Consider the following 72089-nt stretch of genomic DNA (forward strand, 5'->3'; position numbering starts at 1 on the left):
CTCAAGCCTTGGTATAGATCAACTATGTTCCTTTTGAAAAAAAATCACAAATAAGTAGGTTTGTTTACAAAACATTTCTCCTCACATACCCTACCCTTCCCCCATACTTATCATGTTCTAATAATTATTATTAATGAGACTTATCAGTTAACACCATTATTACCCATCTATTTTCAATTGCATTTTTTTTTTTTCAACTATAATGGACTGAAAGGAAACTGAAATAGAGTGATTTTAATTTTCAAGGTATTAGGCAAAAAAATCTGGTATTGTGGAAGCTGTGCCAAATCCCTCACTTTGTGTGACTTATGCACAACTTAAGTGTAAAAATGTACAGGCTTTGAAAACTGTGAACAGCAGACTCTGTGGGTAGCCACAGAAGTCAGAGCAAGTCAGAAATTAAAAAACAAAAACAAAAACAAAAAAACCCCAACCCAACCCAAACCAACCAAAAAAAAAAAAATCCAAAACCTCTAACTGACAAGCTTGTATTAATCATCCTCATTTATGACACCCAAAAAGACTTACCACTTAAAAGACAGCAAGTGGGACAAATAAATTATTTACCTAGAAGAAGATTCCTGCCTTTGTGGAAGTGGATGGCAATTCATTATTTCTTTGGGGACCTACTGATCTTTTTGCTTTAGGACAATCTCCAGAGATTTCTCTTCAGTCCCTCCCTAAAGAAACAAATGAGAAAAATTCCTTCTCCAAATGCTAGTGTGATTTCTATAAGGATTTCTCTGCTTTCAGGAAATTTGCAGCCTTTCCTTTTTCCAGCTTTTGTCTCCAAAAGAATACCTGAGAAAAGATAGAAAAGCACAAGCAGATGATGCAGTCAGAAAGCAATCTTTAAAAAAACAGAAGAGGCTGAACATTTCTCATGGATGACTGGACATTTTTGGCAGTTGTATGTGCCCCTTTCACCCTTATTTAGATCTAGTCCTACCTTACTACTGAAAGCTTCAGAAAGGAAGTAAAATGTATTTGCCAAAAGCATACAATGAGCTAGACAATAACAACCCGCTTGATGGGCACTGTGGTTTTATTTTCAAGAACTCGGAAGAAAGGAAATAAATTCACTAGGAGGGTCTGTCACATGTTACCAAAATCTTTCCTGTGCTCTGGATATTGCCAGAGAACTGAGTATTGCATTCACAAATGAAACACGACAGAATCTTGTTTTGCATGGGCTTGCTTTCTGTAATGAAAGTTTTACACATCTTGGGTTCATGAAGTAAAATGTTGATTGAAAATATCTGTGACAGTTGTGGGCAGTTAACAAAGCTGCTATTACAGTACTTCAATAAAATGTTGCTACTTTAAATCCTAGATACTAAATTGGTTGGAGTATACAACAGCATTTGCTGACAGTATAGTGTCTATGTGTGAGCTCACATTCCAATAAATGAATCACTTCTCCGGACTGATACCACATGTACTCAGTGGAAAGAGTGAACTGAGTTACTGGATGAAAAAATAAAGCCAAAAGTGTACTTATATTCCCATATGCCATCATGGCCAGAAATCTGTTTTACCTGTCAGAATTTGCAGAGTACAAAAAAGCCATTCAGAATCTCTTAACCCTTGTGAAAATTAGTAATTAATAAGAGAAAGTACCTTCTGTGTGAAGAAAAATATTGTTACAATATTTTTGTGCAGTTTATAGGTGTGTCAATGAGTGTTAAAACTGTAGAGTATGAGAGACACTAGACCTTACACCACAGCCATGTGAGGTGGGTTTTTTTGTTTTATTTGTTAGTTTATTGCTTTCTCACAGTATTTGAGACTGTGCTTACAATGGGGCAAGTCAAATAAAAATAAGAAATGGCTATTTCAATACTATAAATTCACATATAAAAAACTATTTTCACAGGCTTTACTATAGATTTCTCCTGCATTAAATAAACATCTTTGCAGATTTTCTTGTCTTTAGACATAACAGAGCTTTCATCTCCTCAAGCTAAACATACTTTTATTGAATTACTGTTGTATATCTCCTAAGCTCTTCTACACTAAGTATGCATTAAGAAAGTATCACACACATTGTGTAGGAGCAACAAAGTTAAATAAGAGAGTTTGATCTTTTACACAAACACTGCATCTCCTACCAGAATTCTATAGGAAAGAAAACTTGTTTCCATCACTCTGTCTTCCTCCATTTCCTTTTCTCCTTTTAGGCTGAAAGAACTACGGAAGTTTTTAAAGGAAATTAAAGAATAAAGAATACAGCTATGTACTGGACAAGGTTAAAAATCTGCCTGGGGTGCAGTTTAAAGCGGTTAAATATCGTTGTAGGTTTAATGTGCGTAACCAATCTCACAGTGTTACAGACTGTGCCATAAAGTATGTATACTAGATCTAGACTGGGACATAATGGTTTTGAATCTGTGCCTACCTGTCATGGAGCATATAGACATTCTAGGAAAGTGCTCATAAGACACATACACAAAAAAAATTATAAAGTATGCTGGCTACAAAGTTTGAATCAAAAAACTGGGAGCCAAAGAAGACTTTTTTCTTTTTCCTTCCCACTAACCAAGCTTCACTGAAATAAATAAATAGATAAATAAATAGAAAGGCAAAGGCAATTAAAGCCACTTAATCTGAAATCAGGAGGTATTTTATATTTCATAACACTGTAAAATGAAAATTAAAGTTTTGATTCATAGTCATTTTACAGATCTGGTAACTCAAAATGAAGATTCAGAGAAACTTCAACTCTGAATTATGGAGTTAGTGTCATACCAAAGCTCCCTTCCAAGTTAATGGAAGACATTTCCAGCTAGTGATTCATTCAGTTTTAAAGCAGATAAATGATGTGAATTGTCTTCTAGATATACCTATACTGATTATAGACTATTACTAGAAGGTGAACTTCGCTACATACTGAAGTTAGATGGCGTGAATCCCACTTGTAGTCTTTTCACTCCCACATTCTGCTGTAAAATACGTGGATTTGTAAAGACAATTTGTGATTAAGATTATTTTTGTTTTGACAAACGTAAGATTTAATTTTTCATCTTTTAATAGCAAACAGCATGACTTTTAAAGTCTAGCACTGGAAACACCCAAATAATTCTATACTACTAAGTGTCCTTTTGCAAGACATTGCATTTATTTTTTTATAGTATTTGTTTCTGGCTGATTTGCAGCAAAGAAAATATAAACTGGAAGTTCCCCATAAAAAGCATAGTAGCTGAAAAATAAAACAATTAAAAAAAAAACAAACAACCAAAAAAACCCCTCAAAAACAAAAACCCAACCCTCATTGAAAAAGAATATGAATACAATATTTTAATATTGAAAAAAAATATTCAGGTGACAAGTCATAAACGCACAACATATATCATGTCTATATTACATTAAATAACTTTTATCTGCCATATCCATAATTTTAGTAAAGCTAATTTTACAAGCTTGACAATAAAAATCTTTCAGCTGTCTATGAAAGGCAACTGGAGTTCAAAGCACATTATGTATACCAATTGTCTGAAATAAACAAAATTTCATGAAATCAGTGTTCCATAAGAAAAAAAAAAGAGCATAACAGACTAAGTATTGTCATTGTAAGAGTGGGCTACAGGGTTATGATGACTAGAGCATATGTGTAAAAGCATCCGGTTGTAAAACTGAATGTTTTGTTGTACTTCATTTCAGCATAAAATAACCCTTTGCAGTGGCTGCCCAAGTCAAGCAGAATAAAATTTGTGACATCTTACAAAAAGATGAAATTCTGAGAAGAAGACACTGAACAATACTGTGACTGGCATGTATAAAACTATGTTTCTACAGTGGACAGTCTGTTTCCAGCTTCTTCATTATTTCTACTAGAGCTATGAATTAAAAGTAATGTATGAATTAACATCCTCCAAAGCACTGCTTTATTTGTTCAGAATCTACTGACATCACCGTGTTTTTATGTGAACTTTTGGTTCACTAAAAAGACCACAATATTAACAGAGTATGTTGATGAGTCATACTGGCAGTTAACCCTGTGGATTAACTTTGATAGGCTCTCTTTATGCATCTTATAATCAAGGAGTTTCACTTGTCTTTCCATGCTTTTCTCACTTTGTGACTTAATTACTGTAGTATCCCATATTAAACTTTTTCTTTTGATCAGCAATACTTTGTGTTTTGCTATTTAGTTTTCAACTTCTTACACATAAGTAGCTATGTGTTCATTAGTTCTACTTTTCATTTTTTATAAAACAGATTCCATTAATTGTTAGATGGTTGGATGGAGCTAGTCCATCTCATTTTGATGCCTAATTTAGGAAGGCAGGTTCTGACTCTCTGACATCTTCAGAACAACCTGCACACTCTCCATTGCTTACACTAAGAATTTAGGTACCCTCTGTGCAAATGCTGCTTCAGCTAGCTATATTTATGCCAGCAAATTGGACACTGCCTGCAAATCTTCTTGTGCACTGGATCTCACTTCTTTGTAAAATTAAGCAGTAAAATGATTCAGAGGCACACCTTGGGACCATGCCAACCACTATTTACCCAAGCATTTCCTGGATATGATTTGGAGCTGGGACAGGTCAGGTACTATTTCCAATGTACCATTTGCAAGCTGTACTTTGTTTTGGAGAATAATGGTGCTTAATAGTATGGACAGTTTTGTTGTGCCAGACACCTAACAGTCCCAGGCATATGTATTTTACAACTATACATGTCAATTTATGTACCTAATTAGTTACATAAACACATTAGTGTATACATTCATATGTTAGTGCCTGGAGTCTAGATCTCTTCTCACAGTTCAAGTTCTTTTGAGAGAATGGTATGCTAACATTTACATTTACACATATTCCATACCTTGCAGAGACCATTAAAAAATATCAACAACATCATCGAGGCATCAGGTCTACTAAATCTGCAGAGAATAAAAATCTACAGAAGTAAATGGGTAAGAGTGATTATAATTGTTACTATTTTATTACATAGAAGTGTTTCACAAATTTAGGTGCAGTAAAGTGATGTGTCGAAGAATTTTCCTTTCACTGTATTTCCTTAAGCATGGAAGTCCAATTTTTCAGACCAAGCTGATAGTCTAAACGTGTATCAGTACACACTAGCAGACTGGTAGTCTTTACTGTCATCTCAGGGCTCACACATATTTGACAGTTAAATACCCATATATGTCAACTTGAATTTTCTCTCACATCTCTGGATTTAAAAATGATTCAAATTAAGTTCTATTTTATTAAACAGTTAATAATTACATAAAAGCATAATTAGAGAAAATTGTATTGATAGGTTTATAGCTAAACAGTGGCTTCTAGAATCATAGAATTATTTAGGTTGAAAAAGACCTTTGAGATCATCAAGTCCAACTGTTAATCCAGAACTGACAAGTCCATCATTAAACCATGTCCCTAAGCAACACATCTACATGTCTTCTACCTCCCTGGGCAGCCTGTTCCAATGCTTGATCACCCTTTCTGTGAAGAAATTTTTCCTAATATCCAATCTAAACCTCCCCTGGTGGAACTTGAGGCCATTTCCTCTTGTCTTGTTGCTTGTTTTCTGGGGGCAGAGACCTACCCCCACCTGCCTACAAATTCCTTTCACATAGCTGCAGAGAGTGATAAGGGCTCCCCTGAGCCTCCTTTTCTCCAGGCTAAACAACCTCAATTCCCTCAGCTGCTCCTCAGAAGACTTGTGCTCCAGACCCTTCATCAGGTTGGTTACCTTTCTCTGGACACACTGCAGCAACTCTGCATCCCTCCTGAAGTAAGGGGACCAAAACTGAACACAATATTTGAGGTGCGGCCTCACCAATGCCAAACATACAGGGACAATCAGTTCCCTTGACCTGCTGGCCACACTGTTTCAGATATAGGCCAGGATACTGTTGGCCTTCTTGGCCACCTGGGCACACTGCTGGCTCACATTCAGCTGGCTGTCAACCAGCACTCCCAGGTCCTTTTCTGCCAGGCAGCTTTCCAGCCACCCTTCCCCAAGCCTGTAGCATTGTATGAGGTTGTTGTGACCCAAGTATAGGAACTGGCACTTAGTCTTGTTGAACATCACACAGTTGGCCTCAGCCCATTGGTCCAGCCTGGTCAGATCCCTCTGCAGAGCCTTCCTGCCCTCAAGCAGATCAAGACTACCCATGTTACTTGGTGTCATCTGCAAACTTGCTGAGGGTGTACTCGATCCCCTCTACCAGATGGTCAATAAAATTATTAAACAGGACTGGCCCCAATACCAAGCCCTGGGGAACACCACTTGTGATCAGTCACCACCTGGATGTAACTCCATTTACTACCACTTTTGGGGCTCATCTGTCCAGCCAGCTTTTTACCGAATGTAAAGCATGCTCATCCAAGCCATGAGCAGCCGGTTTCTCCAGGGCAATGCCATGGGAGACAGTGTCAAAAGCATTACTATGGTCCAGGTAGACAACATCCACAGCCTTCTGTCACCCACTAGGTGGGTCATCTTGTAGAAGATCAGGTTAGCCAAGCAGGACCTGCCTTTCATAAACCCATGCTGGCTGGGCCTCCATCTACATGATCGAGACATCTATAACCATAGATTATGAGCCAAAATTAAAAAGCAGGTTACACTACTGTAAGCACACCTGTATGACAAAATCCTTCTGCAAAACTTAAAAATATTTCTCTGAATTAGAAAATAAATCTTTCACATAATGTTTATTTTAAATAGTTATAATGACTTTACTATAATTCTATAAAAAATGGAAAATTTTATATTTTTATATTGCTGTAAAAGTTACTAATACATATTTTATTAGTATTACTATTCAGATTATCACCTCAGATATCAGTATAAAATATTTAGATGTTTGATGGGTAAGTGTACTGGATATATAGAGAAAGTATTTTCGGCAGTTCTACAGGAAGCAAATGAACAGCAAATGCAAAGGAAATTAATGTTGGGAAGAATAAAAGTATTCTATGAAATAGACACACAGAGAAAGACTATTTACTCTGACATTTAGGTAGGTGTATCACAAATGCTAGACATTCCTTTCAGAAGGGGCAAGAGAGAGCATTACAATTCTTTCTAGAAGCTAGTTTATATGGATAATTTCACATGGGGCAGAACACATTTAGCTAAAAAGGACTGAGTATTATTGACTGACTACTAAGATCTGGCACAGTATACACGTTGTAAATCAAGTTTCCACTGTACCTTTGAAGTAAATTCTTAAAATATGCTTTACTTCTCCCTCTTCTACTAAAACATGTCTTGACTAATCAGGTTGCTTTCTGCCACATTTTTTCCTATATTTGAAAATGCAAGACTTCTATCTTAGAACTTAAGAAAAACAACAAAAAAGAGGAATTCTGGGTCTGCAGTAACCTAAATACTGCAAAACTTCTAGATGTACTAGGTTGAATGTACTGGTGAGCTGAAGAAAGACATTCCAGATCTTGCACAATTTTTGCATGCGTTTATATCACAAAATAAGAATACTGATGACAGGTGCAGACCCTTGGAAATGAGTCTCATTCTAAACCTTGGGAAATTAAACTGAGTTAAAATTAATATAGGAATGGTTTAAAAGTAAGGTTTGTAGCATTATGCTAATGCCTTATAATACTTTTCTGGTTTATTGATCCTGCAAAATTAGGAAAAGTATTTCTCTTTTTTCTTGTGTTCTTTGTATATCACAATATTATGATGCTTTTATTGCACTGACAAATACAGTAGAAAGCAATTAAGATAAGAACATTTTATAGCTGGTGATTGAATGTATTGCTTGTGAAAATGTGATAACTCTATGAAGAAGAAATATTTGAAAGTCTTTAAAATGCCTGGTACTACTGGAAAACAAAATTGGCAATTTATGTATATATATTTGGTAAGCAATATACTATGAATAGTTTTCTAGTCAAGAGCTTGAATTTGAACAAAAGTGACGGTCTTTAACTGAATGGATGCCAGAGATCTAAAAAAGTAAAATATCTGTGATTCCATTTCACTGGCGCTATTGCTGCTGTGTAGGGTGGGAGTCCAGAGGCACACCTGGCACATTGGCCTGCCTCTAAGTCTTGTTCCAATGCTGATATCTACAGTAGGATCCAGTGCCCAAGTTATTTAAAGTTGTTTGAATGTCTTTTCTCTGTGTTTGATGAAATCTTCCTACCTTTGTGCTTTTGAGAGCTACTACAGAAAATCATGTGTACTGCAGGCAGTATGAAAAAGCTCCTGCTGCCTTTTCACAGTTTAACAAATACAGTACTTATGAAATGCTGAAATGAAATCAACATATCATCAAGACATGCTTGCAATAGCTGAAGAAACCTTCAGGGAATGTTACTGGGTATAGCACCTTTAAAATGGCAACTTCTAAATTAAACTTTAGCTACAGGAGATAACTTCAACACAGTATTCTGGAATTCTCACTTTGTTTCTTGTCTGCATGGTCACTGACATTCTAGTTTTTTGAGGGATCATTGTGTTATTTATTTTAAACTGGGCATACAACTATGCTGTTAAAAAATTTATCCAAATAGGTCACAAAAACATGTATGGAGAATTAATATCTTACCAGAACTAACGACTTCAAGAAGAAAGAAAGAAAAAAAAAAAACCAAAAAAAAAAAAACCTGTAATAAAATTTAACATTCATACGTCATTATCTCTAAATACCACTCCAAAGAAAAAATAGCACATTTAATAAGCAAAATACTATATTAACCTAGCCACAGTAACAGTTCAAGAGACACAAGGTTCTATACATGCATCTACATTCACCGGTCTTGAAAAATGCTGATCTGTTGTATCAAGCAGGAAAAGCATAGAGCACCAAGTCATAGGATCTAAAATCAATAACAAAGAAAATCATTCCCGGCTCATTTTAGTAGGAAAGTGATTTGCACCAGAATCTGTTAAAGTCAGAAGTGTGCTGATGCAAACAATTTTCCTGTTTCTATTTTAGTTCAGAGAAACTAGGACTCATAGAAATTGTTCATGTACAATTTTTTTCTGAATAATTACATAACTTCTATTGGTCAGCATAGTTAGAACAATAAAAAAGAAAACTTATAGGGCTCACCCTGGCTCTGACTTAAAATTATAGGGCTTTGTTGCCCAGCTTGTTGTTTTATGATTTATTTTTTTTCCTCTGTGGTGATGAACAACTAGAACTGGCAGCACTCTCTGTCACCTGCTTGGAATTTGCTGTCTCTAGAAGAAACATCTTTTAATAACGTAGCTCGTATGTTTGAGGATGCATCCCTCTGTGTATGTTGCATAAAAAATCAGAAATTCTTCCAATTAATTCCTTTTATTCCCATGGAAGAATAATTAACTGCTTTATAGTAATGCAAAATGGCTTAATATAGTACTAAGAAGTATCCTGCAATGAGTGAATTCTTTCAGTATACTGACCTTGTATGAACCTGTCACTTGGATCCAGGGAAGCAGTAACTTTTACTCACAGTGAAATAATACCTTGCTCTTGGTGCTTTTCAAGTCAAGTTTAAGATACTTCTGAAACTGGGATAAGAGGGCCTTTTGCTTTGGGATTCTCTTATAAAAATACATTAGTTCTCTGAGTGTTGAACATTTCAAAATGGGTTTTAAAAAAATACTTTGTCTCTATCCTGAAAGAAAGAAGCTTTGTTTCTCATTAAAATCTGTGCCTCTTCTCAGAACATTCCTCTTCCTTCCTGCAATCAAAACCTTATTACAATTTGGATCTTGTTACGCGTTAGGGAACAGTCCCTCCATCTTATTATAAAAAACATTTCAAATGCTACTGTTTCACACAGTTGACAACATTAAGATTTCATTTCTCCATAAGGCATACAGGCAGATTTGGGCTAAGTAATGAAAGACAAATATAGCATCTTACTAAGATAAAACTGTAGTTGATTGAGAAGCGTAGTATTTGCTATATAACACAGCAACTGTGTGTTAGAGATGTTTTGTTAACAGGCATTTTGACAAATCCCTTGTAAGGTTAATTTGTTACAATAATAGATAAGTGATGATATATTCTTAATATAAAGATAAAGGAGTTCCTTGAAGAATCTCTGAGAATTCAATTCAAATGTTTTAACTAAGTGTAGACTTGGAAAATGTGTGTGTGAAATTATATGGTAAGGTATGATAGGCTAACAAGCATGCTCAGTTGATCTTTTCTGGGACAGAATTAGTATACTTTGTTATCCCTTTCTACCGTATGGTGACACAAGTCACAGTTGATCTTCCCTGTTTTATCTTGAATCTATACAGAAATACATTGCATTGATTTTGGCAGTACAGGAGCATTAACTTAATCTCGGCTTGGATTTTTCCTCACTAGAAATACAGAGTCTTATGACAATTTTATGGGCTCTTTTTGGTGAGCTGAACTTAATTAAATACCATGCATTTACCTGAATTTATCTAAACTAATTTTAAACTGTAATTCAAAAAGTACTATGATACATTAGCAAAAATAGCAGTTGACTTCATTAGATTTTCAATCTGAACACAACTCTAGCTTGGCCTGTCAGAAAGTCAGTCTTTGCTGTTTGATGGGTGATGGTAAAAACTTACTTTCATATATTCCAGTTGATTTAATGCTTCTTTCAATATTCTTCTACCCAAATATCACTAAGTACCATCACCATCAGAACTAGAGTAGTAAAATCCTTAGGCCCAGAGCTACACACACAAATGTGAGAACTCAACTATTGAAAACAGTCGCTTGTTAACGAAAAGGTTCAAGTGCTGTGGGGGAACAGATCTCCTTTTTATTGATTTTAACTTCTGTTAATTAAAAACATTCTCACTCTTAAAGAAATAAAAAAAAAAATATTTGTACCAATTGCTGCTGTTGTTATGAAACACCCCCAATAAACTGACAGGGAGAAGATCTGTCCAACATGAAGAAGCATTCCACAAGTTTCACCATATAATTTTTTTCTTCAAGATTACAAGTAGTGTTACACAGGGCTTTTTACTTCAGAACCTGTCAGAATAAATATAACCTGTTGAGTACTTCTGTATATGAGTACTGCCTCCTGAGATTTTTTTCATTAGTGAAGGAAACCGCAGAGCAATGATGCAAAAATTTATATGAAAGAAAATAAGCATACCAAAATCCATAGACTGAGAGCAAATACAAAATGTTTCATTAAGCTTGGAAACAACACAATCCTTTTGCACTGTGTCTGTACACTAGCATATCTGAGAATCCAGGCATCCTCAGGAAAGACTGAATCTAATGCTGACCTAATCTGATATTTTACACCTTTTGGAGCAGGTTAACACAATTTTAAAAGATCGCTTACAGCACCAGTATTAGGAAGAAGAAATAGTAGAGAATTAATAATGAAATTAACTAATATATAATAATCATAGAATCAAACAATTGTATATTCATACAACAGTTTGGGTTGGAAAGCACATTAAAGATGATCTAGTTCCAACTTCGCTGCCATGGGCATGGACACCTTCCTCTAGACCAGGTTGCTCAAAGCATCATCCAACTTGGCCTTGAACACTTCCATGGACGGGATGCCCACAACTTCTTTGGGCAACCTGTTCCACTGTCTCACTACCCTCATAGAGATTATATCTATTTAGATTATATCTAATCTAAATCTAACCATTTATTATACAAATAATAAGCAAATAGTAACTACATTTCATAATTTATCTCTCTAGGTATGTAGTTCTAACCATAACTTGCCTTAAAACTTGTTTTATGTCTTGAAGCTAAATTGAAAACAGTACTGAATATAAAATCTCATGTTTACTGTTTGTTTGTTTGTTTTCTCTGGGGGTTTTGTTGTTGTTGTTGTTGTGGGGTTTTTTTAATACTGAGAAGGAATTAGTCTTAACAGAAAAATATTAATGCATAGAAACAGCTGGCAACAAGCTCCTATACAGGTACCGTTTACAATTCAATGGTTTGACTTTGTATTACATTTAATCTGATCTTCTCTATTGAATGTCCCTATCTTGTAATTGATTCAAGACTGTCCAGAAAGACAGTCATTGGTTCATGCTCTTACATCTCTGTTAAGGACATTTAAAATGCAACTGGAGTGGTATTTGTGATTCCATTTGCTTCCAAAAGACTAGCAATGGAATAGCTGTGCACAGTGAACCAAAGGGCATTCACTCACTGGCAGTAAACAGGGTATTAACCTGAAATCCATGCTAACACTCTGAAACAAAATATTGGTTAAAATTAAGCTTTAGAGACCATATAAAAATTATCATTGAAGTTGAGTAAGTCTTTCACCTATGTCTCATAGCAATTTACAAAGTATTTGATTTTTTTGAAAGGCACTACTTGTAACTTGTTTTTAATTTGCTGTTGATTCTGTGAATCAAGACTGTGAAAAGGCACAGTCCAAATAGAAAATTATATTAACTCTAATAAAAGTAGGTTAATATATTTCTTACATATCCTAATCTATTTCCATGGAAAATATGTTAGCAGTTCTAGTATTTCCTTCAAAACACAATATTTTGCAGTAATATTTCCTTCACCTTTTGAACTTTTTCAATGTGTCTAGAACTGATCCATTTAAAAACCTTTTTGATGGAGATTTTCTTCCTTCACTGTTAATTTCATTTCTACATCACTAATGAAAGCATGTAACTTCATGAAAATAGTAAATAACCTCAAAATACCTTATTATTAATCTTTTGTTATACTGAAAATTGATAATCTATACTTACTTTTGTTTTGGGTATTCCATATAATTTTTGACATGAGAACATTTTGTAACCTTCATCTATGGTTATTAATTTTTTGTAATAGTTTCTTGTTGGGCATCTTATCAAAAGCTGTTTGGAAGTCTACGTAAATTATGTCGCCTGTTTTGCCTTTATGCAGTATTTTGTTGACAGGTTGTAGGAATTCTAACAGTCCAGTAATAAACAGTTCCCCTTTGTAGGAAGTATAGTGATTAGTTCCCTTTGAAAGCTCAAATATTCTGAAGAGTAATTAAAAAAGAACAGAAAGCTGACAAAGGATCTTTTTAATGAGACAAAAAGAACTTTACATTTTTCATTAATAGACTACTTAGAGGCAATTAAGCAACTGCCACCTATAAACCGAACACTCCCAAACTAGTTTAGCATATTAAAAAAAAATATGCTACACAAAAGTCAAAGTGTAGTATCAGGATTTTCCCAGTTTCTTATAAAATGTCCTATTTTGTCACAGGTAGGCTTTTTTCCCCCCCTTAATAACGATCTTTGAATCTTTTAATTTTTAAAGGCTATAGTAGTATGGATGTATAAGTGTGTTAGCAAACATCTTTCTAGGAAATACCAAAATGAAAAACAAGGCATACCCTATTGCTCATCATAAAGAAAACAAAACAAAACACAACGTTTATGGCATTTTCACTTGGATTTCATAGAGAAACATAAAAAAACTGCAAACATGTTATTACTTTCCATCTAGGATTGCACAGATTTATTTATTTTTATTTTTTTTTAATATTGATAGATTTGTCCTGATATTCCACAGTGACAATCTGAATCTTAATACCTTTTTCAACCCACCTCAGCCACAGACTGGTCCAAAATGTTATCTTGAAATAGGAAAGAGAGAACACCTTATGAAGTTACTAGAGATAAATGAAGCATGAAGAATGCATGTGAAAAAAAAACCAAAACAAATAATAATTAACACTCAAAATTGTTAGAAAGACAAAAAATCCTACACTTTCATAGAATATCACAACAATTCATTTGATTCATCAAATCAAGTCAGAATTAATTTGTTTAGCCTCACCTAGATAAATCTATTCACTTTAATTGATCTAGTACTACTCTTGTAGTTTAGCTAGTGAATTCATCCAACCTAAGGTCAAAGAATTAACGATGCTTGAGTGAGAAGTCCATCCTATGAAAGACAACAGAGACTTGTATACCCTGGGTGATAATTTCTTCCAGTCACAGTATCAACCCAGAGAAATTCATATTAATATTTAGTTAATAGAAAACAAAATGTTTTCATCAGCTTAACTATCAAAAATATTTTGGTTCAGATAATACAATCTAAAACATAATAATTATGTTTCCCATTATGAAAATTCTTAAGCAAAGCAGCAAAAGACTAAATTGAAAATTCCTTAGTATTCTAGAGGACAAATGCTCATGAGAAAACCATCCTTTTGTGTTAAAAAGCTGGTTGTTTTTCTTTAATTATTTGATCAATTCAGGTATGTGCCATCTATCTTCTTTAAGGCATCACTTACTTGTTGCCCAACATCTTTCTTCCTTTGGTTATAATTATTTCCTGGTATGTTAAGTTCATCTTCTAACACTAGAGATGTACAGATAGATGGAACATACACTTATCCTCTCCAGTGATTCCATCAAAGACTAATGACATTTTGTATGTAACAAACAAAAACTAATTTGGAAATATTTAAAACTGAATTTTAGATAAGAGTATGAAAATGATACAATCTTTGAAGGTATTGTTGGTAGAACTATAACAAAATGCTATGATCAGTATTCCTAAAAAATAAAATAAAATTTAAAGTTGGGAAGAAATCAAAGAGCAGAAGAAATTAATTTTAGAGCTTAAAAACTATCTGGGAAAGATATGTTGCCTTTGTGGTAAACTTCACAGGCCTTTGAAATCTAATTTAAAAGACGAAAAGGTGTACGTTCAGTTTAAGAGACAAATGAAAAAGAAGATACAGTGGCCCAGAACTGAAATGTGAAAATAAATAACCAAAAGAAAGTATTTTACTAGTGAAAGTAATTAATCATAAGAAAAATGGAAGGAGGACATTGATCTTTTTTTATGGTAGCTTTCCATTTAAAATAAAATAGCATTAAGAATGTACAGACTTTCAGTACGAATGTGTTTGTCTTCAGAATGTTAGTTAATTAATAATAAAAACTTCCCTCCCCCCTTCTAAGAGAGATGGCTTAAAGTTTTGTGTTTTGCATTATCTTAGGAAAAAAAGATGAGGTCAAAGATTTCCCAAACCTAAAATCTCAATCTATTTTTCCCTTTCTACACTCTTATTTTGGGAAAATCATCTGTTGATATGTGATCACAGAGTAGAAAACCATTGTATGAATGCAAAAATAAAAATCTTGGAGTTGGTATATTTCCTTTCAGTTTCCACCTGGAAAGGAGAAACTACCCTGAAAATGAATGGGTAGTCACAAAGTGTTTGAAGGACAAGTGACAGTTTCTTCCCATGCTTGAGAGAGAACATATTTTGATGCTTCTGAGTGAAATCAATGATTTCCTAGTTCATGTATATTCATTGAAGATACAATCAGAAGTTGTGAAGTTTAAATCCAACAGGTAAAGACATCTATTCAGAGCTAGAAAAAGTTTATTGTTGGTTTCCATGTATGTGGAAACATAAAGGAGTTCATAAAGACTCAAAAGTTTGTGAACCTTGCATGAGATGGCCTTTAAAACAGCATTCATATTACTCTACATGGTATACTGCCAGATGAAATAAATGCTATCTGGAGTGTTACAGAAAATCTGTGAAGGCTTAACTGAGAATTTAATTTTTGGCAGAGTGTATGACCTTGAGATTCTCCCTGTAACTTTTCACACTTCTGTTCTTTTTTAACAGATAAGGGAACTTCCCTTTGGTTATATTTTAAAGACCAGTTAAGGACAAAGAAGGATATTTGCAAATTGAAATCTTCTTAGTCAACATTACTGCACACTGTTAAACTTAAATCTCAAATGCTTTCTGTGACAGCAAAAATTAATTTTCATTACTTTTTTTTTTTCCCCCATCAGCACTGTAGAAGCAATATATAAGTGAATGAGAGCAGGGTTTCTTTTTTGTTCATGTATCATCAGCACAACTATTACAGTTCTAAACGTAAAATCTTTATTGCCAGTGATAATGCTCGAACCAGAAAGAACAGAGCTTAACTTTTATATTCAAGCTTTATCTTGCATTTTAAAATATCTATCATTTCATGTCCAGGTTACAGAGAAATATGATAGTATCGCCATAAAACAAGCAAGTTCTATTAAATTATGTATTAATGGACATCAGAAAGGACTCTACCATTAGGCAGTTTACATGAAACATGGAAGACAGAGGTTTAAACATTTGTTCTCAATAGTCAGTGCAAAAATGGAAATCTTTATCTTCAAATTCTCATATATAGGTCTGTATTTCTCATTGGTTTTAATATGTAGAATAGCAACAAAGACTGAAACAAATTCCTTCAGAGATACAAGAAAAAACCTTTCTATCTCAGATTTTTACAGGGAAGACCTTTTCTACAACTGGAAATTTTGCTGAATAATGTCACAATCATTCCTTTAAACTTATTACCTTGTCTTTGTATTTAAATACATACTGCTTTATCTGACCAAATATTGGCCTTTCCATCACACTAATTGACAGGGAAGTCCTGACAGGTAGAGACTTGCAGATAGAATGAATACAACAAGAAATCATGATCAAACAGGAGAACTGTTAATAAAAAAATTTCTGATCAAATCTCTTCGTCATTCTACTATGATTTTCAAGACACTGCCAGAAAGACAACAAAGACAAAGCATTCTATGCCTATCTCAGCTAGGAATGAGGGGAATATAACAATGCCCTATTGGCAGTAATTTGGTTTCTGCATTAAGAAAAATTATTCCAGCAGTAAATTAAATGTAATTAACTGTACACATTTAATTTTTTAACAAATCATATGTTCTCTATCTTGTGATGTCCAACTTATAGCAAATGTTTTGTATTTTAATGTCCTAATGAATTGCTTTGTATTTCATGATTAAAAAATCTTTAAACAGACTGCTCACTGTTTTCACTAGGAAAAGTTCAGGGTTCAGGTAGACTGTTCTGCTAAAAGTTCACTGCTGCCAAAAGCCCCTTTCCTCCAAGTTTTGCATGTACACATTCTACTTCCCTGTGGAAAAAAATAATTAATTTTATAAAATTAATAAATATAATAAAAAGAGACACTAGTTTTCCACCAAATTTTTGTATCTTTACAACTAAAGATTGATTTCTTTTATCTCCAAAATCACTGAAAAACTGGTATATTTCACAGTGATGGTTACTCTTTCTCACTGTATTCCAACAGTTTCTTACAAAACAAAATAAGACATTTAGGTAGTACTCATTTTCCTCCTTCCCTCCCTCTCTCCCCCCATCCCTTCCTTCTTTCCTGCCCCCCACCTCCAGGCGTCTAAGCAGTATTTGTTCTAGAAATTCTAAACAAGTTACAAAAAAATGATGACCATAATAAAAGACTAAATCTAAGTTTCAAAAACTAGGTTATCAATCAAGGAAGCATATTTTGAGATCTGTATTTTATACAACAACCTGTTAAACATCACTGATTAGTAAAGCAGGACATAAAGAAATTAGAAATGAAAATTCTTGTTAATAGATTATTTTAATAGTGCATTCAGTTGTAATTTTATATCAGCAGAAGACAGGCTATAACAGCCGCTATCCCTAGATCATTCCATTCTAAAATGAATTACTGTAAGTTTAGACCCATTACTTTAAACATGCTTATAAAACATTCTTGATTTCCAATAAAAGGGTGTTTAGTTATTAATTACAAATATTCCCTCAGAAATTCTAGCTTATCAGCTGAAAATATGTTGGAAGGATGTGGAGTATGTTTTAGATTTATTGATTGGGGGAGATAAAAAAATATTCACTATAATATGTGATTTCTTGCAGGTCACTTTTGACTTAATTTGAAACTGATAGAGTTTTGTGTAAATAACCATTGCGCTACCGTTTGTGAAACTTTTACATGAATAAACAAATTCATTAACGACAGACACAAAGTAGAAAAAAAAACCACCCTTCTATTTAAATGTTGTGTGATTTTTTAGTTGACTTAGAATACCTAAAATAAAGTGTAGGGGAAAATGATTCTGTACTGCTTTGTCTTGTCCTACCTATTTTTCCTTCTAAAGTCTGTATTCTGGATGTTTTCTACTATATGCAAACCCCATTTTTTGGTACTCATGTATTTATTAGTACTTCATGAGGAAGATTTATGGAAAAGAATCTTTTAAATGTCAGCATAAATGAGAAGTTTTTTTATGGTAAATCAGGTATCACCCAAAAATTATGTGGCTCCTTGTCTGCTCTTCTTCTACCTGTATGTAAGTGGCATTTTTTTTTCTTTCTCCGTACATAAAATATTTTAATTTTAAAAGGCTTCTCTAGGTGTGTTACTTTCCTTCAAATAAAAATAAATTTTATTTCTATGTTCCTTCCGTATTTTTTAATTAAAAGAAACGAAAACTTTGGGGTTCTGTTTAACTGGATGTCACATGATTTCCTAGATCCTGGCTACAGTCTAACCCAGGGGTCCTCAAATTACGGCCCGTGGGCCGGATACGGCCCCCCAGGGTCCTCAATCCAGCCCCCAGTATTTACAGAACCCCCTGCCCCGCCAGGGGTTGGGAGGGGAACCAAGCAGCTGCAGATGACTGCCTGCCACTGCGTCCGTGCACCGGCCCCCTGGTTAAAAAGTCTGAGGACCCCTGCGTCTAACCCAACAGACTCAGGGCTGGCACCGTGGAAGTGGAAAACCAATTAAAAGCTGCTCTGCTCCACAAGTGGTACAGTAAGTTGACTGACCCTCAGCAAAATCTTTCTCCTCTCTTCCATTCTTTCTCACCTGAGGAAAAGCAAAAGTAGCAGCTGCAAATGCATGAATGCAATAACCCTGATGTGTTCTTCCAGTGATCAGTCTTTTTCTGAAGAAGAAAAAAAAAAAAATATCCAGCTGTGTCATCCATTGATTCCTTCTGATGTAAAGCAGAAATTGCTGCTAATCTGAAACAGACTGGTACAGAGTTTCCATGAAATGGCGCATGCTTATTGTCTGCCGTCAGCTGCTCTGAAGTTCTAGAGACTTTTCAGATGGGGTGTGAGGCCCAACGCCCCAGGGCTCGCTCCCCCCGCCCCGGCGGTGCGGCCGCCCCCGGCAGCGGTGCCCAGCCCCGGGGCAAACAGCCACCCGCCACCGGGCACCGCCCGCGGGCGCGGGCCGCGACAAAGGGCCACGCGGCCCCCACGCGCGCCCCTCGCCACCGGCGCGCCGAGGCGGGGCGCGTGCGCGGGCGGGCGGTAGGCGCCGTCGCCCGGGAAACGGGCTCCCCACGCGCGGCCGGGCCGCAAGGCGCGCGATCCGGAGACCCCGGCACCGACGGGCGGGGGACCCGCGGGGCCGCTGACGCCGCTGGGCCCGCGGCGGTGACTGTCCCTCGCGGCGCCGTCCCCCGGGCGCCTCCCGCGCTGCCCTTCCCGCCCGCTCCCGCCGCTGTGTCCGTACGGACGCGCCGCCCCGAGGCACTTTCCCGCCGGGCGGCGTTTGGCCGCGCGAGCGGCTGCACCGCGCCGCGGGGGTCGCGTCGGGTCGCCCCGGGCCGGGCGGTCCCCGGCCGGGACATTAACTTGGCAACGCGAGCGCCGCGTCTCACCCGCAGCGGGCGGGGCGGGGGTGCGTGTGTGTGAAGGAGCTGCCGCCCCGGGCGACCCCCCCGCGGTGGGTGAGTGCCCCGCGGGCAGCCCCGGGGCCGGGGGCGCTGTAACAACCGCTCGGAGAAACGCGCGGCTCGGCCCCGCGTGCCAGGCGCGGGAACACCGGGATCAGTGTGTGCGGGGAGTGTCGTTGCCTGCGGGGTCAGATACTGCTGAGCAAAAAGGAGCCGAGGGCTGTTGGGGCCGGGAGTGTTCCTGCCCGCTGGGAACTGCCGGACACCCGGGCCCCTGACCCAGAGAGCAGCCTGCTGGGCTGGGGGTCTTAACCCTGCGGGAAGCAGGGGGTCCTCTTGCTGTTATGGGGACGGTCGACCAGCTAGTAGAAAACTTACAGAAGGCAGCATGTCTGCAAATGATCTATGACTATGAGCTTAGACCTAAACCTGAATCCTCAATGATGATAGCAGTTGACCCGGAACAAATTACTCCTCTCACAAGGGGTCTCCCTGACCTGTTAAAAGCTATTGATGTTCAATTACAGGGAAAATGCAGGAGCTATCCCAGGGCAAAAGGGATATTGCCGGATTAGAAGGGATCTCTATCCCTTGACGAAAACCCCAGGAAAAGAAAATGTGGACTTGGGGAGAAGTTGCTTAAGAAATAATAAGTTATGGACAAAAATATGGCCTGTCACCACTCCATCCACCAAAATGGACCCAAAAGGTTTAAGGCGCACAGAACTGAAACCTTCCCCACACCCAACTAACAATAAAAAGATGTCTGCCGTAGCATCACTGAGCGAGAGAGAGTAGAGGACACAGACGTAAGGGTCTGTGGACCATCAGGTGACGGAAAGATATTCCCTGAGATCTTGTGAATGGGTTGCCAACTGACAAAATGGAGAAGCTGGTGTTAGGATTCCCTGAAAGTCCACCAGTTAAGAACGAGAGCCCAGTTCCTGAAGCCCACTTACCAAAGTCATCCGCAACCCCTAGGCTGATGGGAAACTAATGCCTTCACCTCCTTGTAGTGAGCAGAGGAGCAAAGGGTAGGTACATACCAGGCAGCTCACTGCAAATCATCAAGGTGAGCTATTACTTGTTTTGTGGAACCAAAGTTTGTACCAGTAACATTCCTGGTAGATACTGGCACTCAAATTTTGGCTATGAAAACTGAAAATGTGGCACAAAGCGGCATAACTTTGTCTAAGCAGCATATGTTTGTCGCAGATGCTTTTGCTAATGTTCAAGCACAGACATTGGCTACTGTTGGCTTGCGATTACCCGGGGAGGATACAGCCACTGCGGTAACGATGGTTGCGGGGCCATTCCTGGTTAACATTTTAGGATTCGATGTTCTGAAAGGTAAGTGTGAATTGATGGTAAGGGAAGGAATTGGACATTTGGAACCCCATATATATATATATATACACACACACACATATATATATATATATATACACATATATATATATGTATGGCTGTAACATGCTGTGCCTTTGCTCCCTGACTCACAATTGACAAATGTCAAACCCCATCCATTACCCCTGGGGGCATGGGAAGGGATTAGCCCAGTACTGGAGGAGTTAAAGGAACAGGGAATTTTAGTGCCAGCCCACTCTCATTCTAATTTCCTGGTATGGCCTGTTTGTAAACCAAACGGAAAATGGAGACTATCTGTAGACTATGGAAGGCTTAATGCTAACTCAGGCCTGTTAACAGCTGCTGTGCCAAACATTGCCGAGCTTATAGCATCTATCCAGCTGTTAGTGTGTGTTTGAGGCTACTAACCATCGGGCTTTTGGCCCAATCCACCCTGCCAACCCAGTCCAAATTGAATGGAGATTTGCCCAGTTGGGCTTACCAATACACTTTTTGCAAAAGGGCCCTGAAGGGTCCACTCAACCTATTGGATTCTACTCTTGCAGCTTTAAGGATGCGGAGAAAACAGTACTCCACCTGGGAGAAGGGTCTGTTTGTGGTCAGTTTAGCTGTGTGAGAAGCCAAACACACCCTACATAAACAACTGATAGTTCTCAGAGGTCCTTTTAAGGTGATAAAACCTGTTTTGACTGGGACACCACCCCCTGACAGGGTGGCACAAGGAGCCTCAGTGCAGAAATGGTATGATCATTTAAATTGTACTAAAGAAAAGGGGTTATGGTTGAGACAAAGCACCTGGAAATTGACATTATCACCTGGTTACGATTGTATAACTGCAGCGTGTAAACTTCATAATTGCTCAAGGTATAAGGGCAAGAGGAATCAGACCCATGTTCAGTTATCCAATGGCACTTGGATACAATTTTCATGTAGTAATCACAAATGAATCAGTATTGTGGCAAAGGATAAAGGGTTTAATATGGCTATTTTTACTTGTCAGCAAGGTAATACCCCACTGCAAAGAAGTATGTAGCACACGTTTTGTTGGGCTTGGCGATACCCAAATGGAAACAGAGCCTGTTTTCAAGAATTCTGGTCCAAAACCGATTGAAGACTAAGTCCCTCAGTGTCTAGTTGTTCCTGGAATCTAAATGCGAGGGTATGGAGATGTAGTTACAACTCTGCCAAAGGTGTTACAGGTGGACCATTGGGAAACAAGGACACTATATTACAATGCCCTGAGTAATGACAAAAATGGGCTGGTCCTTTCCCTAAAGGAACCTGGGCCCTACAGGGCCACTACTGGGTTTGTGGGCAGAATGCCTACAATTACCCCCTAATTGGTCAGGAATATGTTATGTAGGGTATATTTGGCCCTTGACTTTTCTCTTACCTGAAATTCAAGGAAATACATTAGGAAACAGAATATCTGATGACCTAATAAGAGAAAAGCAATCAACTGATACCTCCTTCACTGGTGGGAGCACTCAGAATTGGGGAAAGGATGAGTGGCCACAAGGACAAATTATACAGTGTTATGGGGCAGCCACTTGGAACCCTAATGAACTGGTTAGTGGTGCTTGAGAACCTATCTATAATTTAAACTGCATCATACAGTTACAAGCCATCTTAGAAATTATCATCAATGGAACTGCCTGTGACCTTGATCTGTTGGTAGATCAGGCCATACAGATGCGAACACCGATATTCCAACAGCGAATGGTTCTCGATTACCTGCTAGCCAAAGAAGGGGGTGTTTGTGGTAAACCAAATGACTCTAATTGTTGTTTAAAAATTATTATAATAATCAAGTTGTTAAACATATTACTTCAGGAATGCGAAAACTGGCCCATGTCCCTGTGCAGACGTCCAAGAGCTGGGAATCTGATCCCTCTTCTTGGCTTCCAGGTACCCTATGGGTCGAATGCGTCCTTTTCTATGTTATGTGGTGTTGCATTTTTACTGTTCCTCTCATGTTTAGTTCCATGTTTTGTACAGTTGATCCAATGCACTGTTCATAGCTACCTCACCTTATGATGATGTCCAACATATCCACATAGTATTTTGGTCTAAGTGTGAAACCCCACTTGTAAGCTTTGTATAAACTATGCTCTTTTCCACACTTTACTATTTTCTGTACCTTTCCACCACCATGGACGAAGAAGTGACAGTCTTTGAGACACGGGGTGGTGGTATTGTGGGCTGGCTGTCTCAAAGCTTGTTTACATCCCGGCTGAGATTGTTGCAAGGCAACATGGTGGTTCAACCAAACTCAGCAGCTGTAGACCAGACAAGGGGCAAACAGCCACCCAAAACCAGACATCGGCTGGAGTCAAAAAAGCAGCCACATTGTTTTGGGGGACATGCCCAGACATGAATGACCACCTCAGCCTGCCGAGGCATGTGCAGCCTGTGACAAAGGGCCATGCGGCCACCATGCGTGCCCCTTGGAACTGGTGTGCCGAGGTGGGGCACATGCGTGGACATGCAGTATGTGCCATTGTCTAGGAAATAGGATCCCCAAATACCCTATAAGAGACTCCACCATTGAACAGTGAGAGTGAATCCAGAAAACCGCATTGCCCATGGGCAAGGGATCCACGGACCAACAGAATGCCAGTGGATCCATGGTTATGACTGTCACTTGCAACTCTGTCCCAACTGCTTGCTAGTTTCCCTTCTTTTCTATCCTTCCTTCCCTTTCCTATTGCTCTTTTCTTATGATCCCTCTGTTCCAATAAACTTGCCTCATTAGTGGCATTTGACCTCGTTTGCATCTGCATCACACTGTGGGTATAACATCAAATCTCCCTGGCTTGGTCTTTCCTGAACCATAACATACGGGATTACTAAGAAATGTATTTATACATGCATATATATTCTTTATTTGAGATGTACAAGAGGCACAAATTTTATAAGTATTGTTTGACTGATTTTTCAAGTCATTCCAGTCACCAAAAGGTGACAAAGTAATCAGAAAATACCACATATAACAAAAAACTCCAAACTAAAAGAAAAATTCTCTTCATTGGTACTGGTTGCTTTTTCCAGTGTCTGCTCTCCTATTTTTCTCTGGGTACTACTACATCATGTCCTCTGTCTACAGCAAATTGACACAAAGGCGCTCTCTGATACTTCTTCCCATGAGTGAGCTACCCAGCTCTGTTCAGCCACACTGATTGGCTTGAGTGATTTGCCATCCAGATTATTTTTTCCAAGGCAGCATGATAGCAAATGAAATGCTGGATAGTCGAGATTGGACAGCACTTAGTGTGACTGGCTGCAAAGAAAAATGGGTCCACAGAATCCAAGATAGTGCTGTCTTTTTAAATAACTTATATTATATAATGAATTCTTTTAGTTATCTGCCCTCAGCCTTCTAACCAAATATTGTGTGTTGACCTTGGCCAGCAGCTAAGCCCTCATCCCACCACTTGCTCACTCCCCTTCAGCAGGACTGAGGAGAGAATTGGATGGGCAAAACTGAAAAAAAAACCACAAAACAACCTTGTGAGTTGAGACTGAGACAGTTTAAGAAGGGAAGTAAAGATGCATGCACAAGCAAAGCAAAACAAGGAATTACATTATTACTTCTCATCAGCAAGCAAATATCCAGCCATTTCCTGGAAAGCCAGACCTCAGCATCTGAAAAGTTTACTTGGGAAAATGAATGCCATCAAGATGAATGTCCCACCTTACTCCTCCTCTCCCCAACCTTTTATTGCTGAGCACAACATCATACAGTACGGAATATCCTTTTGGTCGGTTGGGTTCAGCTGTCACAGTTGTGCCCCTCCCAACTTCTTAACCCCCAGACTACTCACTGGTGGGTAGCAGAGTGACAAAACCTAGATACTGTGCCAGCACTGCTCAGCATTTCCTGAAACATTGGTGTGCTGTCAACACTGGTTTAGTTACAAATACAAAATGTTGCACTATATGGGCTGCTCTGAAGAAAATTAACTCCATCCCAGCCCAACCCAGTAGACCAAGTATATAATCTAAACACTAAAAATGCAGTGAAACATTATTCATAGGAGCCATATGTTCAATACAGACTTTATATGTCAAAATGCTATATTTGGGAATTTCACATTCTGCATATCATTTTCTGTATAGCACCCTGTATGTAGCTGTCCACAGTCTTTTGATGGACTCCAGATATCTGAAGCTAAATCTAATTCCTTATCAGTCATGGTCCCAAATGCCACATTGCTTTAATCACACAGCTTTAATAATCAGATTGCATCTTTTCCCAAGCTTTGAAATCACTACATCAGCCTGAAATGGCTCTAGAAATTGTGCTTTTAAAGACATTAAGCTTAAAATTCTAACATTGGAACTGTTTTAGCCAACTTAGATGCCAAAGTTGCATCTACATCTTTAGCACATGATGAAGCAATCCTCTGAAGAACATGCATAAATTCTGGACAATGTAATGGACAATGGACAGCAGTGGGCACACCTTAAGATCTCCAGAGACTAAGCAGCAAATATAAACTGGCCTCATTTCTTCCTGGAGATTCTTGAATACAACGTCATAAAATATAAGGTCAGCAGTTTCAGCAGTTATTATACAGCTGAGCATATGGTACAAATTTAAAGAATGGCTTCTAAGCCTGATTTCTTTTTTTTTCTCCCAAATATGAGAGCTGGCCTAATAAAAAATACTGACTCTCCATTTTACCTTACTCTGAGAATGCAAATGTGTATTGTGATAGGGTTTTTCTACTGAGAAAGGATTGACCCAGGCATAGTCTTATTCTTCAGCAATCCTCTTACTAACTTCTGGTTCCCGAGATAAGGCAGTAAAGTCAGAATCTATTAATGTTTAAAATTTCTATTGACAAAGTACAAGATGGGTTTTTTGACAATCAACTTTGAAGAAATTAAGTTATCTTTGATAGAATTAATTCACTTATACTGAAGTAATACTTTCAGTATATTAATTAACTAAACGTTGCTCTCAGGGAGCAAAACTAATCATTTTTGTACTTTCCATTATGGGATTAATGCAAAAATGCAGGTATGCACCCATCATTCAGATTGTAATTTGCATTACAGATGGTAAAAATCTAATTAAAGTAATTTAAAATTAAAACAGATTACAGTCATATAATCCACAGTTTAATTCTTTGATTTAAAGCTAGTTTATGAGAACAAGAATTCAGTTGTGGATTTTTTTTTTTCTTAATGTGAAAAATATTAAGGATCTGCTTTTTAGCAAAAAGAGATTTTTTGGGTTGGTTTTTTTTATGGGAGATGAACTGAAAAACACTGGGGTTTTGCATGTAGTCTTATAATTCTTCAGGAGAATGTCACAATATTGACTCAGTGAGGGTAGTTGTGTGCCGTATTTTTTTTTTTTTTTAAAAATAATATTTTAGTTTTCTTGAATTGATTTGGTTACTCAGTATGGTCAATTCTTTATAGTAAGGAGAAACATGGAAGAAGCAATAATTGAAATATGAATTAGTGCAAGAAAGAGAAACTTGTCAAGGCTGTAGGATCAATTAGCATTTAAAATGTAGTGAACATGAAGGAGAAAAATCTAAAATACTTTTGAATTTACCTAAAATGAGTAAGAAATTAAAAGGGCAGAGGGGCTTTGAACCCAGTAGAAATTCAAAATGAGTAAGGGAATCACTGCAAGGTGTTGAATAACAAAGCTGTAAAATTTTACTGGACAGGAAAGGAAACCTGTACTTTTATGACAGCCTAGAACTTGTTATTAACTCAGACAAAAGAGGAGCACGTGTATGAGCCATGTGGTCTAAGGATAGTTACAGTATTGAACTCATGTCATTTTCTTATTGATGAGCAGATTAAAGAAAGGCTTATTCTAGTTTATTTGTTTATATTTCCTTCAGACAAATCCTCCAGATCACACTTTGGAGAACTGCTCAACCTGCACAGTAACTCTGATTTTGGGAAAGTGGAGGCAGAAATGAGGACCATACACAAGTGAACAAATATTCTTTTATAGCATCATTCTAGTCATAACTTTAAATTCTCTTGAATATCTCTCTACATAAATTTCATAAGACTTTTAGTGAGATACACTGTAGATATTCAGTACATGATAAACCAGCATTTTCCCTGAGGCCTAAAGAAAGCTGAAGCAAGCAAGAAATTTTTGTATTTTTTGTTTATTTTACGTTCCAGAACACAGGGGCTTTTTGATAGCATGTTAGGCTTTATTAGACAGTTACACAGATCGAGGATAGATTTTGAGAGCTCTGAAGTCCTGCAATGTTTATTCTATTTATTTATAATATAGATGATGCAAGTTGAAGTCCCTGCTTTCTTGCTTCCTATCAGTGATCCTTTGGTCTGCATGTCTCAGAGAATTTTAAGTGATGGAAGTGAATGTTTTCCTCTTTCTTTCAACTGAGAGAGAAGGTAACTCAGATCTGAGATCTTTTATGGTCAACTATAGACAGTTTGCTTTTTGATTATTTTTAGGCAATTATTTTTATATTTAGTTATGTTTCTTTAATTAAGTGTTTATTTTTTCAATTGCTTTAATCTCACTGATGAACTGAAAAATCCAGTATTTACCCAGCACCAATAAAACAAAGGGAGCAGATGTATGAGAAGATAAGGGTAGTTCTTGAATATTAAGAGCTTGCACTGGGGGGAAAAAACAAAACAAGAAAACCCTACTCTAAATAATGACATTTTTAACCTCTGGATTTACAAAAGTATCAGGTAGGTATTTTGCCAGTGACAATGTGTAAAGTCAAAGCAAATAAATCCTGATCTTTATTTGGATACATTTATATATACCTTTGAGACATGTGTTTCTGTGGTGATAACATAGAAAATCTGCATAAAGCATGAAGACACACTTCTACCTAAAACATCACACTATTCCAGTTACAACCGTTTGTATACAGGAAATTTCAGAGTGATAGCTAACATTTATGAGGTGTGATTTATTTCTATGAGTAGTAGAACATTAACATTTGAAAGTGGATAAGATTTAAAATGTCTTTCAAAAAATATGCAGAGTTCTGGGATCTTTGATACACAAATTAGTGTCTTTGGAGCCAACTGCAATTCAAATGGGAATGGGATTGTAAAATGCCAGTCCAAAAGCTTGATCCTGAACTAGCCCTACACACATTTCCATAACCGCTACCAAAAGTGGAATCAGCTACAAGACCATGAAAGAAATCCACTAGGAAATCATAAAGCCATGTGACATTGATGGGAAATATATTCCCAATTTGGCATCTGGTTTCATTGTTGAAGGAGATAAGGAAAGATCCCCTTTCAGAAACAAAAAGCATAAATCACTGTAGGATTGAAGTCATACAATAATGGCACACAACAATTTCTTCAGTATGTCATTTACAAAATTAACTACCTTTCAACTTTATAAATCCAGTTCTGCATTTATAGGAAAGCTACTGTCTTCATTTATTTAGAGCAGAATATGGATCAGCACTGGGCATAGCAGAAACATGCACAGCTTCTTGTATTTATTTGTTTAATTCATTAACAAAAATGAAGGATGGAAGGGAAGTATTTCAGTGTCCTATCCTTCATTATTATTGCTGTTATTCAAATCCCTTCTAATAGACTTTTCAGTATGAAACACAGGAAAAGAAAAACCAAAACACCAAACACAAAAAACCAAGCAAGCCCCCACTGAAACCCCCGTAATATTATGTATATATAAAACACATAATGCATGTATATTTGTGATTCATATATACATATATATGGTATATATATATACACACACTCATTTCCTAGAAATATTTGATTCATATATGTCTTAAAGAATGAAAAAGAAATAAAATATTTTAAAAAATGAAGTATATAAATTCTACATTAATTGCCAAAATGAGTTTTTCAAGTCAAACATAGTAGAGGAAGTATTCTTTATTCCAGTGAAACGTTGATGTTAAATCTTTTTTATTTATTCAGAAACCATTGTTAACTACGTGACCTCAAACAAACACAATAAGGAAACATGAAAGTAAGAAAACAGACAATGTAAGTTTTTTGTCATATTTTAAAATAGTTCTTTTCCTGAAACAATTACTTTCATGCTTATAATAAATGGGAAGTATATATGTTTCAGTCAGAATTATTGTGATATTATATCTACACAAATATGTGTGTTTACTGTTCAATATTGGACATTCTTCAAAATTGCTCTGCTTCTTATATTTTTCTTAATAATTTATTTTCTTTCTCCACATCTTTAATTTATGCTGTTTAAAATAATTGGTTGCATTTAAACTGTTTGCATTTCTTTTAGCATTTTACTGGAGGTATATGAAATACTCTAAGTTGTCCAAGTTTTTGACTAGAAATTCTGAAGGAGGTTCTAGACTTGATAATTTTTAATAACAATCTAACAATTGTATTCTAAGAAAGCACTATTACATGCTTAGGAGATAAACATGTTCAAGTAAATCTTATTTTAAGGTGAGTCCTAGTTTAGAAAGCTTGTTTTTATGGCAGTTTAGGAAGCTGCACATCTTTAGCCCTCTGATGCATGTTTGGATTCTGAATTCATTGCTTGTAAGAATTGTTCTGAAGACCTTGAGGAACAAGAAGATAGCTAAGACATTCAAGCACCTTAATATTTTGCTCTACTTAGTTTGTAGTACCACCACTTGAGACACTTTAATGATTACTGATTTTAAAAGTTTAAAAATCATCCCACTACAAAAAAATCAAACCTCTACCATGTATGACAAATAAGATACTGCAAAATAGAATCACCCTCTCAAATTATTGCTTACTTCTGATAATCCTACTTATGGGTTAATCTTTGGCATTCAGGCACCAAAGTAGATTAAAAAGTATAAGCGAAAAAATCTGATAAAAGCAAAAAAAGACTGGTGGGAAGCTCCTAGCAGTCTTCCCTTGCTGTCACAACAGCTACCTCCAGCCAAAACCAACAGCACCTTGAAGGTGACATTCTAAATGTGTTAATCTTGACAGCTGTCTCAATAAATAATGTATGATGATTAAAATACATAAAATGTATTAATTTACAAATATGATAACTTTTTCAAACATGAGTAAAGTCATAGAAAAAATAGCATGGCAAAATATCTCCAATTTGAATCACATTCTAATCTTTCCAGTGACTACAGCAATGTTACAGTTAATACTTGTCAATCACCATACATTAAACTGAACATTTCATATGAAATGTAATAACATCCAACATTTAACAGTAATAAGAGTAACATCAGTACGATTTTTATTGAAATTTCATTATTCCCACCTTTTACTACAAACAGTGCTAAGCATTGAAGATAAGCCAATGAAGAACGGCTAATATGAAAGAACGTAAAAGAAATTTAAAAAAAATAAATTCTAAATTAGTTTTTTCAGTTGTCAATCAGCACAAAACATGTGTCAGTTAGAGAGAAACAAAACCTTTAGCTATACATAGAGCTGAAAAACTTCTAGAGTTCTTTTATTTTTTGGCAAATATGAAAGACAACATCCTTATTTTGTCGATTTTTTATGATGCAGATTTACTAATCTACACTTGACAAATATTTTATAAATATGAAAAAACGTGTTGTGTTTTTTTTAATTCCCCAAATGACTAGCAAGGAAGAGGGGAGGGAGCAGTTAAATGTATAGGTTCATATTCACATTTATATTTATAAAAATACCTTTATGAAGGTCTCTTTTAAAGATGGATAGTGATTAGCAACCATGGAACATAAATTTCCTTCCTAAATTTAGCCACCTAGTAGTTAGGAACCTATTCTAATCTAGATGTCTGTAAAGTCTATGAATAATTCATAAATTCTAGACGCTTATTAATCCTGTATGTTATATATCCATCTTAGGATGTGATGAATTTCCTCCGGGAAGTAGATTTGATATTCCTTCTTGATTGGCTTGAAATGGTTGTTCGTGTCTGTTCAATTAGCATATCAATAACAGCACCAGTCAGAAGCATACATAATAGTTCATTGCATCAGAAAATTCAGAAGAGACAGATTCAAATCCCAGGGATGTAAATCCAGAGATCACAGTTATGAAATGCTCTTTTATTCTTCTCATGTATTCTGTGGCATATCCTTCAGGTGAAGAACATCTCAGTTTGTTCTCACTGAGATGTTTAAAGTCACTGAGATGCCCATCACCTTTTTGATCACTAAGGAAGGATGCAGCTGAACAGTAAGACTTAGCCTCGAAGTCAGCTGTCAAGTGATCCCTAGAATTGTGAACAGAATAGCTAAAAGGAAAGCTTTAGAGTGAGCACATGAAATTCTTTTTCCCTATTCTATAATTCAGTTTTTAATTTTACTATGGATAGCAATGGAATAATGGCTTTCATCTAAAGAGAAGTGCTGTTATTTGTTTTCTCCTTAATAACAAAAGACACTTATTATGACCCAGAAATTGTGTTTCAACCATTATTTAACTAACTGTACGTAAACAGGAATGGTAAGCCAAAATAATGGAAATTCCTATGTAAGTGTCTAAATACATCTATCTGTTAGGAAGATTCTCATGACTGGAATATTAAAATCAGGAATGTTACTCCTAGCATTTACAGATAAAACTGAGTTGGGGCAAGGAGAGTGCGAGTGCACGTTGTCAAGGAAGGCTTTACTCTTTGGAGACTGCTAGCACTGTGTGTGTCAGTAAGTCCCCAAAACACATTAAAGAGCAGACTGATCAGTTCCTGAAACAGTAGTTGGTATCTGAGCAAAATAAACTGTGTCGTGCTTAAATCTGTGATGTACTGTGAGACTCAAATTACAAATACAAAACACCCCCAGAATTTCTAAGTTGCAGAAAAATACTTCTTCTTTTGAAAGCCCATTATCCAATACAGGAGAGCACTGTGGTAGATCTCACCTAGCAGAGTGTTTAGTGAAAGGAGAAAGCCATCTATTACAAAAGTAGACATTACAAATTTGAAAACTATGAAGTTAATTATTTGAGAGGGAAAAGGTATGAATAAAATGTATGAACAATAATTGTCAAATATTTGAGACATTTCCAAGCAAATCGATACCTAGAATTGTAAACTCTACTGTAAAAATAATGAATTCATACAAGCAAAAAATCCATACTTTCTATGAAGCAAATGGAAAGAAGTTATAAAGTAAATGACACCTCTTTCCCCCAGTATATGCCTTCAGCATATACAGACAGGAAAACATGAAGGTTTTATAAGTAATAAACCAGAGGCTAGAAGAGGGTGCAGACAGTGAAAGGAGTAAAAAAACATAAAAAATTGCCATAACAATGTTGCATTATTTAATGTAATATAACAGTGTGATTATATATATTACAATGATTTAAAATACTACAGCTATTTCTGAAAACCATAAATATTAAATTGAATTTATTAGTATTTATTACAGTGTGGTGGGCTGAACTTGGCTGGCTGACAGACCCCAACCCAGCTGCTCTCTCACTCCCCCTCCTCAACAGAGGGGTAGGTGGGAAATAATATGAAAAATCTTGTGGGTCAAAATAAAGACAGGGTATTTACTTGCCAATTACCATCACAGGCAAAACAGACTACACTTAGGGAAAATTAGTTTAATTTATTACCTGTTAAAAATAGAGTTGGATGGTGAGAAACAAAGCCAAAAATAAAAACATCCTCCTTTTTTCCCAGGCTCAACATTACTCCTTCCTTCCTGACTCCTCATGCTTACCCACAGCAGCACAAGGGAGGATGGAAAACAGGTGGTTGTGGTCAGTCTATTAAGAGCACCTCTCTGCCTCTCCTTCCTCCTAAGGCTTGTGGCTCTATTGCAGAGCTGTCTGGAATCAACTGTATCTCTTCTGGCAGCACATGCCCCTTTCTCACAGAGGACAACCCTGCAGCCACCCAACACCCAGAACTTTGCCACATAAACTCAATACATAGTCAGAGGTGGCGGTATCATAGCAGGTTGTGAAAAAGTAGAAGGAAGCCTCAAGTTTACTGTCTGGAATGTGAACACACAAGGCTGTGTCAAATAACACCAATATAGCTTTTTGTTGTTGTTGTTGTTTTTAATGACTAAATACCTCCATATTTAGCTATACAGTTGGCAGATTGGACATGTGTATGATGAGTGTACTGTGCAATTTACCATGCTTTTCAGTGAGCAAACCAGCTTACTGCCACTATTACATTTGCTACTGCTATTTCATATATCCTGAGTGTTAAAAGAAAATAGTAGTTGGCAGGTTAAATTATGACTTAACTTCACAGGAAAGGAAGTAAAGGATGCTAATTACGTTTCACCACTCAATTTCCATCACTCATGGTGTCACCTTCACTTGAAAATAGGAGAGTCTTTAAGTTGCACAGAAAAACACAAACTGGACATATCAGAACGCTTACATATCTTTCTGCCTACACCAAAAAAACAAGTTCTCATATCCAATTTCTGGTTTATCTGACACATGTCCCTACCTGTAGATACCTATCATAACGACTTGAAGAAAAATATAATAATTCCTGCTAAAACAGAGCTGCGGAATGAAGTTTATGCCTTCATATACTCTATGAAATATATAAAAATGCAAGTAAAGAAATCAAATTTGCAAAACTGGCTTAAAAATAATTTAAAAAAACTTTTTAACTTCATTGTTTCATTTACCTCAGTGCTTGAGATGGATGAGAGGATTAAGAATGCAGTTCTTTATAAAGCTTCAAACATCATGTATCGATCCTTGTCACCTTCCCTAGTGCTGAATATTACCTTACTCATGTTTCTCACAGGAATAGATGCAACTGTATTCAATTAAGTATATACCCTATGTTAAGGCAAGAAAAACAAAGTCTACCACTCCATGAGTAACATTGCAGTTTCTCTCACACAAACCTGAGACAGCTCCTTGACTTCTGCACTACTATATACTGTCAAGTAATGTGTAGATATTGTTTAAGTGCAACATGTATAAGCCAAAATAAGCTGCAAAGAAGCTATAAAGAGCTCTCCCAGAATGAATATTGGACTGTCAAGCACTAATCTTAATGTCGCTCCTTTTTATTTATTCACAATTTTTAATTTACTTATTTTGGTTGTAAAGATTGGCAGTAGCAGGAAGAACTAGAGTTAAAGTGGCATGTATAGTAGAAGGAAATTAGTATTAGGGGGAAAAAAGGAGGTCATAGAATTTCCTGATATTTCCGGAACCTGTTATATTGAAGAACTGGAAAAGAGTATTATCTCTTTCTAACAACATGAGGTAATAGCATAATAAAATGGTATAAAGAAGGGTTGAAGCATTGCATCTGTTTATTCTACAAAGGAGAAGAGGTATATTAATAGTATTTATGTAAGATGAAAGGTTGCTGTGAAGGTGAGGGGGATAAATTGTTTCTTAAGTCTCTTCTTGTAAGTAGTCTGTAGAAGTAATAGACTTAAGTTATAGTAAGGGAGATTCAGAAAGGAAAAAAAGACCAAAACCACACACACTAACTAACCAACCAACCAACCAAATAAACAAAAAAACCCAAATAAAACAAATCAAAACTCAAACCAGGAAAGTAGCAAACTTCCCAAGTCTAGCTGATAGCTGCTTCCTAATTTACATTTAACATGGGAATTAACTGCCTACATGGGAATAACACCTACTAGAAAAATAAATAAAAGTTAAATATAATTTTTGTTTCAACAAAACATTGAAGGCCTTTTAGCAGATGAGCACTCTGCACTAGATAAACCCTTACAGTGCATCTAAGGATCCCAATAATAATGCTTTTTGTCAAACATCAAACACCCTCACTAAATACACTGCAGAGCAGAGTACTAGCTGTATGTTAGTTTGATGAGTCCATAGCTATGTGTCCTGGTTTTGGCTGGGGTAGAGTTAATTTTCTTCTCAGTAGCTGGCGCAGTGCTGTGTTTTAGATTTGGAGTGAGAGCAATGCTGACAGCACACTGATGGTTTTAGTTGTTACTGGGTGATGTTTATACTAAATCCAGGACTTTGTGGTTTCCTGGGCCCTGCCAACAAGAGGGCTGGAGGGGCACGGGACATTGGGAGGGGACACAGCCAGGACAAGTGACCCAAACTAGCCAAAGGGATATTCCATACCATCAAGCATCTTGCTGAGTATATAAATTTGGAGGGGGGAGGGGGGGGCTGTTGGCCAGGGCCTGCAGATCGTTGCTCAGGGACTGGCCTGGCATCAGTCAGCAGATAGTGAGCAGTTGTGTTGTGCATCACTTGTTTTCTTTCCTCCCTTCCCTTAGGATTTCATTCCTCTTCCCCTCTCCCTCCTTTTCATAATAACTGTTATTGTTATTATTATTATTGCTCTTTAATCTTTATTTTAATTAAATTATTAAATTGTTCTTATCTCAACCCTTGAGATTTACATTCCTTTCTGGTTCTCCTCCCCATCCCTCTGGGTGAGGGGTGAGTGAGTGAGCAGCTGCGTGGCACCTCAATTACCAGCCGGCATTAAACCACGACACTATGGCAGCCTTGGAGTAGCACCTCTGTTCTCTGCCAAGATACGTAATACATAAATTAGTATCCAGTTAATGGCAGGACATGGATCTTAAAAAAGCCTTCTAGAGTTTTGCTAAAATGTCTTTGTGTGCATGCCTTTATGCCTGTTGCAGCATGATACAATTGCTGGTCTGAAAACAGAACACCTCCTGGAACATTATGAATAATGTGTTTTACATAAAGCAGGTGCACTTTCATTAACTGTAACCTTTTTTCTGCTTTTGTATCTCTACTTCACATGTTTCTTACAGCTAAAGATTGCTAGTGCCATGCTATTGAAATAACTGACATTTACTTACAGGTAGTAGACATGATTTTGAACCATGGAATGGCTAATACAGACTGACTGTTGCCAATGTCAGGTATTCCACAGTGCTTTTTCTATTTCAGCACACAATTAAATTCAGAATTTCCAAATATTTTATGCATTTAATAGCACATTTTGCACTGTGGATTCATACATTCTCCAAGTCCTTTATAAGACAGCTAAAAATGGGGTTTACTTTTTCTGCAGTCTTACTATGTAGTCAGTGAGACCAACAGGTGCAACCAAAGGTACAAACAAAAACTTCAGTTTTTTTCAGTCCTCATTGTGAGCTGCACAAGATGATTTTAAGCATTAAGATATGAAAATGTGGTCTGGTTCTTACCAGTTAGTAGTGGTTAACTACTAGTAGCCATTGCTGAAATTTAGGAAAAGACCTCTCATTTTTGGTAGAAGTAGCAAATATTTCTTTTCTTCTACCAGTTTTCAAAGAAGATATATTACCTCTGACATCCAAGAACAGAGAATAAAAGCTGAGTTAGTGGGACCACATATTTACTCTGGTATTACATTAGTGTCTACTGTTGCTATAGCAAGTGCTCCCATAAAAGTTATGCATTATCACTATCATTAATTTACCAAACTAAGGTCAGGTTCAATTGCTGTTAAATTTAAATGTTTACAATCATTACCTTCCTAGAAATGCTGATGCAATTTGTTTACTTATGAGTGAGATATAAAGGCTTTTATAACAGAAAATAATTATCCAAGGACACTTTTTCAGGTTTTCCAGTAAGTGGGGACTAATTTTTACATAGTCTCTTGAAATTAAATCCTGAAAGTGTTTCAGCTTCACTTACTACATGAAGTTTTTGGTTGGTTGTGTAGGTCTTGGGTTTGGGATTTTTTTTGTCATAACCACCTGAAATGGTCATGTGGGGAAAGAAAAGCCTTTCTTTCCTATATTTTACATCACCTTACATGCCATTAAAATTGGGTTTACCCCTTGCTTTTTTGTTCTCTGACATTCTAGGTGTAAATTCCAAATGATACATTTTTTAAAGTAATTAATCTGCCAAGTTAAGCATAGGTAAATCTGAACTTCACCTTTGACTATAAAAGCTTTTCTTTATTTCTGTAATCAGGTTTTGGATAAACAGAGTGTGAGTGGTGGCATTTAATAAAACACACAAAAAAAGCGCTATTATTTAGAAGGATCAGTCTGGTTTTTTTGTGAAATATAAAACCCCTAACAACAACCCCCATGAAATCAACTGAGTGGAAAAGATAAAATAAAAAAGAAAAAAAGAAAAACAATCTATAGTTTTAACTATGTGTTTCTTTATGGGCTGCTTCCTGTGAGCTGATGTAATACTAAATATCGCTTTATTCTCCAGTAGCATCAAGGTCTTCTCTAATATTCTCTAATAACATCAAGTCCTTCTACTTGAATTTTAACAACCTCCAGGGACAGAGATTCCACTCCTCTGACAACTTGTTCCAGTGCCTGACCACCCTCAAGCTGAAAATTTTTTTCTGTACAGTGAGTCAGAATTTCCTAGAATTTTTGAATTTGTGTCCATTGCCTCTTATCTGTCTACTGTCCACCTTGGAGAAAAGTCTGGCTCTGTCATCACTGTACTATACTGTTAGGTAGCTGCAGAAATAAAACCCCAAAAATAATAAAACCCCCACTGTCTTCTAAAGATAGAAAAAAAAACCCAGTTCTCTCAACTTCTGTCATGGGCTCCAGCTCTCACCAACCTTGGTGGCCCTCTGCTAGATCAGAGTATGTCAGTGTCTTTTCTGCACTGGGGAGCCCAAAACTGTACACAGTACTCCAGTGTAGTGTCACAAGTGCAAATAGAGGGGAATAATCACATCCCTCTACCTGTTGTTTACATACTCGCTAATATGCCTCTAGGTGTGATATACTACAATATAACATGCTGTGACTGGACATAAGAATATGTCTGGTCAGAAACGAAGATACAACTTGGGCAATAAGTCTTACTTTAAAAACACTGATTTTTCTCTGTTTAGGAAGTTATTAAATTAGATTAGTCAGGAATGGTCTGACAGAAAGCTGTAGGTTAAACCAGCACACTAGATAGAAGATAGAGACTAAGCTAGGAGCAGACTGGAAGCTAAACAGGGAGACGCTTGGATTAAGGATGAAGGAGACATGGGGAATAACATGGAGTAGAAAACTGGAATTGATGGAAGCTGGGAAGTGAAAGTCCCTCTCCTCCTAAATTGTTCCAGAATAATTTTTCTTGAAGCTTCTACATCTGTGGACTTTGGGAATTCAAAGAGAAAGATCTAAAATATTTTTAGCAGCTTGTTTTGTTATGATGTTATGCAACATTCTAAATGAGCTGCAGTTTCATAACCTCTCAGAGATTCATGTTTAGGTAAATTGATTTGTAAGAGATAATGTAGGTGTGAATAGCAATTATCATCTGCCAAAATGAAACACAGCTGTCTCTCAACAGCGTGCGGAGATGTTACTCAGCAGCACAGTTACATGAGGTCCTAGGCCTGAATTCATTGCTCTCAAATTTTAGATATATAATCACTGGAGAACAGGAAATGCAAGGAAATTGGAAGGGTGTCTTCTGCAAGTGAAGACAAGCCAAGAGCCAAAGGTGACATCAATACAAAGATGACAACATCATCTCAACAAGAAAACAGTCCCATAGCATCCCAACCAGGCAAGCAGAGCAGATCCTGTGGCAGTAGCACATTCTGTCACCAGCCTAGTCATCAAGAGACAAGTCCCAAGTGATGGTTAGCAATGAATGCCTGTCAAGAAACAGGGCTGGACACATGCTTGCCTATATGTCTTAGGCAGGAACCAGGATCCTGGGCTTGAGGTCAAATGATGCTCCTGGGTCAATGCCAGAGGCATTCACAGTATGTGAAGAATTTCAAGAAATAAAGTGAAGGAAGAATATAGGCCTTAAGAAATGCAGTTAAATTGTAAAAGTAGGTGTTGCAATGACCATGTAAAATTTAAAACTGTCATGAAGAGATACAACAAGATACACAAAGATACTTTCTTTTTGTATGATCAGAGGTGAATTTGGTGATTGGAATTCTAGCTTTGGGATAATACTTAGGGCTTGCAGTGATGGAAGCTTATCAAATGAGAAATCATCTGCAAAGCAGAGAGCAATTACTATCCCTGCTGCTGTTAGATAGGTTAATTTTCTTCCTGTTTATGCAGTTATCTTAGTTCATGGATTATTTTCCATAATAATAATAATAGTAATAATAATAGTCTGAAAATAAAGTAAATCAATAAATCAGAGTTTGAAATCAAGCACACAATCTGTAAACCAAATTTCTGAACTCTCAAACATCTAAGTTGCATGGGGCAAAGCTGAGATGGTTTGCCTAGCTAATTATTGTCAGAGCAGGCCCAAAATAAGAAACAAAGAGATAGGATATGTATGTTTGATAACCAAGTAAAAATCCAATGGGGAAAAAAAAAAAAGAAACTTTCTCTAATTAAAGGACATTTTCTACTACGTCTCATCTGCAGTCAGCATATGTTTCAGAAATGTCAGATTTACCTGGAAAATTATCTACATATAAGACCTAGATATGGCCAAAAAGTTTTCAAAAGTAAATTACTTCATAAATGAGTCTTTATGATAACATGGGGGGTTAGGTTCTGGAAATACTAATGATTTACATCAGAATAATGAAAGTTAATGTAATATTCCATTTCATATAATATTACGGAATACTTAAACAATGATAATAACTAAATAAAGATAGCTGCATTCTGATAATAGGTACATTCTTATATTATGTACAATTGAAAGCATAAACTCTAACAATTATGCTTAGGGTTATCTGAGTCATTATCTCTTTGTTGCCTCCTTATTTCCTGAAAACCTTTAACTACTATTCTGCTGTCCTCACAAAGTTACTCTAAACAGATAGCCACATATCCATTTAGACCCTTGGACATGGAAAGATAATAAGCACAAGAGCAGGCCTTCTTATTACAAGGATCCATGAGTTCATGCATGGAGTATCTGGAGAGGTAAAAATGAAGAACTGTTCAGTAGGTCTTATATTGTAATACAGAGGGAGTCGTAATTGGCTGTAAATGGTTGTTTTTATTATGCAACGATACATTAATACATGCAGTGCTTAAGGACATGGTTTAGTGATGGACTTGGCAGTCCTAGGTTAATGGTTGGACTTCATGATCTCAAAGGTCTTTTCCACTATAAATGATTTTATGATTATATGATTATATGAATACAAGAAACATATGGAAGAAATCCAGAACTGATTTTAAGCCAAACATCTTTATTTGTATTATCAAATAATTCTGTCTCTGAAGTTTTATAGTTCATTTTTTCTTATTGGTTTGACCATGGTCATAAGCTCACAACAGGTAAATGAATATTCTTTTTTTATGTCAGAGGCAGTGGCACTAAGGCAAGAACCCAACTGCTTTATTCTTTAATTTTGCTAGAAGTTTTGAAAGGGCCAGGTTCTCCCTCTGGGCACATGCCTATTACAAGAACTCAGCATAAATGTTGTAGCTCATGACGTGTCCAAACCTCAGCGCAGCACCTGAGGGACCATCAGCACTCAGGCTCTCATGGAGAGGAAGGTAAATGGCAGTTTATTGAAAGAAACAGGCACTTATACACTAGTAACAGAGCCAGCCCCTTCTTGGGCGGTTTTCTGCTTAATTCCTACGTTTCCATCACCACACGTGATCTTCCGCATCACCACATCCCTATGGTACTACAATTCCCCCCCTTCCATACTACTACAATTCCCCCCTTCCATGCTAACAAAGATACAACATTAAGTGCATTGGTGACGATGGTCAGTCATGTGAGCCAACAAAACATACCATGCCTCTACTGTGTCTAAGCGAGACTAACAAATGCTACTAGTCTATTAAAAATGCAAGGTCCAAAAGTTAAAAGCAACATCAGAATAAGAAAAGGACCAGAAAGACTAGATAAAAAAGTGGTTAGCCAGGGTGATTGGTTAAACCAGGATTCGTACCATGCTTGCTGTGCCTCACGTTCTCGTTTACGCTGTAACAAACCCTCACACAATTTCGCTAGTGAATCTCTAACTATGCCCGTGTGGTCCGCATAAAACAGCACTCTTCCTGCAGGACTGCACAGAGGCCTCCTTGTTGTAAGAAAAGAAGGTCTAGGCCCCGCCTATTCTGTACGACCACCTCTGATGACAAGGATAGGGATTTCTCTAGGGCCGAGATAGATCGTTCAAGTTTTTTTAAATCCTCATCAACTGCTGTGTGCAAGGAGGTCCAGCCATTGCGTTGTTGAACTAGGGAGGTGACGCCAGTCGCCATTCCAGTGACTACAAGTGCCATGAGGGTTGCGACCGTTGTGGCCGTTATTAGCTCCCTTTTGACCTGGACAGGTGATGGTTGTTTTTCCCAGTGTGCATATATGTCCTCCGAGGGATGATACAGAATCCTTGGCATAACTAAGACTTGGATACAAAAATCAGTGATGTTATTAAAAGGTTCAAGTGATACACATGGTACAAGGCCCTTCCTGGAACAAATTCACCACCCTCCTTCTCCGGGAATAACCCATTTGATGTTTCCACTAAAGGACTGTTGAGATGTTATAAGCACACAACGAGACCCAGCTCCTTTTCACCCGGCCTAGACAGGTTCCCCCCCATGATCGCTGACATCATGAGGCCGATATTAGACGTCTCCCACTTACATGAACCAGGGTTATCCTCTGTAAAGGAATTATAGGTTCCATTCCAAGCAATACCTTCATAAAACGGGGGTTTGATGTCATAGCAGAGCCAACAGGGGTAAATATATCATCTGCATCATGGACCAAAGGGGATAAGGGTCAGGGCTATCGGTGTGAGTCCTTTGAGGGACACAAATTGTACCTTTAGTAGCTTCGGGAGTTGTGTCAGGGGTGCGGATCTGTGGGGGTAGAAGCTCTGAGATTACTACGTTGGGGCATAGGGGTTAAGGCTGAGGGGTGTACCGTGGGGATTCTTTTACGATTTTAATAAGGGTGCCCCTATCAGTACCTGATGTCCAAAGCATTACTCCCCAAGTTTTGCCAATAAACCAAGCTGGATCAGACGGGTTAGTGACGTTCATCCAGAGGTACTTACAAGTCCCACGGTGCCATACCGTCCCACCGTCAGTTTTAGAAGGGGTCTTACAGCCAAAGGGACCCCACGTTACCGTAAGAAATCTATCATGTTGACTCGCGGTCCACGCTGTGGCAATAGTTTTGCAGCCCCAGTAGGCACAATAAAAATAACCAGGGGAATTACAGTAACTTCTACCGGGACTTGAACTTGGGCACCAATATGTATTCCTACCCCCAGTGTCCCATCTGTTATGTTACTAGCGCAATTCGGGGCTCACCAACCGTCCAGTAGATCTAGGCCCGTCAGCTGACAGACCGTGACATTGAAGGAGGAAGCACCCGGAGTCACTATAGATTGTAGTATTCGCAATTCTTGAAGTTGTATCAGTGTCCAGTTGTACAGGCTATCACCCTTGACCAAGGACACCAAACCAGTAGCAGTGCCGAAAACTTCGGATCCCTCCTTTTCCCTGTAAAAGAATCTTAAATCACGCATTATTATCGCGGTTAAGGTCAGGTTTGATACATTTTGCAGGGACCCACCTAACTTCTGGTTCATCAGGATGAGATACAGCTGCATATCCCCAAACAAAAACTACAAGTGACCACCCAGGCAACCATGTATCTGTTCCCGGAAAACGTACTAACACTTTTGCTTTTACATCAGTCATGGGAAGATTATAGTGTTTTCTCATGGGTGTACAATCTGTGCCATGCCTATCAAATTGATTCCAGAGATACAGCGCTTTCATTAAGATGATATCTTGTTGATCTAAAGGGACATGTGTTTTCTTTTCTATGATGCAATTTAAAGATTCTTTCAATGTATGGTGAGCACGCTCTACAATCGCCTGACCTGTTGTGTTATAGGGGATACCATGTGTGATAGTGATAGTCCAACCATTTGCCCATTCTTTTACAGATTGGGCCACAAAATTTGGTCTGTTGTCCGTTTTGATGTTACCTGGCTTTCCTAGCCACGTCATAGCTGTCTGCCAATGTGTTATCGTTTCTTTTGCACGGGCTCTCCTTTTAGCTGTAACAACTAAGACACCACTATAGGTATCAATAGTTACAAACAGATTAGAATTAGGTTTAAAAGGTTCATAGACTGTAACATCTGTTTGCCAAACCGCTGATGGAGCCAGTCCCTGTGGGTTGACTCCCATTTGCCAGAGTGGTGATGTTTGACAGTGTGAACACATTGCCACAATTTCTCGAGCTTTTGAAAATGATATCCCTGTAGTTTTTTCTAAGCTCTTTGAAGTCAACTAACTTGTCTGCAGACCCGCTGCAGACCCCAAGAATTCCCCCTTTTTGTTTTTTGAACAGCTAGTACCAAGTTTGTCATGTTCTGCAGGGCCCTGCAAACATGACGGCAACCAAGGCAATAGCAAACAAACAATACTGCCAATTGAGTGAATGGATGCCAAAATGGCTGACATTTTCTCAGATTTTGGTAACATGTTGCTGCAATGGGAGCCTAAAATCCATGCAGCACATACCATCAAAATCCTCACAGCCATGTTCTTGAGCCAACAACAAGTTTTGTTGTTGCTCTGTTTGTATATAATGGTGGCAAATTTGACTCACATTCTTAACTGCCTAAGAAACAAGGTGATTTAATTCTTTAATGCTTTCCCTGCTGTTACTCTGGATAAGAGAAGAACCGCTGCAATACATTTCCATCAGTTCCATAAACCAACTACATCATTACATGCTTCATCCAAAGCTATATTGCATTTAAATGCATTATGCTTATCAGCATGTTCATGTGTTGACTTATGTGGGTGTCATGGTCCCATCATAGCTTTCCACTACATTAGCGTCTACATAAAGACAACTATCAACATTCAAAGTGCAAACAATATCAACTTCTTTTGGGTTAACATTATACAGAGGTAATCAATTATCGAAAATATCAAGACTTTCAGTAAGATTCTTCATTCTCCGCATACATTCACTTTTTTGCAACAATGTCTGCAAGTCAGTTTCAAGGAAGGGCACACCAAACAAGGGCTGGTTCAGTAAGGAGGCCACACATTAGTTGTTGGGTTGACTGGCGGCAGCAGCGCTCCGATGATCCGGCACGCTAAGCTCAGGCCGCACACAGCGAGCAGGTATCCATCGCAGACCTTCATCTGTAGAACACAAGCATAACCTCTTCCCCAAGTTAACAATTCATGTGGTCCTGACCAATGCCCAGTACAAGGGTCTTTCATGCGTACTAAGACACCTTCATGTTTTTGCTACTTGTCAGCAATTGACAGAAAATGTCGCACAATGGGAGGCACCGCATGGTCAGCAGAGATATTCAGAAAGTTCAAAACATAACATGCTTTCCCTAATTGTGCCTCTGGGGTCATTCCCTTAATTCCCTTTTTTTTTTTTTTTTTTTTTTTTTTGAGTTAGTACCACTTTATTAATAGACTCACACCAATTTATACCCCCAGCTAAAAATACACACACTACGCAGGCTTTGTTATTTAAAAGGTGATAGGTTAGAACTACTCGTTCACATGCTTCCATCTTCCCTATGATTGGTCCCAGTGTGGTGCCCACACACTGCTCCCCCCTTGTGCAGGCATCCTGTTTTTTCTCATCTTTCTGTCCAGCTCTCTTATCTCTCTGCGAATACAGTTTCTTTGTCTCCCTTGGCCTTGCATATGACCTTCACAACACTTGCAGCTTGTTACAGTTTCGGCCTGCTCCACCTGCTATTACAACAAAGTTACTTGGTCTGGATTGCTCATAATATGTCCGTTGTCTTCCAGCCATTCCACAAATCCCCCTTTTTGTTTTTGAGCGATCCAGACCCCTTTTATTATTTTGTTCATAATTCTCATAAAGCAATTCCACACACAGATCAATATAATTAAAAAGATTACAGTGGCAATTAATACCGTTGTCCTGTGCAGAAACAAATCTTTTAACCATCCAGTAATTCCTAAACTCTGTAGCCAGTCCGTTAACCCATTCTCAATCTTTATGGCCTGTACATTTTTTCTCAACTCAGTAAGCTGCTTATGAATAGTTTGAGTGATCAGTCAAATTCATATGCTTTCCTTAGTGCTGTTCACTATAGGCTACTCTCTACTGTTCATGCTGTTTCCTTATCTTCTAGGGGTGAGTTCACATTCCTCCTTTGTTTCTGTCTCATCCTACTTTCTTCTCATACTCCCCCAAAGTTATTTAACTCTTTGCTGCAGGATCTCAGCTGCACATCATCAAAGCAAGGCCAAAACTGCACATCATCAATGTCAAAACAACCCACTGTCTCTGTTCTGTACAATTCTACAATTTCCTCCCCCCGTTGGGCTGATATATCTAGGCAACCAGTCTGCATCAGGTAGTTCATTGCTGGCTGTTTTATCACAGTTTTTTGAATCCTCCTTTTCATCTGAACTAGATGAAGGGGGGGTTGCCATGTCCGAATAACTCAGCGGCTGTTCTTGCCAGCACCATGTTTGGGTGTTGTTCCCTGCTTTGTCTTTTCTACGCAATCTGTCTTCGCCTTGCCTAATAGCCACCCGCACACCACTTTCTTTTGCCTTATCCCTTTCCTGCGGTTCTTGTTCCTCAACTTTTAATCTCCGCAGTAAATTTGCCAGGTCATCTGTTGAGTATAAGTTCTTTTGATACCACTTTGCATTCTTATCTTCTACCGGATAGCATTCCGCCTTTCTTTCTGATGGTGGGCTGTCCGGTAAATTACCCGGTGGACTAGGAGGACTAGGAGGTTTAGAGTCCCCTGCTAATGAAGTGCCCACCTGTGTTTCCTGATTTATTCCCGGGAGCTGAGGACGCTCTGCACCAAATATAGATACTCCCGCCGCAGCCCATATTTGAACCCCTTCATGTTTTCCGTTCATAGCACAACATATCTTACCCCAGGTTGAACCCCACGCCGTCATGCCCGTTTTCTCAGATTCCCAAATTTCTTGTTCAAATTTTTGCCCACAGTTCACAACACATAATATCTTGTGGGTTAACAATCAACCCTCTGCCCTTCATCCATAGGATGATTTCCGTTATATCTTTCCATAAGCATTTTTCCCCCCGCCTCCTTCACCCATTTTTTCAATACCTGTACCACGAAATCAACATCAACATCTTTTTCCAGCTTCATCACCCCTCCGGAGGTCCAGTGTCATCCAGCGCGCTGCCTCCCAGGATCACGTCAGGGTCACCACTAGTTGTAGCTCATGACGTGTCCAAACCTCAGCACAGCACCTGAGGAACCATCAGCTCTCAGACTTTCATGGAGAGGAAGGTAAAATGGCAGTTTATTGAAAGACACAGGTACTTATATACTAGTAACAGAGCCAGCCCCTTCTTGGGCGGTTTTCTACTTAGTTCCTCTGTTTCCATCACAACACGTGATCTTCCACATCGCCACATCCCTATGGTACTACAGATAAAAGCCCAATATTTTTGAATAGAAGGCACTATTTCTGCCATCATGTAACAAGTATCACAAATAACTGTAGAAGCTGTACAATATGTGCCCAGTTATACCACAATAGAAGGCTAAAATCTGTTTTCAGATTCCTAGTTACATCAAAAGAATATAAAATGGATCCTTTGATACGAGAAGTGTTTTGGGTTTTTTTTTTCAGTTTCTGCTAACACATTAATTTTGTGTATGCTGCTACGTTCCATGACGTCTGAAACAACCTTTTTCAGTCCTGGATTGAATTAGTATATTAACAGTAGTAATACTGCAGTCCCAAGACTGATGATGCAGTAATTTTCCAGCCTAATCATACTGAACTTCAAATACATTCATAGCAATTCTATTCAAGTTACTGTCTCAGAAGTATTTTTGCAGTGTGCATGAATTACACGTGACAGCATAGCCATTAGACAAGTGTTTCTACAGTTCATTGGAAATGAAATAGAGGAAGGTACTTCCCTAAGGTAAAAGCTCATGTGAACCTTGTCCCTGTCTTTGATCTTAATGAGACCTCAAATGACTATCAACTGAAAAAAATAGAAAATCAAAACAAATTCTAACTTGTGCAGTTATCATGGGCAGCTTATACCAACTATTTAAATTGCAAAGCAATAAATCGTTAAAATTGGCTCCAGACATACACACAACCCACACACATCCACAGACAACTGACACCACACTGAAGGCTGAGCCAGCAGTGAAACTGTTGCATGTCACCCAGTGTTTGGACATCTTAACCGGCTGGAAAAAGTGTCCAGATTTTCCAGGACTCTGGTGCCAGTTACAGCTGGGCCAAGACACTTTTACTGTTGTATGTTATCTATAGACCATGTGTATGTGTGTGTGACAGAGAACAAAAATAATAATGAACTGCGCTACCCATGTCATTCAGACCTTCAATTTTATGTCACAGAGTGGCCTAGTTCTGTTCTTGAGGTTACCTCACCCTAAATTTCCCTGTGTCAACATACAACACCATGATACATTCATATTTTCTGGTTATTACGAATGACAGAATTTCTGAGGTCAGAGGGGTCCTCTGGAGGTCATCTGGTCCAACCTGCCTGAGCAAGGATGAGTCAGCTAAGTTTTCATTCCCGCTCACTGTCCACTTATTGGGTCTGTACTTCATCAGTCTAATAGGATGTATGGCAAGCCATAATAAAATGAAGATAAATAACACTGAATGCTGTTCCCTCACGCACAGAGCCAATCAACTCATCATAGAAGGCTATCTCATTGGTTAGGCATGATTTCTAATTAGTAAATTAATGCTGATAACTCCCGGTCATCTTCTTGTCCTTCATTTCCTTGGAAATCGTTTCCAGGACAATTTGTTCCATCATGTTCTCAGAAATTAAGGTAAGACTGAGCAGTCTGAAGTTGTTTGGATCTTCCTTCTTTTCTTTCTTGGAGATAATCGTGACAGTTGTCTTCTTCCAGTCCTCAGGAACCTCTTCTAATCACCGTGACTTTTCAAAGATGATCAAGAGTCAGGGATGAGCAGGGATCTTCTAGAACTGCGGAAAAGGAGAGTGTATGGTCAATGGAAGCAAGGACAGGTGTCCTGGTTTCATCTGGGATAGAGTTAATTTTCCTCGTAGTAGCTGGCGCAGTGCTGTATTTTAGATTTGGTGTGAGAACAGTGTTGATAGCACACTGATGGGTTTGGTTGTTGCTGGGTGATGTTTATACTAAATCAAGGACTTCTGATTCAGTTTCTTGGGCCCTGCCAGCAAGAGGGCTGGAGGGGCATGGGAAATTGGGAGGGGACACAGCCAGGACAGCTGAGCTGAACTAGCCAAAGGGGTGTTCCATACCATGGGACATCATGCTGAGTATATAAACTGGGGGAAGAAGAAGGAAGAGGGGGACATTTAGCATTATGTTGTTTGTCTTTCCATGTAACCATTACATGCGATGGAGCCCGGCTTTCCTGGGAATGGCTGAACACCTGCCTACTGATGGAAAACAGTGAATGAATTCCTTGTTTTGCTCTGCTTTTGTGTGTAGCTTTTGCTTTACTTGTTGAATTGGTCTTGTCTCAATCCTCGAGTTTTACATTCCTTTCCAATTCTCCTCCCCAGACCTCTGGGTTAGAGTAGAGTAAGAGAGTGTCTGTGTGGTACTTAAGTTATCACCTGGGGTTAAACCATGACAACAGGCAATGTGGGAGGACTACAGTACCTGGTAAAACTATGGAGACAGTTATTCTGGGTAACAGAAAAACACTTGAGAGACAAGGCAGTCATTGGTCATAGTCAACATGGGTTCACAAGGGGAAAGTCCTGCTCAATTAATTTAATTGCCTTTTATGACAAAGTGATCCATCTAGTTGACTAAGGAAAACTAGTACATGTGATGTTCTTGGATTTTAGCAAAGCTTTTGATACTGTCTCTCATAGTGTGCTTCTGGACAAAATGTCCAGCACACAGGTAGGCAAGTCCATAATACATTGGCTGAACAAGTGGCTGATGGGTCAGGCTGAAATTTATAGTAAATGGGGTTACACAAGGCTGGCAGCGAGTTACCGGTGGGATTCCCCAGGGCTCAATTTCAGGGCCAGTGCTCTTCAATGTTTTTATAAATGATCTGGATGCAGAAAGTAAATGTACATTACATAAGTTTGCCGACGATACTAAACTAGGAGGATCTGTGAGCTCCATCAAGGGTAGAGAGGCCTCATAAAGACATCTGGATAGACTGGAGAGGTGGGCAATCAACAGCCATATGAAATTTAACAAGAGAAAGTGCTGGATTCTGCACCTGGGATAGGGAAATCCTGGTTATATGTACAAATTGGAGGATGAGCAGCCCTGCAGAAAGAGATCTGGGGGTTTGGGTTGATGGCAAATTGAATATGAGTCAACAGTGTGCCCTGGAAGCCAAAAGGGCCAATCATGTTCTGGGGTGCATCAAGTACAGCATAACTAGCCAGTCAGGGGAGGTTATTATCCCACTCTACCCTGCACTGGTGCAGCCCCACCTCGAATACTGTGTGAAGTTTTGGGAATCTCGATATAAGAAGGACATCAAACTATTAGATTCTGTCCAAAGGAGAATCACCAAGATGGTGGAAGTTCTCAGGGCCAAGACTTAGGAGAAGTAGCTGAGGTCACTTGGCTTGTTCAGCTTGGAGAAGAGAAGGCTCAGTAGTAACCCCATCTCAGCCTACAACTTCATCAAGAGAGGCCGTGGAGGAGGAGATGCTGATCTCCTCTTTCTAGTGACCAGCAACAAGACATGAGGAAATGCAATGGAGCAGTCTCAGGAGAAGTCCAGACTGGACATTAGGAAGGGTTCTTCACTGAGAAGGTGGTCAGTCACTGGAACAGGCTCCCCAGGGAAGTGATCATGGCACTGAGCCTGTCAGAGTTCAAGGAGCATCTGGACAACACTTTTAGTCATATGATTTAGTTTCAGGTAGTCCTGCAAGAAGCAGAGGGTTGGACTTGATGGTCCTTATCAGTGGACCCAAGATTTCCCTACTTTTTGGGGTTTTTTTGCTGATCATAGAGTCATAGAATTACATAGTCATTTAGGGTGGAAAAGACCCTGAAGATCATCAAGTCCAACTGTAAACCTAACACTGCCAAGTCCACCACTAAACCATGTCCCTATGTGCCACATCTGCATGCCTTTATAATACTTCCAGGCATGGTGACTGAACCACTTCCCTGGGCTGCCTGTTCCAGTGCTTGATAACTCTTTTGGTGAAGAATTTTTTTCCTAATATCCAATCTAAACTTCCCCTGGTTCCACTTGAGGCTGTTTCCTCTTGTTTTATCAGTTGCTACTTGGGAAAAGAGACCGACATGCACCTTACTACAAGCCCATTTTATTAATCCTTTTCTCTCACTGTCCCTACATGCTCTGACAGTGTCCCTGTTTTCATCCAAGATAACTTGACCTTACTTCTTCTATGCTCTCTTTTTATGTTTGAGTTTAATCAGAAGCCCCTTGGTGTAATGTTTTAGCACTGTATTACAGTATTGCTGTTGCTAGTTGCAGGCCATGAGCTTTTTACTGTGTCTGCAAGGCTTCAGGATTGGGGCTTATCAAGCCTGCTCTGTTGGAACCTTTTTTGATCTCCCTGCTGCTTTGTTTTACTTGGTTTAATTATGTTACCAATTTCTGTTGAATTTTCTGTTGAAAATTATCAATTGATCAGGTTTCTAAGGCCAATTGGTTTTACTTCTGTTCATCTTTGTACCGTACAATTACCACTTTATATAGAAAGCAGAAAGAAGCACTTATTCTATGCAGAATGAGATATTTCTAACCCTAGCATGTTGGGTTATAACTTCTAGTGATGGAGTGTAGAGAAAGACAGGCCTGATATGATGGCAGAGGCCTTCAGAGGTGGTGTTCTCTGTATTCAGGATGTGGTGTAGAAGAGCACATGGGGTCATAAGAGATACAGCATAGGCCTGGCACTGGAGATGCCGCAGCGATGAACAACTCATCCATAGTCAGTTAAAGATGTACTGACTCAGAGGTGGATGGAAGTGGTAACAAAGAAAAACATAACTAGTACCTAACATATGTAAAAGGTGGTAGCACATACAGTAAATTACGATATAAAATGGACCTGCAGACCAATGAGGTGTGAAAAGATGTTGGCAAACCTGACACAGAATCAGAATGACAGAATGGCTGGGGTTGGAAGGGACTTTTGTAGATCAGCTAATCCAACCCCCTTGCTAAAGCAGGTTCATTTAGGGCAGGTAAGTCACAGTGGTCCCAACTTGTTCCTATAGCAAGGAAGAAGAAGCCATCAACCTGAACAAAATATTCCTCCTGGCAAAGGACTCTAGATGCTGACAACTCACTGTACCCCCAGAAGAGTTACTTTTTTTCTTCTGTTTTAAGTGGATCTGTCCACTGATTTAATAAGTGATTCCTATTTCTAGTGTATTGAAATTTGTTGAATAACAATTTTGCGATCACTGTGTCCACTGCTTTCATGATTTCATAACACTCAGCTACATCTTTCTTCAAACAATCAAATCAAAGGATAATATTGGCTATAAGGAATCTCCAGGAGTTATCTTTCCGCAAGTCTTCCCTTCCCCCGAGCTGGACCTATTCAAAGCAAGCTGCTCACAGCTGAGCCTGGTCAAAATTTGACTGTCTCCAAGGATGAAGATTTCACAACCTCTCCAGGTAATTTCTTCCAGGGTTTAAATATCCTTGGGGTAATTTATTTTCCTCTAATTTTTATTGGCATTGTCATACATTTTGTTGCAACTTCTGACCATTGCCTTTCATCCTTTTGCTGTGTATCTTGTATCTCTGAAATTATGTTAATGCCTCTGTCCTGAGTTTTAACTGTCAGTTCTGTGCTTAGCAACATGCAAACTCTTTTACTACCATTTGCTTACTTTTTTTACACAACTCTTTTTTCAACCACAGACACAGTTCTGTAAGGTCTTCTCAGACCTCCTAGCCATCAATATAATATTTAAATGAGCTTAGTATCTTTTCCAAACTCACAGACGTTACCCCATGTGCTTTCTTTCAGACAGTTAATCAAGATAGTGAATAAAATTGGTCATACCAGCCACCCTGAGGGATGTCTCTATCTACCCTTCTGTATTATGAAAAATCACCATAAAATCCTATATTTTTTTCCAACCTCTTAATCAATTGTTCTAGTGAGTCCATGCCCCAAGGCTCAGGAACAACACCCACTGCCCTGCACTGAGGGGTCTGGTGCTGTGGTCCCAGAGGCCCCAGGGACACAGGCAGGGCTTTGTAGCTGGACTTACAGTTGTTCTGTATATATGCTTCCTTTCTGTCTGTGAAAAGATTTTGACTATATCAAATCAAGGTACTCTTCCAGGCGTCTTGGCTTTCTCTCTGCTTTTACTGAAAATACTCCTCCATGATATTTCTATTCTGATTACCAGCAGATTGGCTGCAGTCTAGTTAATGTGAAACTCATCTTTCCTGTACAGCTTTTTTTCAGGTCTTGCATACGTATCTGGCAGCGTTACACAAGCTGTTGCCATGAGAACTGGACTCCCTGCTGGGGAGAACCCCTAGCAATCTGAATTTCACCCCTGAAATGTTCCTATTATGTTTCTCTACTTTATCATCACCAGCATGGGTTAGGACAATTAGTTCTGCTCTTCCACATCAAATAGCCTTATTTGGTCATCTTTAGTATCACAAACTCAGCAGTCACTTTGAATAGTTACCAGATTTACTACTCCCAGCACCTCCTTCTTCCACCCCTGAAGATTTCCTGTTCTCTTACTCTATAGTACCTATTCAATAAGTTAACAAAAAACCAAGGCCTGGTCTTGCTGATTAATTATACCTCAGGTTCAGATGTACCTAAAAGTGTAGGAAAGACTGCAGGGAGAAGTTAATTTAAACTCTTAGAGATATCCATTACAAATACAAACTAATCGTTTACTACACTTTCTCTCATGGTTGCTCAGCAGCTGCTTTTTTATCCTCTCAGGACAAAGGAAGCTCTGCTTTGTCATTGGGATCGCCTTGACAAGCCAATCCTTTTCACATCCAGAAGTAACAACTTAGCAGGTCTTGGCTGACTCACACATTGACCTAAAATGCAATACCACAACCGAAATAACATTCATTAACTGTCCAAATTCAAAATTCACCAAGTTTATTTGCTTCTAGGAGTCATTCACAGAACATCTTCTTCTGGCTCTTCCCATGCAAAATTGCCGTGAAAACTACGGTGTCCTGCTTGTTATTCACTAGTTCCTTCAAAGTGCTGAGGGAAAATACTTTAAAAAAAGGAGCAGCTGTAAATCTAAAAGGTGTTCAGGAGCAACTTAAATTTTTAGTGGTTTGCTCCCATTGCCAAGACAATACATTCTACTTAAGTCTATTTTTTTTTACTATTATCAACTCTAACCTAAATGGTATTTGGACAAGAAGTTAATGAGAACTGATAAATGAGTTAGGTTTTCTGGTATAGAACAGGACTGCAGTTAGATGGTAGCTGTAAAGGGTTTTAGGCAAGTATGGGTGTAACCAATTTTTGTAGTAAGAACTCTGAATTCAGGCTAGTGCTTTGTTTCCTCTTTTTTTCGCAGTTTAGCCAGTTTCACTCTTGACTAGACATCTTGTCTACAGCTCATCTCAGACACAATACTCATAATATTTCTACTTACATCTTCCTACTCAACCCCGTCTGTTATTGAGTTTGTAGGCCATGCTATCTATTAGTGTCTGCTCAATAGTGTTAATCATAGTGTTATTCTACCAAAAGTTCAAATCATCAGCTATGCAGGAGAGAGTAAGAGTGTATAAATCCTGATGACTTTGTTAGGAAACACTTAAGCAACACAGATGCACTACTGGAGACATTGAATTCCTCGTTGAATCTTAGAGAATAATAGCAACAACAAATCTGAAAACAGCAAGCCAAGTGGCTAGAACAGATGAAGCTGGGAGAAGGGAAAGGAAGAAATTTGTTTCTGGGGAGGTGGGAAGATAAGCAGAAGTCAGAAATGTAGCAGCAGAACTTATTTAAAGAGAATAAGAATCCTGAAGAAATCAGTTTGTGATCTGTATAACTTTGTTGTCCATAACCGCTGCTAATAAAAAAAAAAAAAGTAAATTACTATATGTAGCTTTACATTTCATATGCAAAATTTTGGTAGGGTCACAAGTAAAAAATACTTGAAAACCATAAAACTAATTTGCCGCTGCTCTGGAATCCAAATGTCAAATCTTAATGTTCTATGTCAGACATATTTTTATCATCAAATCATTAATGTAAAGCTATCTGAATATAAATATTTCAAGAAAGTGCACTTCATTCTGATAGACTGAAGTCAAACTAGTGCTAACTAGTCCAATTTCATCATTCTTTGTTTAAATACATCTAAATGTCAGCTGTAGGATATTCAGCACCTTTAAGAGTTCTCATCTATGATTATTTCCTTTCTCATGTATTTCCTTATAGCATTATTTCTTAATCTAACTTATGCTTTTATGCTAATTTATGCTAATGTATGCTAATGGATACAGCTTAAAGACCTGTGCAAAAGTCTAAATGTTTGAGAATAAAAGTATCAAACACATGCCAGGATCTCAGCTGAAACAAAGGATTTCAGCATTTTGTTGATACTCCATATCTGATAAGTTTTTGCAGTATTTCTGTGAAAATTGACTTGAAATGTAATGCAAATCCCAAGAACGTGGCTAAAAACTCATAGTATATTTATGTTTTATTTTGAAGCATAATTCTTAAAATAAAAGTAAGTTGAGCAGCTGTGAGTGAGCAGGGTAGCATAAATATGTCTGAAAGTGCTGACTCAGAATCCATATGTAAGATAATTATCTTGTAGGACCATGACTGTATGACTCATGAATATAGACAACTCCTACATCAAAATATATTCTTGGTGAAAGACTTCCCCCCGCCCCCCATTTTGAAGTGATTTTTTGTGTGTTTGTACTCAGTCCAATTCACTATCATCCCTCACCTAATAAAATGATAGATGTGTTCAACTTAGTCCTAAAGGGCCTTTGTTAAGACTGCAGTGCAAACATCAGTTGACATTTTTAAGGTCATACCCAATGACACATAAAAGTAAGATTAAATAAAAGCTCAGCTGATAAACCAAACAAAACTGCAGAGTTCCCAAAAGGCTATGAACAGCTTATTATAGACACTATAAGTTCTAGTGTCTGAATCTGAGGACAAAGACCATCTTGAAGGACCTATATCTTATCAGGATTTACAAATCAAGAATACAAGTTCATGAAGGTAACAAGAGAAAATAGTGTTGTTTTGCGCTGGATTTTTTTTTTTTCAGTTCCTTTCTATCAGAAAATGTACAGCATCTAATTACTAATGTTTAATGTGCCCTGATATACTGTTCATTCTTGTAAACTGTGTAAATTTCCAACTATAATTTCAACAATAATACATATGAAGTAGCAATGGTAGAGTTAAAGAAATTGTAATAAGTATGGACATATAAGTGCACATTAAATCATGTATTTAGCATGTACGTATCTACCTACTGGATGCCTCAATTTATCAAGTATAATCTAAATCTCTGTTGTGAATGCTTTAACAAATAGTAGTGCGTAATCTTGGACAGAAAGGAATTAAACCAGATTTGGTCTGGTGGTGCTCAAAACCTCAGTACTACTGCACATACTGGAAAGGAAAGAAAAATTTATACAAGACATTTGTATTATTCACAAAATAAGATGGAAGGAAAGCTATTCTGTCTGTTTACAGATTCCTAAAACCACAGCCTTTTCCCCTGCTGTTCCTCATTATGGATTACATTTACTACTGTCCAGAACAAGAGACAAAAAAGCACCGTAGTACCAATGGAAATACCAGAAAGAAACTTGCAGGGATATACTGTATTTTGGAGGGGTTTTCAGTTTTCCTTTAAAATATGTTATATTCTCATCCAGAAGATGCTGAGAAACAAACAGTTCTGTAATCCTAAATTCTATGTGCCCTTCTCATCAGCACCAAACATAGCTGTTACATAGCAGAAGGGCTTTAGTTATCTCTCCTGTTAACAAGTGTCATTGTCTTTCTAGGCATTTTTTCAGTCCTGTGCTGTCATAAGGTAATAAGATAAAAAGAGAAGAACAGCGCAGCTTATGTTTGCTATTATTCTGCTATTTTTCCAGCTTTATCTTTCTTTACATTATTGTATTAACTGTGATCCTGAGCAGGTTGGAGTTTTGAGAAATGTTACTGCTTTCATTTTCTGCTCATTTACCAGATATGTCTGGTTTGTTACTTTTGGTATCTTACACTCACGAGATCTTGACACTGTTCAGCTATTTCTGATTGCCTGACTCTACTTGTACTGTCACTAATCTCTTTCTGAATATATTCTTCATCTTCCTGGCTATGTTAAAGGATGTGACTGATCCAGTCCTGACATTTTATCTGGTATCAAATCTTGCTTCAAATATTAAGAGGTTGCACACCTTTTTAAGTGCTTTATAACTATAATACATCAATTTTTAAGTTGCATAAATATAGAAAACTATAGTAAGAATTTCAGAAGATATATCATTTGTGGTTTATTATTATTTTGGAGGATGAAGTGCATAAAACACATGAGTAAATAAAATAATTAAAATAAGCATTTAAGACCAGAAGATATAGTCGCTGATTTCATTTTCAGAAAACTAGGCTCTGTTGTTTGGATACTATTTGTGATGATGTATGAAGCATTGCAGGACAAATTTCAAATGAAAATAGTGCAGGAGAGAGAAATGTGCTAGTCTAACTAACAGACTCAGAAAGTGAATGATATATGGAGTCTAATTTATGGTCAGATAAAAAAAAACAAACCACCAAACCAAACAAATAACAAACATCTATCTTTCTACAACATAGAGTGGAATTTAAAGTTTGGAGCTAAGCATTGAACTTTACTGGGCAGCACAGAATGCAGGTGCATTTTCCAGTTCAGAATCCAGCCTTACCCACTTTCCAGCTCCACAGCATGGTTAGAACTGAGGGCATACTACCCCATGTCCTTGTTTTCATAAAAAGAAAAACTCTGGTTGCAGACAACATGCTGTGGCAGGCTCCAGCAGGCATCTAATCTAGTCAGTTAATGGTCAAGATCCCCGAGTTGTTTTGTGGGAAGTCTGCAGATAACAAGTCTAAGTGCATCAGAAAACCATAGGTAAAGAACTAGAAGGAATTGTTTCTGACTTTTCCAGGGGTTATTTCATATATTAATAAAAGACTGATTGTACTTGTGTCACTTCAAGAGTTTCTTATCAAAAGAGCAATGGCTGTGGTAGTGTTAATGAAAGTGTGTAAAGCAGATTCAAGACCTGCAGTGATAAGTCCACTCTCCTTAATAACTGTACTTTGCTAGAAATAGAAGGGGAATTTTTGGACTATCACGACAAGAATTGTGACAGGCATCAGAGGGTATGAAAATGTTCTTATGTCTAATTAAAATCACTGAAATGTACACTCATGGACTAGTCACAGTAATTCATGTTTTGTTCTGATCACACATTATAAATACACCATATGGGCTGTTCTGTAGAAAGCTTTTATTTCCATACCCTCCAACTCTCAGAGCTAAGAAAATAACACAGAGCACTGAACAAGACTCCAACAGTGCATTTATATTGGTTCTCTGCTTGGCTTTGTTTCCTGTGGCATGATCATCAAAAAGGACGATCCATGATTTTGCTATTATGAACTAAACCTGGAGGTTTAGCTGTTTAGAAAACTTACCCAGACCCTAGATGTGTAAGTTCATATTTATTTTATTTCCATGTTCAATTTGGATTTTAAAAATGGAAAGATATGTGATAATAGACTTTATATACACTTTAGCCATAGGGCACTCTTGTTCACTGGGAGGTTGCTGCTTTTTTCTTCCCATTGGGCTCTCTGAAGTAGCTCGACTCCATGCAGCTGGCTTGCTGAGAGCTGAATAAACCCACACTGCAGAACATAGAATTGTGTCAGCAATTTTTATTTAAACAAAAGGATCATTATAGTGCCCTTACACTAAGAGTTATTCCCTGAGGAAGATTCCATGTGTGAGTCTTGTTACTCTGTTAACTGCATACGGGTAGATTATGTTCAGTTACATAAGGACTGAAGCAACTTACATTACTCTAGTTTTAGATCAATAACAGTGAAACCAGAATCCACTATTTTATCTTTAGAAAGCCTAAATTTTCTTAAATAAAAATGAATATAGACTAATTAAAAAGAATATTAGAATAATGGAATTGCAAATGTGAAACCAGATCCTCAGTTACTATAAATCAGCACAGCTCCATAGAATTGAGTTATACAAATTAACCCCACCTGAGGGTTGTCCAATCTTGTGTTATAATTGGGACTACAATCGCAGACCACTAGCAAGATATTGTTCAAACAATGAGGAGCAGTAAGAAAGAAGTAGTGTATTTACTTATTTTAGGAAACTATATGCAGGCTTTAAAACAGATACATTCACATGTCTTTGAAAAAAGTATAGAACTGTAATTATAGCAGAAATTACAATAAATGTGAAAAATAATTATTTAATTAGCCTGTATATTCAATTTAATTAGGAAAGTATCCATATAGATGACACAAGAAAATACCTCTTTCTCCTTTGCTGTACAGTATGTCAGTATTCATATGCCAATATACCTAGTACAGGCATTGACAGGAAAATTATCTTTTAAAGAGATAGAGTCACACTAGGATACATGCTGAACACAAGGAAAGTAAAAAATATGCCTTTTCACATAAAGTTTTGTGAATAACATTTGATGAAAATCTTGACAGGAACAATATTCTCAGATGCTGGAAGGAAAAATGGTTTTCCTTTTCCTGGGTTTAGTTATAGAATTATATTGTGGTTCTTATTTACTTTCCAAGTAATAATAAAAACAAACTTCACACGAGGATTGCAATTCACTTGTGAATATTTTCCATAATCCTTTACTGATGGATCACGATGATAAAAAAAGAGGAAGAAAAGATATTTCCGGGCAACTGAAGAATCTAAACCTGGAAAAGGTTGCGTGGTCTAACAAAGTTCAACAGGTCAGTTACCTTATTCATACTGTTGGAGAGCTCCAAACAGAAACAATTAAAAACAAAAAACCCCAAACAAACAACAACAAAAAAAACCAGAAAAAAAACCCCACAAACAAAAAAACACCCATACCACACACACATACCCCAAAAAAACCCCAATCACCATCCCCAAAACACAAAGGAATCTATGTATCTATTTTTGAACAAGTTTGCAGTCCTTTGCCCTGGTATGATAAACTAACTAAAAGTGTAAAGACAAAAGAAAGTAGAAATCAATACCCTTCCACAGTTTTCCTCTAAAGATCAGAAGTTATTTCCAGCCTTTTCATAGTAAACCTGAGCTTGACTATGAGATCAAGTAGAAAGGAGGCACAACCATTAGAAATCTGGCCAGTGACAAGAAGAGAGGTGGTAAGTGTGAACCTGTTAGCATATAACTACTGGCAGTAAGATCAGTGAAGACTATTGCTTTTAGCAGTAGACTTGCCTGGAAACTTTCTTCAGTCAGTTGCCTACAACTGAACAGAGCACATAACCACTGATCTTAAGTGTGGGCCAAAATAATGTCTGACTTCACTCAAAGTTATCTTTCCTGTTTCTGCCTGTAGTTAACAGTGTGGTTTAAAAACAATCCTTCATCAACTATTCCTTTTCACTTTCCCAGTCAGTAATTTAGGGTCTTTCTATTATAGAAGCTAATTAATAACCATGGTACCATTAATTTGTCTGACAGCTCTTAAAATCTATCATATTCTTTACCTTAACGTCCTCTTGCTCAAAAATTTCCACAACTATGCCATTCATAAGTCTGTATAAGAGAGGTATCTCTCAAAAGAGGCAAGCACTATGCAGATAACAGATTTCTCATATAAAATATTATTTCTTTCAATAAGGCCTCACAACACTTGCAATTATTGTTCCTTTCTCTATCAATGACAACTTCATCACAGCAGGCATCCAACTAAAAAGAATAAGATGTCATCTATTCTTTTGCTGTTGTCTGTTCTGAATCTGCAGAAATCTCATAAAAACCAGGAGACAAAACACCCACCAAGAACTGCTAATAAAGGCTACTCCTGTGGTTTGCTACAAAGGGATTTGACATACATTTTTGAAAACCTGAAAAGAATGAGACAAGAACAAAGGAAATACAGTGATGGCATGCAGTCTGCAAACACCTACACAGATGCAGAAGTTCCTGCTTGGAAGTGACCATGCAGAGTAGTAAGACCTGAAGTTCACATCATCCTCCAAGTCTCCAAATTAGCTTGAAGTATTGCTTTCAGCCATATACCAGCACCATTTTAGGGCTTATGCTATGCATATGCACAAATACATGACAGTTGTATACAGGGCTCACAGTAGCTTCATGTGAGGGACAACTGAAGTTTATATTTAGTCCCACAGATCCAAGCACATTTCTCTGAGATAAATCTTACATGCCACCTGAGAAAGACATAGTGAAACTCAAGGTATGTGATCAACATCACTTCTGAGTAACTTCCTACTATATCTCAGTATGCTACATCCAAACTCAGTGATTAATACAGAAAGTTGAACTTCAACACCCCCTAAAAAGAAAAAAAAAAAAAAAAAAAAAAATAGAATAACTCCCTTAAAATTTCAAGTATTTCTAAAAGCTTTTTCTTCTTTCTAATTTTTTCATTGAATTCTTTAAGCCCTTCCAAAACACATATACTACATATACTGACCCATTCTGTATTTCCCTAGCTGGAAAAATATAACACCTAGATAGAGTTAATTTTCCTCTTAGTAGCTGGTGCAGTCCTGCATTTTGGATTTAATGTGAGAACAATGTTGATAGCACACCAATAGGTTTAGTTGTTGCTGGGTGATGTTTATACTCAGTCAAGGACTTCCCAGTTTCTTGGGCCCTGACAGTGAGAGGGCTGGAGGGCCATGGAGAATTAGGAGGGGACACAGCCAGGACAGCTGACCCAAACTAGCCAAAGGGATATTCCATACCACAGGTCAGCATGGTCAGCAACAGAAAGTTGGGGGAAGAAGAAGGAAGGGGGCACATCCAGCATTATGGCGTTTGTCTTCCCAAGTAACCATTACATGTGCTGGAGCCCTGCTTCCCTGGGGATGGCTGAACATCTGCCCATGGGAAGTGGTGAATTAATTCCTTGTTTTGTCTTGTTTGCATGCACAGCTTTTGCTTTACCTATTAAATTGTTCTTATCTGAACTCCTAAGTTTTAAATTCCTTTCTGATTCCCTTCCCCAACCCTCTGGGTGAGGGGGAGTGAGCGAGTGGCTGTGTGGTGCTTGGTTGCCGGCCGGGGTTAAACCACGACACACCTAGTAGGAGCCTGGATCATATTACTTTTTGGATACAGAATTATATTCAGAAATCATCACTGAAATTAAATTAAGGCTATTGTATACCAGTGCTTTTTTACTTCTTGTAATAAGGTTTAATCAAAACCTTAATCCGGCAATGTATTTGTTTATTGGAGTTGGTAATAAAATGAGACAGGTCATTACCTCTTTTCCTGCTTTTCAATATAAAACTCAGAGTTTAGTTTCTGTATCAATAGGCTTTTACACTCTTAATTTTTAAAATTATATTTTTATCAGTTTTAATGTGTTATAATTTTTGAAAACATTAAATATGTCATTAATGTTTATGTTAAATTACCCTACCCATTGCATATGTTGCTTGAGACTATAATCAGGCAAAAGCTGAGCCAGGTCCTTAAGTCTTCTTCTTTATGAACTTATTTTCAGATAACCATGGCAATGCTTGGCTCTTGTGGGGGATTTTGTTACTTCTTTCAAAAGCATACAGTTCAGTTAATAGACATGAGTTCAAGACAATAATAGAAACTAATCATCTGAAAAATGGAAGCACTGCACTCCACTGCAGATTGTTTAAATGCAAACATGTAATTTCACTCCTCTAAAAGAAAAAGCAAGCAGCCCTTGCAAACTGGATTTGCAAACACTGAGGTGGAAAGAAGTGCTGTGATTTTTTGACAGCTTCTTAGACTTTGTTGTTGGTTTCATCCTCTCTCTTTTCTTATGTGTTGGTCTGTCTTTTTTACCTTCTGTTTGGTACATACAAAATCCTTTTCTCTCTTTTTCTCCTATGCTATTTCCTCTCCATATTGGAGAATAGTTTTGGTCCGTCTTCTCCACAATCTCCCATTTGGTAGTTGTAGACAGCAATAAGCCCCCTGTAACCTCTTCTTCAGGCTGAACAAACCTTGTTGTCTCAGCATCTTCTCATATTCCAGGGGTTCCTGTGGTAAATGACATGGTTTGGATGTGGCTGAATGCGATGATGGGTAAGTAGACAACGGATAAGGTAGTGATTTAAGGGCAAGAGACGTAACAGTCTCTGTGAGAGATCCAGAGAACCTTTGAGAAGGGCAAACTGAGAACACCTGCAATGGTGACAGCCTGTTTAAATACTTCAGAAATCTGAAAGGGCTGATCAGACATAGGTGTTCTCTACCCAAACCTTTAACTGACAGGATGTGGGGTAACTCAGGAGAAACCTGGAAAACACCCTGAGAGACCCTGGAGAGAGAACAGAGGGGATCCCAGGGCCCAGCCCCAGGATCACACATGGCACAGCCAGGACCCTTGCACTGTTTCATGTGACATTTCTTCAGGACTACATTGTCTTCCCAATGGGACAGTGAGGTCATATCACACATTAACATTAAACATATCTGTAACAAAATGTGCATTGGTATCCAAGCCAATTTGGTATTAAACCACAAGAATGAATGTTGATGTCAGAAGTGGGATACCATTAGACTGTTCAGAAGTCTGTAACACAGGGATGGATGGGCATTAGGATCTGCAAGATGAGGCTGTGGCAGAAGCTGTCGCTGGGCAAGGGGCTGTCATGATAGAGGGGTGCATGTAGCTGCCTAATTCCCAAGTTTGGGCAGTGAGCTGGAAAGTTGGCATTTTAAAATTATAAATGTTAATAAAATAATACAAAATCTTCCTCTCAGAGCTGCTGTGAGTAAGCAATTGACATGAAAACCAGCATTTCTGGATTTTTTACATAAGAAATTTTATTTTCCCCAAAAATGAAATATATTTTCAGGGTTTCCAAGTATGCTTTAAAAATATTTTTGACTGTGTTTTTATGTATCAGGAATTGGTGAACCAAGTGTTTTACTAAAATTTTGTGTTCAGTTTAAAACCAGGGTTTTTGGTTACCATTAGTACAGCAAACTCATTTACATAAGTCTGTTAAAAATATAAGGATGAAAAATATGAGATTTCTACATTTTTTTTAATACTCTATAGTACACAGCATTCATTTAAGATCAAGATGATATAATGGTAGAACTTTATTTAGACAAGAACCATTTACCTTATATGAGAGTAGACTATGTCCCTGTAACTCTAAGGTCAGCTCTTTTCTGATCTGAAAAGCCACAAGTGTGTGAATATATTTTGAGTATCTTAAAAGCCAAAGTTTTCCTTTTGCTTTAAAATAAACATTTTTGTATTTGTTATGACAGTTATGGTATGTGTGGAAAATGGCAGACACCACTTTTTTTAACTGGGTAAACAGAATGTTCAGGTGTTCAAATCGATTTCTTTATAGAGCTATATTTATTATAAAATCGTGGGACAGGATGAAAAGATTACTTTACACATCGATTCTAACCATATGTTTCTTCCTGATATCCACCCTATTCTAGACACACACAACCCAGAAAAAAAAAACAATCCCCCCCAAAAAACCCAAAAGCCACCAACAAATCCTTCTCTGTGACACCTGTAGATCTTTCTCACTATGAAAAAAGAAAGAACCAGACTGCAACTCTTTTCACCTTTAAACTTCCTGAGGTTACCTTTGAACTGATCCAACATACTTGCTGGGATTTGCAGGAAGCAATTGCTTCCCACCATTCCTAGAAGTCTTTTGGGGGTGGGGGGGTGGGAGAGAGAGAGAGACCTGTTACTCATTTCTATGTTGCTAGCTTTCAGGCCTGCTTCATGTTGTTCTAATGTTGAATCAGATGTATAAAATATTTAATTCCTATACATGGTAGCCAGTGGCACAACCCAAAATGACCTATCTTTCCATGTTTGGTACTGAAGGACAAAAGTGGAAGCAAGAAGATAATCTAAAGCTAAAATTACCATCTAGTGATTGGATTCAAGCCATTGTGCAAAAGAATTACAGAAAAAATAATGGTTAATAGGATAGTCTAAATTTTCTGTACATTTACTTTGTTGAAGATATAGGCATTCCTTTGGCTGTTTATTGTCTTGTGGAACTGCTGGGTCATATGAGGGAAAAAAATATGCTGTACATCTCTTTTCTGTATCCCTTATGCACTTGAATAGATCCCTCTTTGTAGTCATAAAACTAGCAGAATCATTCATAATTCTCAAAAATGTAAGAAAATATTTTAAAGTCTACCATATATGCTAAATCACATGTGGCTTTCTTATCACTTTCTTATATGGACTTTGATTTTAATACTGCATATGGATTTGTTAAAAACAACACATTTACTTAATCTTACCTGAAAGTACATTTTTACTCTTGTCCAATAGATTGATGTTTTGTCAAGGCTGACATACTGTTTTACTTAAGCTGACAAGTGCTTGATTTGGTTTTGGGTTTCTTATGAAAAATAAAGACTTTAAATTAAGATCAAAGAACTTCATCATCTTCACTACTCACTGTAGGACTTAATAATCCCAAACAATTTGACAGTTTTTATACACAGATAGTGTTTTAGTATTTAAAAAATACTACAATTTTTAAGAATATTAAAATATTACTGATTTATATCCTCTTAGAGAAACTGTACCCTAGAGTACAATTTGGACAAATATATTCTCAGTTGCAAAGATTTTCTGAAATTCTGTTTTAATTAAAGCATCAAATAGCACTATATGTATTAAAAAATTACTAGCAATAAATTGTCTATAAATCCTTTTTATAAAAAAAATAGGTTTATATTTTATATTCAATGAGAACAATAAATTTAACCTTAATGTAATCTTAATGCAGAATCAAATATTCATATAGCAGACTACTGATGTTTGTATTACTGGATCCAGAGATCCTAGTATAAGTCTGTGGCACAGGGTCACATTGACTTTATGTTAGGGAAGAGACAGAGATTTATATCACCTCTTCTTCCCTTCCAGAGGGAAGAAACCTGGATTTTGAGGCCAGTTTAAAAATCTAATATAAGCCAATTTTGCTAACACATTTTGGGGGACAGAGTGCTAAGATATGCATAGGATTTCATTCTCAGAGGTTAATCTAAACACACTTTCAAGAAGAATATGGGTCTCTAAAGAAAGTTTGCATCATTTCTTCTAAGGTCACAAGATCTGTAGTGTAAAAATCAGATAATATGCGTTAAGGTGTGCTGTAGAGCAGAAATAATAGTTGCTGTGCTATTGTGATTGGAAAGAAAGTCATTGCAGATGTGGGTATTTGGGACACCTGAGCATGCTACCTTATCTTCTGCTGTCACATCATAAAGGCAGAGATGTAAAAAAGTCCTGTGCTACCTGCCAGCCACATGTGGATACCTTAGGGCATCTCAAATAATAGTAACACTAGACACCTGTACTTAAGGATATAAATTTGGTCCTGGGAGTTCCAACATCACATCTGTTTCTTTTAGATGCAGTTTAAGAAGTTAAGAAAATGGCATTCCTTCCCTGAGATTAAAAGGATAAACTGGAATTAATCCTGAGAAGATCTATGGATATAAAATCTGGTACTTTAAGCAATCACCTGTGATATAGGACACTGCCTTCCAGTGCTGAACTATCACATGCATTTTAGGCAAAATAAAATAAGAAAAGCAACTGAAAGAATACTTTCAACACAGCATTAAGAAAAAGCCTGATTTTAATTAAGCATATTCCAGATGAATATAAAAGACTTAAATGTCTGTCTGCCAGATATAAAAGCAGAAAGGTAGAGGTGTTGGAAAAGAAAGTAATTTGGAAGAGGAAAGACAAGGAGGATGGAGGATAAAAAAAAGCTGCGCACCCTTTTAACTCTAGCCTCTAGGATTTTACATAAAAGGATTTACGAAACTGTAATTATTAAAAGCCATCAGCTATCACAGTGGACAGGTCAGAATGAAGATCCACCTGTGTTTGTTCTCCGTTTCCCAATAGCCATGACTAGATACTTAAGAAGCACTCTAGGAGATTAAAAACAGTTTTCAATAGCTTTAACTTACTCCTCCACTATGTAATCATCAGGGTTTCAATGAACTGAATGCCTTAGCAATTACATATTTACATATTATTATATAAATATATATTACTATATATTTAAATTCTAGCAATTGGAAACAATAGTTTCCAATATGAACACTACAGTATCTGATTATTTTTATTATTTTATGTATATATATTATATATATATAATATATATAATAAAAAGTATAGTGATTTATAGCAATTAAAAACAATAGCTGCCAATAGGAAAAACTCTATGGATCTGACGATCACATCTAAAATTATTTTTATTTAATAAAACCACAAACTATAATGTAATGATCTCAAAATAAATATACTTCATTCACTTAATATGTGTTTGATGAATAAACTTCATATAGGAGATATGGATTTGATAGATGGGCTGTTTGATATATAAGGAATTGGCAGGATGATTACATCCAAAAATTTACATTCAACAGTTCAATATCCAAGTGGAAACCAGTAATGAGTGATGTCCCTCAAGAGTCTGTACTGGGACCAGTACTGTTCCATATTTATATTTATGATACAGAGAGTGAGACTGAGAGCATCTTCAGCATGTTTGTGGATGATATCAAGCAATTGATTGGGTTGAGGGAAAGAATGCCATCCAGAGTGACCTTGGCAGGCTTGAGGAGTGCGCCCATGCAAACATCATGAAGTTCAACAAGGCCAAGTGCAAGGTCCTGCACCTGTGTTGGGGCAACCCCCGGTATTAATACAGGTTGGGTGATTAAGCTATTGAGAGCAGCCCTGCCAAGAAGGACTTGGGGATGATGGAGAGGAATAATTAGATATGAGCTGGCTATGTGCACTTGCAGCCCAGTAAGCTGATCACATCCTGGGCTGCACCAAAAGCATAGCCAGCAGATCAAGGCAGGTGGTTTGCTCCCTTTGCTCTGGTGAGACTCCACCTGAATTACTGTATCCAGCTGTGGAATCCTTAGTAAAAGGTGCCCTTCCCATGGCAGGGGGAGTGGACTAAACAATCTTTAAAGGTCCCTTCCAACCCAAACCGTTCTATGATTCTGTGATTCAATAATTCTATGATACTAAAATCTGTAAATTTATGCAGCTCTAATCATGAGATGCTTTAAACAGTTATGCCCATGGCACAACCCATGACACGTACATGACATTGTACATTGTAATGGCTTCATTATCTTAAGCAGATATTACATACAGGATATTTGTCTGATAACATCTTGTCAGTTTATGTTAATCTTGAAAAGGAAAATCACGGTACATAAGGCAAAAGATGAATGGAGTGGTTACTGCACAGTAAAGGTGGAGAAGATTCTTCTGCATGATTGTACTGGTTTTGGCTGGCATAAAGTTAATTTTCTTCATAGTAGCTTGCATGGTGTTATCTATTGTACCTGTGATGAAAACACTGTTGATGACATACTGATGGTTTAGTTATTGCTAAGCAGTGTTTACACAGCATCAAAGACTTTTCTGCCTCTCACACCACCTCACCAGCAGTAGGCTGGGGGTGCACAAGAATCTGGCAGCATACACAGCTGGGACAGCTGACCCCAACTGATGAGAAGAATATACCATACCATATGATGCCATGCTCAACAATAAAACCTGGGGGAAGAAGGAAGGGAAGGCATTTGGAATTATGGTGTTGTCTTCCCAAATAACAACGTGATGCAGCCCTGCTTTCCTGGGAATGGCTGAACACCTGCCTGCTGATGGGAAGCATGGGAATGAATTCCTTGTTCTACTGTGCATGAAAGCTCAGCTTTTGCTTTTGCTATTAAACTGTTTATATCTCAACTCATGAGTTTTCTCACTTTTACTCTTCTGGTTCTCTCCTTCATTGCACTGGGGGGTAGTAAGCAAGTAGCTGCATGGCACTTAACTGTCTGAGTTAAACCACAACGGTCTATTTTAAGTTGATTTTAAGTACTTTTTGTGAACGTTTCATGAATAAATTGTTCATTATTTTTTAAAAATAAAACATTTTCTGTTTTTCTTGTAACAATTCACATTGTACATTTAAATACTTGTTACAGAATTTCTTCTGAGAACACTGGTGGACAGTGTGGTGAAAATTTATTAAATTTATTACTGCTTATGAAAAAGTCTTTGTCTTTGATTAGGAATTGTTAACTTGGACAGGGAGCACAGGGAGCTCAAGGACAACTTTAATGAGCAGGTGCTGTTTGTCCTGAGCCCCCTGAACAAGCAAGATATGAGCAGGACCATCCAGACAATAAATATTTTGTGCAGCTGGGTCATGATGGTAGCTCCACCTTGCCTAGGTGTCTGGCAACACATCCCTGGCATGTGTGAACCTTATGAATCATGAGATAGTGCACGCCTGCACTTAGCCTAAACTTAAAAGTTTACATACACTAGTTGTGTAAACTATATTTGTTTTTCACTGAGTATAAAGGCAGGCGAGTTCCAGGACTGGGCCAGAAACCTCACCTACCGGTGGACACACCACGTAAGAATTTTGCCATTTACTGAGAGACTCCTGGCACTGGCTGCAACAGGGCTTCCCAGCTGAAGTGTGGGCCTGGATGATGTTAAGGTGGTAATTGGTGATATAACCTTTTCTTAGTCTCTGTAAGGCTTTGTGGTAATGATTTGATGCCTCTCTCCTATTGCTCTTTTATTATATTGTGCATAATAACTAGTACTGTTTCTTTTATCATATTGCATGCTATTTTCATTTATTATATTGTAATATAACAGGCTGCATTTATTCTTGTATTTGACTAAGAATTCATTTTTGCTTGGTATCCAGTCAGCAAAACAGACCAATAGACTAAAAGTGTGTGGTTTGAGCACATTTCATAACGAAGTTTTCATAGTTTTATTTTAGCATTTATCCAGTCCTTTTTTAGTAATATTTTAATTGTTAGCTTCAACTTCCTTAAATTTCTTTTGTTTCTGGTAGCAAAGCATCTGTGTTGCAGGGTGGAAGAACTGTTGTCTCTGCAAAAGGTTAAACAATGGCTTGCATCTTCCTAAGACTATAAGACTTCTTATTCTCATAAGTGAAAGAACCCCTGAAATCTATTTTACTTGCATAGCCAAGAGATGACTCTACATACCGGTTTTCAGATTTCAGTTTCTAAAAGGACCCCTCTAAACCACCTGTGGAAGTAGGATCAATCTGTGCTATGTAAAATGATGGTGTCTATCAATAAATATTTTGAAGCATGGCATAATTCACCTACAGTTCAGTTTCTGTTTGAATATTTTTATGACCTTCTCCAAGGCTCATAACTCCACATTCTGAGATTAAATTTGTACATTTGTTCAGGACAGTATATTTATAGTGAGATTTCATGAACATAAACCCTAATGCTTCCTCATCTTCATAATTCAACAACAGTTAAACCTACACATGCTTTAGATGTACATAAATGAAATATCAATGCATTTTACAAAAGACTCTTATTTCTACTAGTGGCATTCATGCTTCTGATCCCCTTCTACCATTATCGCTGATTTTGCAAGAGTCATCTAAGGGTACTGGCCATATAAAATGTATTTTCAAATATTGGTTCTTTTAAAATCGAGTGTATTCATCAAGGAGTGGATGATACATGTGAAAGTATACTAATTATATACTAATTTATATTTTTTTCAATTATTTTTCCTTCTGTTGTCATGTATTTCAAAGCTTTTTATTTCTGAAAATTGCATAAACAGTATTTCTAATGAATAGATTAAGTTAAAGAAAAAAAAAAAGAAAACATAAACCATTTATTATTTTAGACCTACATTGGTATCACTGTTTCAGCTGCACTTGATCAAAAATGAGTTCATAATATTTATTGTACTGAAGATATTCATAACATATATATGATAAGTGTTCTTTAGTTTGTTAGTAACTGTTAAAAGTGTGAAGACTGCAACACAAGCTTTTATGAAGTTCTGTTTAATTCATTAGTAGGTAGGTTATTGAGCAGATTTAACATTTTTCTTACATTGTTATGCTACAGACATACTTTTTTTTTTTTTTTAATGCTGACATGTCACTCCTGCTAAGCATGCAAAATAGATTTTTTCAAGCATAGTAATGCCTGAAGTACCCAATCAAGCCTGGTATGTTATTGAGACTCTGACCAGTAATATGGAAGAGCACAAGAACATACCATGAAACCACGAGCATTCCAGCTTCCAGAAATCATAGATTAGAAAATTCCTAAATAAGAATATAAGACTTAATGTTTTAAAGACCTGTTTTTTTCTTGGATTACTTCCTTTCTCTCTGCCCAGTGTGTTCTTACAAAAGTTATGTCTGTTTGGGTTCAGTAATACAAAGATCAGTGACATAAACAAATTGTATAGACAATGAAAAACTGTAAGATAAATCTGATTAAAGCAAGAATACTTCCCTCTTTTTTGTGTGTTTATAAATACATTTTCTTACCGAATTTATGTTGAGTTCTTCCACAAAGGTCTGCTAACAGTGTAGTAGTGTCTCCAAATTACCACCTACCCAGGCCACTAGATAACATCTTTGTGTAATTTCTTCAGGGTCTAAAGGCAATCAATCATTTCAGCTTCAGGGAACAGATATTTTGATGGTAAGTTTTGGTGGAGAAATAGCAATGGATTATATGGATATTTGGATAGTTAAAAACTATCCTAAACTAGTGAAGTAACACCACTGATTTTCTGTAATTGAAGGTTCTAGGTTGAAAACAGCATTGAGAAAAGGCTTTTCTTGCCTAAATATAGACTTACTCTGTCATTTCAGATACTCTAAGGTTTGTGAGAAATTCGCAAGGAAACAACTTTCTTTTTTTATGAAGATTAGAGAATTGGAAGGGATATCTTATGCATCCAGGTTACATCTTAATATGAATCCAGGAGTATCATGGGAAAAAAAAAATACTCCTTTCACATAGCTCTAGCCACAATCAGAATCAATACAGTTTATTAGTTCACTAACAATACATAATTAATCAGCAATCAGTGATAACTCAGGATCAATATCAATAACAAGAGATAAAGCATGACTGTAGACACTTACAAAATACTAATCAACACCTTAAAAATTCCTATGCGCCCTTCTCTAATTCTTCCCCCTTACATGAACACATTGTTATGTGCATTCCCCCTTCCACAGGAAGTGTGGATTACAAGTGCAGATCCCCTCTTCTGGGAGCAGGTTCTTTTACTTGCCTGCCTCTCCTATAGAAGACATGGGTATTCGAGCTTTATATGCACTTGCCACTCCCTACAGCTTTTTGATCCACTCAAAAGTGAGAAAATGCCCCACAAGATCCCACATGTACACTCACAGGGAGGATATGTAGCTGTTGCATCACGTTATAACAACCCACCAGCTTCCTGCAGGCTCCCACAAGGAGGCTGCTGTATCAGGTCTAGGATGAGGTTATGATGGTGGGGGTGTGACTTCTGGCAATGTCAGACCAGGTTTTGACTGCTCTTCTTTCTTATACAAGGCCTTCCCCAATCTGTTACATATTTTAATGATTCTTGTATACTTCTTTTCAGGCTGACTTCTTTGTTTCAAAAAACTCCTTGTAATAAACTGGCTTCTGTTTAATTCAGTTGATGGATGTCTTCCTCTTAAACCATGAGAAAAAACAAACACTAAATATAACTTCTAATAGACAAGAAGACTTTGAAGATTTTTTCCTCAGCCTGCATGAAATTTTGTATCCCATTCCTAGATACTGAACTCTTCCTGAGCACTGGAGGGTAAGTAGACATGTAGCATAGTTTTTTGGCTCAATGGCTGAGAAATCCGTCTCTCTCCCCTTGCTAAATCTAGCCTGGATAAATGACCATATTACTGAATTAAAGTGTAAGGCTTATCTTCTCTGTTATTCTTACTGTGGTGGAATAGACCCAGCTGTTTTATGGTGAAAGAAGATGACAGGATACTCTAGATGTTGATGTGGGAGAAAGTCTAAAACATATACATTTAAGTTGGACCCCTAAAAGTTAGAGGAATTTAGGCCCTGAGCATAGCATTCCTGCCTGGGACTATTTTCTAGCTAATTACAATAAAATAACCCTAGTACTATATTTTCCCCCCTTGAATTACAAAGATTCATCCTTTGAGACTTCTACGGCAAAGCATTCCAAAATAAACTTTTCAGCACTAACTTTTGGTTGGCTTTAAAATTCTCAGTCTTCAGTTTTAGTGAATGTTCCCTCAT

This window comes from Falco cherrug, chromosome 2 (assembly GCF_023634085.1).
Source record: "Falco cherrug isolate bFalChe1 chromosome 2, bFalChe1.pri, whole genome shotgun sequence".
NCBI classification, from domain to species: Eukaryota; Metazoa; Chordata; class Aves; order Falconiformes; family Falconidae; genus Falco; species Falco cherrug.